We start from the raw sequence: 72089 nt of genomic DNA on the forward strand, positions 1-72089 counted from the left end.
TCATTTGGGGATAAAAAACATATACAACCCATCAACTGCCTTTCAAACATATTGGCTGATGAAAAGGGGGAGATTTTCTTTTAATTATTTGTTGAGAAATTAGGGAAGTTCCTCGTAGTTGTCTGGCTAGATGAAGATGCAGTGGTAGACGACAACAATCCAGTTTCAAGTATTCTGATCAATATTGTCTAATATCTTATACTTATAAACCAATATCGAACTATAATAATCTAATTTTTGACACTTTTAATCTAATATATGATAATTATAATCTAGTTTATGACAATTACAATCTAATATCTGATAATTATAATCTAATATCAGACTATTAATCTAATTTTTGACAATTAAAACCTAATATCTGACACTTTTAATCTATTATATGATAATTATATCTAATTCCTGATACTTTTAATTTAAAATCTGATATTTATAATTTAATATCTTACCATTATTATCTAATTTCTGACAATTAAAATTTTTATTTTTTTTTCTGTTTGTATAACCGGACTCACGTGAATCCGTTCTACACAATACTTTTTATACTCGTATCATAAAAATAATCAAAGTAACCTGTGTAATTTTTGATTTACTGAATTGTACTCATATCAAAGTAACAAACTAACATGTCAACTTAGGCCCCGTTCTTTAGAGCTGCTCTGCTCTGCCCTGCCCTGCTTAAAAATAATTAATATTGAATAATAATAATAATAAGTAATTAATATTTAAAAATTATAATAATAATTAATATTTAATAATAAATATAATAGTAGTAGTAATAATAATAATAATAATTATTATTATTAATAAAAACAATAATAATAATAATAATAATTGATTTTTTATAATAAAAATTAATATTTTAAGATAATAACTACTTGTAATATTTAAATTAATAATAATTATTAATTGTTAAAAATAATAATAATAATAATAATAATAATAATAAATAATATTTAATATTAATAATAATAATGAATTAAAATTTAATATATAATAATTAATATTTAATACAAGTAATAATATTTAATAATTATAATAATAATGCGATAATGATAATAGTGATAAAAGTAATGGTAATAATAATAATAGTACTAATAATAATAATAGTAGTAGTAGTAATAATAATAATTATTATTATAGTAGTAGTATTAGTAATAATAATAATAATAATAATAATAGTAATAGTAATAATAATAATAATAATAATAATAACTCGATAAATAAATAATAATAATAATAGTAATAATAATAATAATAACTCGATAAATAATAATAATAATAATAATAATAATAATAATAATAATAATAAAATCTGCTCTACTCTGCCCAGTAGCTTAAAAGAACAGGACATTACTTGACGGAGAGGAAAAAAAAACAGATATCAATCAAATTATGTCTCTTATTTTTATATTTATATTTATTATTTATATACATATATATATTATGCAAATTCATGGAAAAACAACATAACGTAGTCCCGCTCTACCCTTACATTTCGCACTTGTAACTACTTGATGGAAATTAAATTAATGTTCTTGAGATGAACTACTATATATCATCTCGAAGTTAAATTACTCACAATCACAAACGTTGAGTGATGAGAGTGAAGGATAGCTCAAGTGGTTAGAGCTTTCCTTCCAATTCGAGAAGATCCCGGGATCGATTCTCACCCCGACCCCACTCCACCCCTGTGGCTCTTTGAACACCAAAAAAAAAAAAAAAAAAAAAAAAAAAAAAAAAAAAAAGAAAAACAAACGTTGAGTGATATACATGGACATATGTACTTCATTCATTCCGTTTATATCATGCCCTTGTATACCTACAAGATCAAAATCCTAAAAATATTACAAAACAAACTAAAGTACATGGAAGATTTATAATTCTAAATTCTACTTGAGACTAAACAAAATTAAGGTCAATTTATACTCTCTATACACCCATAAAATTAGGGGTATAAATACCAATGATCAGTAAGTTCAATCAGGTGCAATAAAATCTAATTAATCAGATCCAGTTAAGTCCGTCCAATCATACCCTTTGATTAGATCATTTTGAATGATATACGAACTTATACTCCCTCTACACATAAAATATTTATATTTGAATTTTGCTAAATTTTATGTTTAAATTTTGGAGAACATGTAATCAGATATGGAGGGGAAATGGTTGTTGGTTGCAATGACAACATTATTACCTCCGTTAGTTTTTAGTTGCATATACTTTCTCTATTTAATAGATAGAATTGTAACAAGGGCAATTAATGTTTTTCTTTTTCAAAGCACGATATAAACATTTAATGTCTTTAATTTAATAATATACTCCCTCCGTTCCCAAATAATAGTCTCTTATGACCTATTTTTAGTCCCAAATTGATAGTCTCATTTGCTTTTTTCAAGTACCATAAATATCAATTTTTTATCAAAATTCTCTCCAATTGCAATAATATTTGTGCAAATTTAACTTTTTCATATAAATTTTGTTTTTCAATGTACTTTTATTACTTTCTCTCTCTACTATTTTACATACCTAATATAAATTTATCTTTTCAATGTAATTTTACTACTTTTATTTAAGTTTCTTAATTCCCGTGATTTTTGCCCATAAGGGACTATCATTTGGGGACGAAGAGAGTATATACAATGGTAAAATATAAAATAAATTAATATTATACAAGTATATACATCATTGATCAAGAAAGTTCTATTAGGACTCCAACCCGGATGTATAAATCACAATATGTGATCGAAAAAGAGTACATAGATAATATCAAAAGTATAAATGTTGCAATATTTGTAAAACAAGAGAATCGAAATTGTAAAACTTGTTTGGAAACGACCTGATGAACAAGAGAGTGTTAATATTATTAACAGATCAAGGGAGAAGTATTAATGTATTTTAAGGATTTGTGGACGAAGTATTCAGCTAGAATTTTTAGCATCATATCACGCTTAAATATCATACATTGCTCTTTCAATCGCCTTGTATATATGGGCAGTGGTCATACACTCATACACTAAAAATAATTGTTTGTAATATTTGCTAAAATAAAGATTGGTTGTGATTGACAAGGTGTTTGTACTTTTGAATTTTGACATATAAGTTTGTGGCTTCAATCCAAGTGGAGCTTACAAGGTGAATGTGTGTGATGTTAGTCCCCTACCACAAATTATCTCATCGTTTTTTTCTTCATGATGATAAAACACAAAAAGTTCACTAGATGTAATATGTATACACTTTGATTGTAACACTTATATTTGTAGGCTAGTACAATGTCTCGCCCCACCCCATTGACATCCCTAGTCAACATACAACTTTGATAATAAAAATTACTCTTAATCTTTAATTTTCTATATACAATATACTCTAATCTTTCAGGATAAGTAGATTAATTATATTAGTGGATTGGGTTTCATTATTACTACCTCAAGCACGAACTAGAATAGAGTTTGAGTGGGATTAAATGAACCATATCCATGAGAATGAGTAGTGGATGGGAATTGATTGAATATTATTTGGTTGTTGTTGTTGTCACCCAATTTCTCTTAATCTTTGATCGGAGGATAATAATAACCCAAAATATAAGCCGATGATTTATAGCAAGAAATTTATACTCTCTTTTCCTCAAAAAAAAAAAAAAAAAAAAAAAAAATTATACTCCCTCCGTCCTATAATCTATTAACCTATACTAAAAGCAAATCCTTCCAGGACACTTGTTATTACCTTGTGAAAAATTTTCCCGCTTTTTCCGCTTCCTTTTTTTTTTTTTTTTTTTGGCAAAATCTGATCTTTAAATAAACTATTTATACCTTATACATTTTCTTTTCAGTTTGACAATCATATTCCATATATATCCAGGTCAAATGAAATATTTCTGAATATCTTTTATATACTTTGTATTTTGTAATATTATTGTCAAAAATATTTAACAACCGTGCATTGCACGGGATTTTAACCTAGTTTTGTGTCTACATTCCTTTTTAGGTGTCCCAAAATATTGTGCCTATTTGTTTCAAAAAAAAAAAAAATGTTGTACCTATTTGTTTCAAAAAAAAAAAAATGTTGTGCCTATTTCTAAAAATAGCATACTTATAATTATTAATTACTTTTTATTTTTCTGATACTAAACACTCTATATGCATATACCCAAAAAATCATTAATCACTTTTTCTTTTTTCATACAATATTCTCTACTTTTTATTATTCGCATACAATATTCTCTATTTTTTTAATAGAATATTCTCCTACTTCCATTATTCTCCTTAATTATCGTATTATTTTTTTTAAAATAGAAATGATATTATGGAACGAATGGAGTATCATATATCTATGCGTCACTGTAGCACCTATATATCCTTTGATGGGAATTTATTGGGCGTACTAAATCCTTCTCATGGACGATAAAGAGAGGTAGTCTATTCATTATCATAGCATGCATGCTAGTAACAAGTCTAATTAACCCAAGTTTCAGATTGTGGTCCAATTAGGTAACATTTCCTTGTATCGCCAAAACAATTGAGTATCAAAACAACTGTATTGAGTAATCCAATCCAAAGTCGATACTAACAAATTATTTATCACCTCTCTAAGATTCTTTCCTTTTAAGCTTTAAGCGGAACTGAACTGAAGTGGACTAAATTGAAATAAGCTGAACTAAATTAAAAAAAAATAAGTCTAAAAAAAACAGGGTTTAACTAACACTGAATTAGAAACAACCTAATTGGTTAATGAACTATCCAAATCAATGTACATGATATGATTAGTTACCTAAGGGAGTGAATGAAACTACCCTCCACGTACAATAAGGTAATACAGTAAAATTTATTAAAGTTATACACTTATACTTAGTAGTCATTCATTGATTCATAGAATAACTGCACTGACAAATATTATATAGACTGAGAATTCTAGACCATAATCTCTGAAAAATTCCAGTATCTCACATACATTTGTAAGCAAAATAGATGCACTGAAGAAGAAAAAGGAGACAGACAACCTAGGAAAAGTCACTGCTAATGCTAAACAAACGGCTGCTTCTTTTTCCCTAGGAGCTAACACTAACAGGCATATTCTTGTCATTTCACCCACAAACAGACATGACGTACCATGTATTATTAAAAACTATATTATATATTATAATCATATTTATAATTATAATAATTATAATAATATCATTGTTAAGCATGCTTTTAATTGCCGCCCTAATAAGCTAACCAAGGTAGAACACGTTGTTATTTGTTTATCAATTATTTGGTATTTTGTGCAGTCAAGCACGTCTCTTTTTGCATGTGGTTATCAGGAAGCACAAGAAAATGTGACACCAAAAATGGAGGAATCATTTTGGAGTTATTATTTTATTTATTTATGTGTACTCTTAGTCATAGTCTCATTTCATATGAATGATATGAATGATTTGATTATAACACTCCACTTATACTATATTATAGCAACAAAATTTGACAAACTATGTATAATTGTAAGGATTAAGTTCAACTTGGGCTCCAATTATATTGATTGTGTTGTTGAACCTCTTGAATCTATAATTGATTAATGTATGTCATGTATGTATTGGGATGGACTGATGGAGTAGTCAAAATGATCTCATCTTTTCTACAAGTGGCAAGCGATATACAAGTATTTGTTTACTCGCTCCTGATCCATTTCCATTTATGTTACTCTCTGTTTTTGTTTCCTCGATGGATGTAATCTTTTGACTGAGATGAGTCGGTTTGCGAAAGATGTTGAATCCATGAACAAATTCATATAGGAGTGAAACTGTTGTCCCATATTAAAAGAGTGTAAAAAATAAAAAGTGAGTATTGGGATATGTATCCTGCATTGAAAAAAAGACGTTGCGTTCACTTTATATAGCTAAGGGCTACTCGCATCATTGTCATATGATTTTAAGATGAAATCTCTTTAGACTTATGAAGTAGACAGTCGTGACGAATGTGGAACATGCCCATTCAACATGGTGTCAGAGCCCAAGTTAGGTTTTGTTGTGATTTGGGCCAGTATTATGGATAACTTACAAAGCAAGTGTTGAGTCCATGAACAAACCCATATGTTAGTGAAACAGTTGTCTCACTTAAGAGAGTGCAAAAAATAAAAATGAGTATCGGATGTACCCCACATTGAAGAAGAGAAGAAGTTATATCTGTGTTGAATAATCCCAACTTTAATTACCTAATTCAGTGAAAATAATCACAACTTTTGATTTATTTTTTATTTTTTTTTAAATAATCCTAACTCAGTAACTCGTGAATTTGGTATTAGTCCCAAGTGACTAGTAACCTTATATAAAGGTTTTTTTAAAAAAAATTGTTTAATGTACACATGTCACCACATGATTGGTTAAAAAAATTAAAACAAAATAAAATAAAAAATAATTTTTCTAACTTAATATTATTTTATTTTACCAATCACGTGTTGACACGTGTCCGATAACTTGTTGTAACAAGTTAAATGACCGATTGGAACCATTAAAAGCAAATTCATGTCAAAGTTTGGATTTTTAAAAATAATCAAATATCGAGATCAATTGCAGTAAATAAGGCAAAGTTGGAATTATTCTAGGCACTTTTTCCAAAAGAAAAATAAGTTGGAAAATAGTACAAATAATAATAAAGGCAAAAAAAATTCAAAACCAAATGTGGGGTAAAAAGACATTTAGCCATGTCTAGTTAGCTGTTAGTTATTTGTATGAGTTGGTTTAATTTAATTAGCTAATTTGACAAATTGGTTATATTAGTTGCTTATATAAAAGTATTTGATTAATGTTTTCTCTATTTTTTTAGTTGATACCTTTTTATTATCACGTTTGCCAACGCATGTTTTTAACGCTTAATAATTTCAATTATCAACATTGTAAAATTATAAAAAGTAGATATAGACGATTCAAACAAGATCACACATGATTTTATTTTATCGTATCTATAAATCACAAAAGTGAGTCAACATGTAGTGTGTGAATAGTGTAAAAGTCAAACGGTGTTAACTAAAACAAACTGAGGAAGTAGTTGATACTTGATACTTAATTGATAGTTACTCTATTGTGTAAGTTGATCAAAAGTAGAATAAATTCAAATTAACTATTAATTTGAGAAAACTTGTTATAAGGTGGTAAATTTGACCAACTTTAAGATAGAAGAGTCAAATCCCCTATTTAATTACCACAAATATCTCTCACAAAAAAATATAAAAAATAAAATAATAATAATAATAATAATAAACACATATTGCTAGTTTTATTCAAAAATAGCTCTTTCAGACTCAAATCCTCCATCTTAACTAAATACTCTCATTAAATCGAGGTTCATTTTAATCTTTTGCTTCAAACCTCTCTTATCCAAATACCCCCTTAAATTAAAGAGAGTATTGGACTACTCATGTTATGTTCTCCTTAATGTGAAACGAATCTAATAAGACACTTATTATAATATTTTTTTTTCTTATACAATTTCTTATATATACATAATGCTCAGTCAAATTTTGATAAGATCATATGAAACAATAATAATAATATTAATAGTAGTAGTAGTAATAATAATCTCTCATATAAAGTATTAAAGTAACTTATATCAAGTGAAGAGAATAAATCTTAAGCTGATTGTACCCCTAAAAAAAAGTCGCATGTAAAAGAAGGTAGAGTGATTATAAGTGGAGTAACAAGTGTTCAAAAGTAAGCAAGTGTGCAAATGGGACTTTTTAAATATGAAGATAGTAAGGGGATAAAGTGTAACAATTTATAAAAAAAATAATAAAATAAGACATAATTGTCTAAAACAGAAAGGAATGGATGTACAATTGTGGAAAACAAAAGACTGTTAAGTTAGTGATGAAAAAAGTCTAATTACTACAAAGTAGATAATTCAAGTATTTAGTAGCAAATTCATACGATTTGTCAAAGTAGTAACAAAGTGAAAATTCAATAGTTACAACTTACAACCCACAAACAAATGTCAAACAATATTTAAGCTATTTTTACAAAGTGAAGGTTTGGAGGAATTTTAGCAACAACGACTTGACTTAACAACATGATTATATTCTCAATCACTCTATTAACCTAAGCAAGATGCTAATAAAAAAGAACATTTATTTCCAATTTAGTGAAAGAATTTATTTGATAAACAACTTAATGAGTTAAAATTAATGAGAGTACACACACTTGCTAAAAAGTGATTATTCCATTTATAGAACAAAAGAAAAACCCAAAAAGAATACACTTTAATTTTAGAAGGAATTAAGAACAAGGCAATAGCACGTGACACAAACTTGTACAAAGTATACTTTTCCAACCTTGTTCAATAGAATTTTCTCCTCTCTCTCTCTCTTTATATAAATGGTTGTATATATGTAGAGCATTCAGTGCTATCACTGCTTTAACTGAGCTCAATCACCACCCCAAATCTCAACCCCACCAAAAAAAAAAAAAAAAAAAAAAAATGAAAACAGAAATTTTAGGGGATGATATTCATAATAATAGTGATAATAATAACATACAAGATCAAGAAAGTGAAGAACTAAGAAGAGGGCCTTGGACACTTGAAGAAGATAATTTGCTCATCCATTATGTTGCATGTCATGGTGAAGGTCGATGGAATTTATTGGCTAAATCAGCAGGTATTTTACAAAACACTATTGTTTTTCGATGGGATTTGATTTCAGGTCTTGAGTATCGCTGCTAATGTATCACAACTAAACTAGCGCAACTATCATCTAGTTGATAAAATAACTCTTTAAGTTGTTTTTGATTAATTTTAATACAAGGAGGTAAAAGTAGATATATTTAGTTAAATTAATAGTGTAATTTTGTCGTGCATTTCTAAAATAATAAAATAACAGTTATGTTAATTTCGGAAATTTGTTTAATGTTTATATGCAAATTTAAAGGCTACAAATATATTACGGTATTACCCATGAAGGCCGTGATTGTATTTGTATGTTTATTTTTTTTTTATGTTATTTTTTAATTTTTTTCTTAAGATTGTATGTTTATTAACTAGTAATGAATTAATTAGAATATTCATTTTGTAATTGCAGGATTGAAAAGAACCGGGAAAAGCTGTAGATTAAGATGGCTTAATTACTTGAAACCGGACATTAAGCGCGGTAATCTTAGTACACAGGAACAACTTTTAATCCTTGAACTTCACTCTAAATGGGGTAACAGGTAAGCTTTTTTCTTCAAGCATTGAATTGAAAATCAAATAAAGTTCCATATTACTCTGTTTTCTTTTTTCTTATTCCTCATCACGACATGCATTGGAGTTTTGGCTCACAAGATGATTAGAGGCACTAATTAATATGCTCGGATGTGTAATTAGGCCTTAATTATGACTTCCTAATCCCCTTCACTTTGCTTTGTGGGAAAGACTAACTAATAAATTATAAACGCAATAATGGAGAAAGTGTTCCAATTATTTGAACTTCATTATACTTCTCAATCTTAACTATTAGATGTCATCTAGTTTCGTTGTGAAAATAATGGTCAATAGTGGTCCAATTTAGGATTAAATTCCGTCTGCATTATTGACTTTTGTCAAACTTATCATTGATAATAATAAAATAATATAATTGTACTTTGCTATAATAGCTTTCTAGCTTAGCTAGGTTAAAAGGATAATCGTACATTGTTGCATTTTAGTTTTAAATACTAATTAATCTAATCACCTTGTTAAAACACTAGGAGTAATGAATTAGACTACTGATCTCACATGTCATATGTTAGTTAGTTTAATTAGTTAAAACTTTGTCAACCCCATTTATGGCACTTAAAAAAAGTGTACCTAGCAATATATGCATCATATATATTTAAATAGTGTAACTCACTCACATCTAGGAATATGTAAAACAGTAAACTGATGTAAAGATACCATCTCAACCGAAAGTTAGTTTATTCCTCATAACTTGTGACTTGTGTTGCATGTCTATACTTCCTTCTTCCCGCTAAAATTGTTCCATAACCCTTAGTTTTCTTTTTTAAGATTTGATTCACTTAAAAGCATGCACTTTTTGTGCTATTGCACATGGGTTGTAAATGGGGAAAATATGTCATTAAGGAATGGACAAACTCAATAGAGCGAACTCAACAGGGCAAGCTTAATGAGATAGAGGGAGTACAGAGTACAAAGTATTCTTTTGATGGGTTAAATGTCTTAGCCATAATCATGATAATAACATATGCTAGCTGTGTACATATCCTGTATTCAATTTAATTATATTTCTTTAATTTCCATGATAAGCCATTAAGACGTTTTCCTTTCGAAAAGTTTGGACAATTACTTGTAACATTTCGGCAACTAAAGAAAAACCTTTGATGGTTATTGCTTTTACACCAAAAATGTACTTAAGTACTTAAAAACATATATGGGGTGACCAAGACATTAAGTGGTCCAAATTCTTGACTTTTTTATTATTTTTTTTTTTTATTTTATATTTCATAGAGTAATTAGTCTTGAAATGTACACAATCTTAACATAATGCTGAATTATCGTTAATTTGAGGATTATTTCTTGATAGATGGTCAAAAATAGCAGCACACCTACCAGGAAGAACAGATAACGAGATCAAAAACTATTGGCGAACGAGGGTGCAAAAACAGGCTAGACAACTCAATATGGAGTCTAATAGCCAAAGTTTCATAGATGCAATTAGGTGTTTTTACATGCCTAGATTGGTACAGAAAATGGAGCAGAATTCAACTGAACATACAACTCCGAATAATGCTGATCAATGTGATCAAGTCGCGGCTTCTTCACACATTGTACCATCATCATCAACCAAATTAGAGGATATGAACTTTGATAGCACTAAAGATACTTCAAGCTCAAACACCAGCCTATCAAGTGTCCCGGAATTTCAAGACCAACCAACTAATAGCAAAGGCAGCTCCTCTGTAGTACTAGATGATATTCACTGTGTGAATAGCTGTAACTATGACATGGACTTGGGTTCCATGTCAGCATCCGATATTCCGTTCTCTGGCTGCCACATGGATGGAAACGATTGGCTCGATAATGACATGGCAGGGGATGGCATGTGGGATTTGGATGAGTTGTGGCAGTTTAGGAAGTACGAAAAAGATGTGGGCATCTAAACATGAAAAAAATGGGCCCTTTTTCCAAAATGAATCATATCCAGCCCCCTTTTTTTGACATAGGCTTCTGATAAGTATCTACTCCGTATTATGTACCCTGCTAAAAGTATATATTCGTGTTTTTATTTGTACGTAATATTTTATGTTTCTTTTAGGTAAGATACCCCTAAAGTGAGCTGGGTGAGAATCGAACCTTAACCTCCCACTTGTAACTCGATAGCTTGGCTAACCGCTCCAAGCTACTTCTCAACGGAACATATACGAAGTATGTATGTAATAAGTAAGTAAATAGTAATGTATATATGATGTAATGTAATGTTGTTTTAGTTGTAGGTGCAGAAATAGTCCATTTTTAGTGTGGTAAATTCTGTACCAAAAAAAGTGTTGATTAAGTATAAAATAAGTATAATACGAGTACATCTTTTTCTGTTGTACTGTTTGTGATGACTTTGAGAGCATTATCAACAGCATAATGAAATGAAATGCAAATTGACCACATTGTAAGTAGAAGATCAAAGGAGTAGTCAGTTGATAGGAGTCATGACTAGATGATAATGACATACTTTGATAAATAAAAGGGTATGGGTCAATGGTACAATTATTGAATCATAAGAAAATGACATTTTACTGGCTGATTTAATCAGAGAAGAGGGAGGGGGGGCTTTTAATATTCACATTGTAAGATAACCATAAATATGAATGGTTCTTTTCTATACTGTAAGAATGGCCAAACAACCTAAAAAGCCCAACATAATTGGGTTATATGATATTTTATCTATTCTTTATTGATATACTACCTTCGTTACAGGTTATGTGCAATTATTAGACATTTTCCCTCTCTGCTTTATGTCAAATCGTTGCACATAACATGTAACGGAGGTAGTAATAATAATTATACTCGTACATTGTTCTCCCTCTGTTTTCTTGTATTCTATTTATTATCTCTTTTAACCTTATAGTAACGAAAATGTTTTCCCAAAACTACCAATTTATATATGGAGTATGTAGTAAGAGATTTCTTTTCAATGTGCAAACGAACGTCAAATAATGGTTACACTTTATATTACCCTTCGTCCTCTTTATTTTGCTTCCATTGCATTTTCTTTTCAATATTATTAACTATTAAGTGCATTTATTTCTTGGTGATTGGTTTTGTTCCTATTCCTCTGCCCTAATTATTTACCCAAAGTCATTTTATTACTTTGCATGGAGTAATTTTTGGTTGGATTGAGTTGATAAAAAACAAAAGTAGTGGAGCTAAATGTATTTCTCTTCTTTTGTTTTAGAATAATCGACATGGTTTGACGTTTTACATTATTATCGTACTAAATTTAATTTGTTTTTTACTACTAATATATTTTAAAAATAAATATTAAAATGCTTTTAAATAGGTTAATATAAAGTGTTTATGATTAAAGATGTTATACTATTTTTTTTAATACTACCTCCATTTTCTCCCTCGTTTTTTTTTTTTTTTTTTTTTTTTTGTAGACATGTTGCGCTGAACCTCTCTTCCTACCGCTAGGAGTTTTTTTTGGAGGAAATTCTCCCTCTTTTTCTTAAAAACATGCAAAAAGCAATGATTAAGTTACAATGAAACAAAAGGAGTACTTATAAATCAGTGAAAGTGATTGAGTTTAATAGGTCGATGTACATGATGGATAAATGGTAGAGGTTTGATGATCATTGCTAATAGGTGAACGAAGAATGAAATAAAAGTACCTTTTTTTTTTTTTTTTTTTTTTTTGAGAAAATGAAAGAAAAGTACATAGGTTTTGAGTAAATTGAAATCATCAAGATATTAATGAATTTTGTGAGGAGCATAAGGTGACTCGTGCTCTACTGCTCTAGCTGCCGTCTCCCCCTTTCCCACCATTTTTCTAAAAATTTAAAATTTTAATAAAAAAATAAAATAAAATTTTATTTTGGTCACTTTGATATTATTAACTCCTACATTGTTCTTAAAAAAATACTCCGTACAAAGTATGTCGTTTACTTCTCATCTTACCCCCGCTTATTTAAAAAATAAATAAATAAATAAATAAAAAATAAAAAAAATCCATACAAGATCTGATAAGGTCGAGTTTATAAAGATACCCTCAATTTCATTTTACGAATAAAATAAGTTTTAAATGATTTAATAATATCATATAATTTATCATGTAATGTGAATATTCAGTGTGCGTAATCTAGTAAAAAATCTTGTATTTATCTTTATGCATCACAGAGGGAATAGTTATTATACATTTATACTCCTGTAATACAAACATACTAGTGAAATTTAATTAACTGTTTTTTCTTTCTTCTGATTTTATTAATTTGATGAAGCTTGAATATAGTTTTCTATTTGAACTTGTGTACTTGCATTAACTTTCTATGAAACAGCCTCTTAGCTTCCATTGTCAAAGAAAAAACTTCCGTATGTCGCGGCCATATAGGATGCTTATTTGTTTTGATAGCAAGATTAGATATTGAAATGACTTTTTTTATTTGTTAGGTGAAGAAGAGTCAACATATTTTCAATAAGACTAACTAAAAGTATTCTAAATTCAAAATTGATCTAATTACAACTTAAGAAGTAGAAAGAAGAAACATACAGACCCGAGGAAAGAACATTCTTGTCTTATAATATTGGCATATGGCCTAGTGGTAAAGAAAAAACTTTCAAAACTTAAAAGCGGTTTAATGTCCGCCATGAAAACTTTAAGAGTGGGAATTCCCTTACTCTTACCTTTAAAGTGTCATGAAAAAACCACCCAATTGATGATATGGTGCTTGTTCTCTAGCTTACATGTTTGTAATTAAAAAAAAAAAAAAAAAAAAAAAAAAAAAAAAAAAAAAAAAAAAAAAAAAAACAAAAACAAAAAAAAACCGATGTTTAATTAAGATCAAAACCTTTTGAATGCACCCGGTTTACGATAATTTTATTGTACATCGAATATTTTACGAAAAGTGACCCTTTTTTCTTATAAAAGTGACCCTTTTTTTTTTTACAAAAATGACTCATATTTTCACAAAAGTGACCCCTTTTTTTTCACAAAAGTGACCTTTTTTTAATAAAAAAGTGACCCCTTTTTTTTTATAAAAGTGACCTATATTTTCACAAAAGTTACCCTTTTTTTACACAAAAGTTGCTCTTTTTTTTCACAAAAGTGACCTTTTTTTCCGCAAAAACAGAGTATCGAAATCAAAAAGTTACCCTTTTCTTCTACAGTTAGCAAGTACTTTCCTCCATTTTCTCTCTCCTTTAATGGCGAAATCAATCCCAACACCGAAGATCCGCCATACTCCTCCGACCCGAATTCCTCCCTTGCGTCCTTTGTCGTTCTTTCAAAAAAAAATGCAATTGTCGTAAACTTCTTTCAAAGCTCAACTAGTCAACTTTCACTATTTAATTTTAACCAAAACTTTCACTATTGTTTCAAAAGGAAAAAAAACCAATAATTTTTTTAAAACAAAACTTCAAATAGAAAGATGCATGAGCATCTAAGCACACCTCGAAATTAGTTAGAAAAAATTAAAATAGCAAGATCAATACGTAGTACTATAAATCAATGAAGAATACAGAGGAAAAAGAAACACAAATTAATGTGTACTACTGTGCTTTGTTCCTATAAGGAAAAGGGGAGGAAGGAGAGAGAAAAAGAATAGCAGAGGGGAGAGAAAAAAAATATTCTTTAAAGAAGAGAGAGAAGGAAGATTGTAAAATGTAAATGAAAAATTGAAAAAAGAGTTGCTCACACGTGTAAGGAGCCAGCAAGTCCCACTTGCTTTAGTTGGGCTGATTTACAATAAAATTACTGTACACCCGGTTTTTTTAAACTTTTGTGAATTAAGATATGGTTCTTGTGTCATTGTATGACATATATGTACATGAAGTAAGCACTGAACAACTGGCTTAACTTATATGATCAAATCTGTACTAATCTTTATTGATTCCAAAACTGAGATGACTAATGCATAGAAAACTTTACAAATTTGCATAGCAACTAGTTTAAAACAACATTCTTCAAGTTGAATTGGCAATATAAAACGGATGAGAACATAAGTACTAATACTCTAGGAATCTGATACTATCAAATGTCAATTTAATTTTGATCCACATGACCTTATGTTGTATAATCAAGGTTCACACTTGGTGCCAGATATTTGCACCAAATAAATAAAGTACAATATGAAGATATATCATAGTCGGTACTTTAAGTACTGTTTATATATTATAAATCATTTCTAAGGCTTGAACAATGAACATGCAACCTCAAATTTCAACACTAAAACCTTATTTAATGAGGTATGTCGTAGTACATGTTCTATTTTTTTTTTCAAAATAATTGTTAAATAAAGAAAGATTTGTTGTAGTAAAATGATTCAACTATAATTTCATCATGCTATTATCCACAATAAATAATCCCTAATTGTAGTTCATGTTAGCCGGGTAAATGCTATACGAAGTAATCTTAAATTTTGACGCCTGACCAAAAGTCTTGGAAAAATTAAAGATAATATCCTCCTTCACTTTAACTAAATTTAATACCTTTAAGCAGAATTAATGGAATGTTTGGATAGAGAAAGTGGAAGGAAAAGAAAGAGATAGAAGGGAAGGAGGGAAGAATGAAGAGATTTTCCATTCAAATCTCTCCATTGTTAAAAAGATCAATTTCTTACCTATTCTTCCCCTCAATTCCCTCTTTTTTTCCTTTCATATATTATCCAAATAAAAGATAATTCATCCTTCTATTTTCCTTCCCTTCATTTTCCTTTTTGTAATTGATAGAAGGATTATTGGGTGTGACAATAGTAAATTGACTACTTTGAGTTATCTATATCTATCTATTTATATTGACACAATAATCATAAATGCATTAAAACTTTTTCTAATATAGAAATAGAGAATTGTCAATTCGTTTCTGATGATCAAAGTATAGTCATTGTTCATTGGATGTCACATAAAATAATAAAAAAATAATAATAGCGTGAATCGTCTGAATTCTTGAGATCGTACAAGTCACAATTAAGACTGATTGATCGATGTCTCTAGTTGAAAGAGTTCTCGGCCATACGGACCCTATTTCTGTACTTTCTTTACCACCGCCCCCCGTCCATTTATAGAGGTGGCTAGTACAAGAATGGTCCTATATTGCCAATACTTTTATGTTGGACTATCAAATATTCTCACATAATTAAATGGTGACAATTAAATCGTTATGATTCTTCTAACTGAATTTAAATTAGTCCATGTTGTTAATTTTGAAATTGGATTGTATTGTTATAAAGGGCCATATTGATTATAAATTTATTATGATTAATAGTTATTAAAAAGACATGTTAATTGTCACGTTAGTTTAGAATTTCGGGTAGAATTCAAATGTCGTGTTGGATAATTTGGTATTGATTGATTTTACTAGGTCTAAACATAATCTATTCTTATAAAAGCATTCAAAGTTGACAAGTACATTGGAATTTCTTCATGGAATACCACATTTGAACTACAAAACAACTATAAGTTGAGATGTTAAAAAATGTTGATAAGTAAGAGATGTGAGGGAAAAAAAATATATATATATACTCCGTAATAAAAAAAATAAAATAAAATAAAATAAAAGTAATACTCCTGAGTTTGAGTGGAGACTGAGTAAAGTGAAAATTAATATTTTCGCAAATGGAAAATGTAATACTTAATTTTTTTTTTCTTTTTTTTTTTTACAGGAAAAAGACTAGTCCCTGATTTAACACAAAACATCCCTATTAAGAAATTGATTGCAACAAATGAGAAAGAAAGAAATTTGGTTTTACCATACACATATGGTACTGATTGTATATAGGCATTTGCAAGAATAAGTAACCAATATCCAAGATTTTAAGCATAATTTGGACTACCTGTTTCCCAATCACAATTGACGCAAACGCTGCCAATGGGTAAAGCTCTTTCAATGATAAAATGTCAAGTTCAGGCATCAAAGATGCCATGGTATGACTGAAAGTTCAGGTTAATCCTATGAGAAAGATGTTTCTTACTCCTCTTATTTTTCAAGGTGATACCTCTACCCTTGCAGTCTTTTAGGTATAGTATTTGCAAACCAAACACTAAATGTAAGGGGAGAAAGATAAGAGATCCTAAACCTCAAGTGACTACAGTTGAAGGACTAATTACAAGGTGAATCCCCAACCTACTATATCAAACCTTCCCTAGTTTGTACGCTTCTTCCTTGGGTATAAAACAGTTCTTAAACTGACTCAAAAACCCAAATTTTCATCAAATATGCCTTTTACCCACATCCGGAAAAATGGCAGGGATTGAAATTTTTTTCTCATTTGATCTAGAAGTTGGAGCAAATGCATTAGATTAATTCCAAGTACACTAATAGAAATGTTTCCTGCAGTTTCTCTACGACATCTAGTAATTCAAATTCCTGTTATTTTGCAGGTTTTTTTCCCCAAAATGATTAAAGCTTTCGGCCAAATCCATAAAATAGTATTAATGTAGTCTCGTGTATAATTATTTATGCATCCCATGATCAACCAGAAGGGTAGGCAGCTAGGCATGTAAGAAGTTTTCTTTCATATGAAGCTTTTGTTTTGAGAGACCATGTGGCGGATGTGGGGTGTTAAGAAGACTGCTACAGCATCCACATTCGAAATCACCACCACAGTTTACAGAAGTCCCTTTCTGCATTTGCTTTTAGCAGTTTCACACTCAATCAACATGGCAATGGGAATAGCTTTGGTTGGTGTTTGGGTCCGATTTAACGCTAACGGAATTTACAAATAAAATATCCACAATTTCCCAATGATGGACCTCATTATCGTCAAAACAAGCCTAATATCTCTAACAAAATTATTTTTAAAAAAAATACAAAGTATAAATAAATGGATAAGTACGATCAAATAAAGTACTCGTAAAAGTTGACAAGCTTTATTAGTAAGGAGTAAGATCTTTCGTTAAACTTAGATTAACCAAATAAAGAATCAGAGGTTTTCTATATGTCAACAACTCCACTCCAAAACACCCTTTGTTTTGAAAGAGAAGATTGATCAACTGGCACCTTAATTTTATACAGAGAAGGTTGCTAAGTGTAATTGGCCCCTATTTAATCTTATCCCCAATCTCCCTCCGATTTTACACATAATCCAACACACAATGACAATTTTGCACTGTGCTGTATGGAGATACAAATCAGGAACCACTAAACGACAGCGTTGACACTATTTTAGCTACGATTCTCCCCTCTCTTTAACATTTCAACTCATACAACATTTTGTACAAGTATTTAACTTTACCAGAAGTTCAAGACAGCAAGACCTGAAGGCTACTTACCACCCTTGGCGTAGCTGTCCCTTAATGTGACTGTCCGGTTGAACACCAATTTCTCTGCTGTGGAGTCCTTGTCAATAGCAAAATAACCTGAAACCAAAGATAAATATTTAACAAATTTAAACAAAACTACAGATAATTGTCAACATTTATATGAAGTTTATTGAGCAACAAAGAGAGCATCCTTTCATAGTGATGATCTACCTGTATTTCTAACTTACAACATACCCCAGTGGCACGTATTGTAAGAAATAGCTTTGAGAAGGTACGTAACAGATAATTAAAAATAACCTAACCTTAATAGCTGAACTCTTTCGGGCTCATTTTTAATTATTTTATCAATTTACCTTCTCTAATCTCTCTTTTGATGCGTGTGCCAAGAGGGTATGTTGCAAGTGATGATATAAAAAAAAAAAAAAACCAGGAATTATAATGTAAAATAAAAAAATTACAGATAAGGACATAACTAACTCCGCCAGTGGGTTTCCCGCTGCCAGTCCCAAGCCTGGATAAAGGAGGAGGGTTACGGTAGGCCAGTGACAGCCAGTATAAAACTTCGTCACATCCCATGACATGAGCCAAACAGATATTTTCGTGGGGGCGTTCCCTACTCAGTGACGCGCTGCACTTCCTAGACCCGGGTGTAGTGATAAGTATGCAAGGGTTGCTAGGTCGTCGCCCAGAAGCGACGCGCCACATTGCCCGAGTGTGGTGTCAAATGAGCAAGGGCGTGCCATTGGGGCGTTCCCTACTGAGCGACGCGCTGCACTTCCCAGACCCGGGTGCAGTGATAAGTATGTAAGGGTTGCTAGGTCGTCGCCCAGAAGCGACGCGCCATATTGCCCAATTGTGGTGTCAAATAATCAAGGGCTTGGAGTTGGGATCAGGAGGGAGCGTGGGAGAAAAGAATTTAGTTTGCGGATTGGTTCTTGGAATGTGGGGTCTCTTACGGGAAAATCAGCAGAATTGGTAGAAGTAATGAAAAGACGACGCGTGAACATCATGTGCCTCCAAGAGACAAGATGGACAGGAGAAGGAGCTCGAGGCTTGGTTTTGGGGTATAAGGTATGGTATGTTGGGCAAGAAACGAGCCACAGAACAAGGAATGGTGGAGCTAGGAACGGAGTTGGTGTGGTTCTCGATGAGAGGTTGGCAAAAGAGGTGATCGAGGTCTATCGGAAGAACGATAGGTTGATAAGGCTGAAGTTGCTATGTGGCAAGGAGATTGTGAATGTTATCAGTGCTTATGCTCCCCAAGTGGGTTTAGATGCAGAAGAGAAACGACAATTTTGGGAGGACCTAGACGAGGTGGTGCAGGGTGTCCACCACTCAGAGAAGTTATATATTGGAGGGGATCTAAATGGGCACGTTGGGGCGAGCCGAGATGGCTATGAGAGTGTCCATGGAGGCTTTGGGTATGGGCAGAGGGACGCCGGTGGTGAAGCTATTATGGATTTTGCCCAATCATATGATTTAATTTTGGCTAATACTTGGTTTAAGAAGAGGGATTCACACTTGATAACTTTTCGGAATGGAGCAAATGCAACTCAAATAGACTTCCTGCTCACAAGGAGCATAGATAGACAAAGTTGCATAAACTGTAAGGTTATCCCAGGGGAGAGTGTGGTCACCCAACACCGGCTATTGGTAATGACTATTCGTCTGAAAGAGAAGGCGAAGAAAAAAGTTAGACAAGAAGAACCAAGGATAAGATGGTGGACCCTAAGGGATGCAAAAGCTAAGGTTTTTACAGAAAAGGTAATTGAAGAAGCGGATTGGGATGGAGAGGTGGATCCGGACATGACTTGGTTACGAATGAAGAACTGTTTCCTAAGAGTGGCCAAAGAGGTCTTAGGGGAAGTAAGGGGAAGAACTTCGGTACAGAGAGATACTTCGTGGTGGAATGAAGAGGTGAAAGCAGTAATTAAGCAAAAAAGGGAATGCTATCAAGCCTTAGGAAAATGTAGGAGTGATGAAACCTTTGCAGCGTATAAGGAGGCTAAGAGTAAGGCAAAGGCAGCTGTTCGCCAAGCAAAAGAAAAGGCATATCAGGAGGTTTATGAAAAGCTTGATTCCAAGGAGGGAGAAAGGATCATTTATAAGATGGCAAAGAGAAGACAAGAGGCAAGGAAGGATATTGGCATGGTGAAGTGTGTCAAAGATAAGAACCAAATGGTCCTAGTGCAAGAGGAGGGCATCAAGGACAGGTGGAAGGGGTACTTCGATGAATTATTTAATGGAAGTAATGGAGTTGTGATAGGAGATACCTCTATGAGTGATGAAGAAATCAACATGGAGTATGTGCGAAGGATTAGGAGAGTAGAGGTGGAGATTGCACTGAGGAAGATGAAACCTAAGAAGGCGGTTGGCCCTGATGGGGTACCGATAGAGGTGTGGAGGTGTTTGGGTAAGATTGGTATTGATTGGTTAACAAACCTTTTCAACAAGATATGGACGGCTACAAGGATCCCACAAGATTGGAGGAAGAGCACCTTGGTCCCGGTTTATAAAAACAAAGGAGACGCTCAAGATTGTTCTAACTATCGAGGAATTAAGCTTATGAGCCATACTATGAAGTTGTGGGAAAGGGTGATTGAACAAAGGTTGAGGGCATGCACAAGCATTTCAGATAACCAATTTGGTTTTATGCCTGGGAGATCTACTATGGAGGCAATCCATTTGATAAGACAAATGATGGAGTTTTATAGGGTAAAGAAGAAAGATCTTCATATGGTCTTTATTGATTTAGAGAAGGCATATGACAAGGTGCCAAGAGAGATACTTTGGTGGGCAATGTTGAAGAAAGGTATCCCACGAAGGTATGTAGACCTAGTTAAGGATATGTATCGGGATGTGTCAACAAATGTGAGGACATGCGGAGGGTTGACAAAAGATTTCCCTATTACAATCGGATTGCATCAAGGGTCTGCATTAAGCCCTTTTCTTTTTGCAACGGTTCTAGATGAAGTAACTAGACCAATTCAAGATGAGGTTCCATGGTGTATGTTGTTCGCAGATGATATCGTTTTGGTGGATGAGACTAAGGATGGGGTTAATGTCAAGTTGGAGCAATGGAGGCAAAGGTTGGAATCTAGAGGGTTTAAGCTAAGTCGGAGTAAGACTGAATATTTGGTATGTCGTTTTGGCACTCAGAGGGGGACAAGCAATGAAGTGGTGAGTTTGGATGGAAAGGATTTGACCATGAGTGAATGTTTTAAGTACCTAGGGTCGATCATCCAGAAGAATGGTGACATTGATCAAGACGTGACCCACAGGATTAAGTCAGGGTGGCTTAAATGGAGAGCGGCCACGGGAGTGTTATGCGACCGCAGCATTCCCTTAAAGTTGAAGGGAAAATTCTACAGGACTGCCATAAGACCAGTGTTGCTCTATGGTACAGAATGTTGGGCTTCTAAGAAAGAGCATATTAAAAAGATGGAGGTTACGGAAATGCGCATGTTAAGGTGGATGTGTGGAAACACTTTAAGAGATAGAATCAGAAATGAGGTTATTCGCAAGAAAGTAGGTGTGGCGGGCATTGTAGATAAATTAAGGGAAAATCGTCTGCGTTGGTTTGGACATGTAAGACGGAGACCCGAGGGTGCACCGGTGCGAAGAGTGGAAGAGTGGGACCATGGAGGGATTAAACGAGGAAGAGGGAGACCAAAGATGACTTGGCTGGAAGGAGTGAGGAAGGATATGAAGTGCATGGATTTACGTGAGGATGAAGTTTTGGATCGTAAGGGATGGAGGAGAAAGATTTATGTTGATGACTACACGGAATAATCAAATTTGGTTCATGTTAGCCGACCCCACTTTTGGGATTAAGGCTTTGATTGATTGATTGATAAGGACATAACTGGCAGGGGGAAATCAAACTTTGGCCATGTTCCATTCAATTTGCTTTTGACTTATTTGAACAAAATAAGTTCAAAATTTTGTATAGGTTCAGAATAAATAGTTCACAAATAAGTTAAACTAAAGTGAAAATAATCGTAGCCTTCGTCAATGAATGACTTGCCAAGAATTGATGAATGTTTCAATTACAAGGCAATAGGTATAACAGGCACAGACATAAAAGTGCTATAAATATGATTGCAAAATGTAATGCATATCCAGGAATTATATGTAGAATAGACATTGCAATTATATAAACCATTACTTAGAAGTGGACCAGTCAGACGTACCGAGACGTTCAAATTGAAATCTGTCACCAAGTACTGCATTTTGAAGAATGGAAACTGCATATGCCTCAGGTATGACAATTTTGGAGTTGGAATTTAAGTCACCAAGCCAGTCATCAAGCTCAGCAGGATTCTATAAAATCGGAGATTAGTTCATGAAAAGAGGCAATGAATACAGCTAGACAAGAAATCACCTACCTCAGAAAGGAATAATCTGTCAAATAGTCTAACTTCAACTTTAAGAGGATTGACCCCTGGAGTAGACTCAGCAACCCAATGAAGGACACCCTAAGAATTCAAGGAATAACCAATCAGCTCATTTTTTGCAACGAATTGAAAAAATGTCACTCGCATTGGGAGATGATAACATCAAAGCATCTAGCTACATCTTTCTATATAATATTAAAATTTCAAAAAAACAAAACCAAGATCGTTGAACTGCTCAAAAAATATCCGGTAGATCAGAAATATTGGTAAAAAGTTTAACTTTTCCAACAGCTGGTCATGCAATGACAACATCAAGTCCTTCACAAACCTAGATTTTATTCTAATTCTGCTGGAACGTCTTAATCCCATAAATGGGGTCCGGCTACATGAACCATCTTAGTACTATTCTCAATCATTGTGGCTCATGTTAAGCAATGTGACAGTTTTACTCTGGCTGTCACTTGCCTACCATAACCCTCCTCCTTTATCCAGGCTTGGGACTCGCAGGCTAAAAAAAAAATCTGCATTATGCTCTTCAAATCTTAAATTACATTAAACATGTCAAACTTGCATACTCTTACTAAGCTACTAGAGCAAGGCTGAGAGGAAAGTAGAGTTTGTATAAACATTTGTAAGAAAAGTCCCATGCCCATAAACTTCATTCCCAAACATGAATTTATCTCAAGGTGAAATAGAATTTTATGAGGATAATGTGATACTTGGAGCGAACAAGCATATTAATTATTCACATTGACATAGAAATCCCGTTGCGAAATTGCATTTGAACCCCTTACCATTACCACGGATTATTCATTCACTTGGACCAAATTAAAGTGTTGTTCTCTTCAACCATATAAAACCATATTTCAAATGATGATCCAGACCAACCCCTACAAAAGTAAACCTCCCTTTTTGTTCCGAGTTTATTGCAGCCTAAATGTCATAATCAAGTAACAAACTAACAATTGGCATGGTGAAAAACTCAACCGCAACCTATCGTACCGGCCTATTTGTATCACCACTGATACTTTCAGCATTGTGCCGGTTTTTAAAATAGACCGAGATTTGGGCTGAGTCAACCGATAAGCCAATTTTGGCGCTACCACTATGATACCTAGCTTTTTAGACAATTATACTACTTTTCTCAACTCTTTACTCCAATAACGGCTTTAAACCTTTAATATATTCAAGAATTTACTAGACTTTTGTTACTATTATGCTAGTATTGTTTCTAGAATCATGATTTTTAAGAACGAATTGAATTCTAAAAAGGAACCACATTCATGTCGCAACATTCACAATCCGATGCACGATATCTGATACCAAGATAACGTGAGCGTCACTGCGATCACAACCGTTACCGCATTATTAAAAAAATGGCAGTGACATATAATGAGTGAGAAAAAAACCTTTGGCTTCGTTTTCTTTTCAGGGTCATACTCTGCCCGAATTTCGACTACTGTCTCATTGTCTGGGCCAAAGATCACATCTGTGCATTTAATGGGATATCCATACCTGTATTTATACATGTGTGATGAGATATTTACCCAATTATGTAGAGAAATTAATCAAAGTTCCTTCCATATCCATACCTCAATAAGACAGACTTTCCAGGAGCCAGACCATAATAATCTTTTGAGTCTTTCATCCGAAAATCAGAACTTTCAATGTAAACCACATTGGAAAAAGGTACCTGTACATGAACTACTTCAGGCCAAACCCAACAATAAGATACATGTACAAAAGAAAATTATAAATAGGAAGGCCACATTAGGTGGTTCCATTTAAATGCATTACATAGCATCCCTTTTTTCATCTGAATAATTTCAATGCTGAATCGCTGACCTTGTACAGAGCTGAGGTATCATTGGTTTGAGCATCTGGCCACTTCTTTGCGTCGAGTTCAATTACTTTACCAGCTTCTAAATTGGTGATGACAACCTAAAACAAAAGGCCGATAAGACACAAGGAGGTATATATTTATCATATGAAAGAGAGTAAAAGAAATACAAACCTTAAGGGGATGTAGGACAACCAATGTGCGAGCAGCTATTTTATTAAGCTCCTCTCGTATATGATACTCAAAGCGATCTACACGGATCAAACTATTATCACTGCAAGTAGGAAAATCTAAAATGTAAGGAGTTGCACATAAGATACGTACAATCCATGTTACTTAAGAGTTAAAACTTGAGTATGAGTGTCATCAGAGAGCCTGAATCGACTTGCCTAAATAAAACGGACACAGGCACTGGTTCTAAGTATGGACATGGATATGAAGACACATTTTTTGAAAATTCGGAACATAATTTCTGAAAAGATTTATCTAAAATTTAGCTGTTGAGAAGAGATAGGAAGAGAGACGTTTCTCAATTGTTGTCTGGATTTTAGATCAGCTCCTAGAAGATTGAGCTCATCTTAATCTATTATCAATGCCCTCCAATCCTCTGTCCCATCTTAATTAAGGTTCAAGTTTTAAAGCAGTTAAAAGTGTCGATTACAAGGTAAAGTGTCGGATACGGATTCATACCCACATCCTTGTCGTGTTATGTTGATATGGGCGTGGCAGCCAAAATTCCATGTAAAAGTAACACGTCATGCAATACATAAATTTTAGGAAAATTTGTCTAGAAGGGACATATGTTCACTTATTTGTCTAGAAGGACCTTATATATTTAAAGTGATCTAAAAGGACCTTATAAGTTTGTTTTGTTGTTTGGAGGGACCTTGACGTCGGAATCCGGCCATTGACTTTTATTCTCCGGCGTTGACCCTCGCGCGTGACTGTCACGTGACTTAAAAAAATGACCCTCCCCTTTTTTTTCCACGTTTCCCTCCAATTCCTCCTTCTCTCTCCTCTAATCCCCAATTTCTTTCTCTCTCCTCTGCTCATCCTCAATTTTTGTTCTCAATTTCGCCATACTTTTTTCTATATTGCTCAATTTTCCAATTATTTGCTACAATTTTTCTAAGTATAGCAATGTTAATCTGTTGTTCAGCGTGTTTTAGATTGAAATTTTTAACCTATTTTCTGTATCAATCATTCTATGACTTGAATTTAATCAATTATGAAATTTAGGGTTCTGAAGGCTAAATTAATTTCAAAATTCGTTTCTGCTGTGAAATTTAAAAAGTAGGGATCAAATGTGTTTTCAGTTGAAATAACTGGAGTTAAATTGTGATTTTGATTCAGCATTGAGAACTTTTGGTGTTTTCCTTTATAGTAATAATTTGATGCCAAAATAGCTGTCAACAGAATGCTCTAAATTTAATGTTTATAGTCGTTGATTTTATATTTCGTATAATATAAGCATATTAAGTACACGGAGTACTCAGTTTGCCATTCATATTAAGCTAAGTTTAGAATAATTGGGGATTAGAGGATAGAGAAGGAAATTTAGAGGAGAGAGAAAGAAATTGGGGATTAGAGGAGAGAAGGAGAAATTGGAGGGAAACGTGGAAAAAAGGGGGGGGGGGGGGGGGAGGGTCATTTTTTAAAGTCACGTGCAAGGTCAACACCGGAGAAAAAAGTCAATGGACAGATTCCAACGCCAAGGTCCCTCCAAACAACAAAACAAACTTATACGGTCCTTTTAGACCACTTTAAATATATAAGGTCCTAGACAAATAAGTGAACATATATGTCCCTTCTAGACAAATTTTCCTAAATTTTATTTTCCCACACCTATGACCTATCTCTTTTATCACAACAACTACTGTCCACTTTTACAACTTGTGCACTATTTTAATATCCTTTCTCTAAAAAATCTTTAGCAACATAAATCACTTTACAAGGCCAAATATGGAATTAATTTTGGGACACAGCAATCACCAATGCCAAAATTTCATTTCACAATTACCCAAATCAGTAGCTTCTGAGCAAGAAAGAAAAGGGAAAGATCTCACCTTCTAGTGATCCCAATACCCCTAACAAATGCATTGATAGCTGTTGGTGCTACACCCCTACGGCGCAAACCAGCAAGCGTCATCAATCGTGGATCATCCCACCCATCAACATACTTCTCCGTAACAAGGCGATTAAGCTGTTGACACCAAATTAAAATAAGCTTCAGAAAGTTGTGTAGCTGCAGAAGAAAAACACAATATTGATGAGCTGAATGCATCAGCGACAGATCGATAAGCTTACTTTGCGTTTTGACATCACTGTGTTTGTAACATTTAACCGCGAGTACTCCCATACATAGGGCATATACTGGCCAAGTGCATGCAATAACCAATAGTAGGAAGCCCGCCATGTCTCAAATTCCAACGTGCACAGCTGCATTAAGAAAATTGGTATTTATTTTAAGATATGAGGTAATACCCAATTACCCACAATTACTTTTTAAGAGTAATACCTATGCATATTTTTGCGTGGGAGAGGAACAAAAAATACTCAATGCACTTATACAATGGTGGATACTTAAGATGCAAGCACAATTTAATAAATAAAATAACTTGTAGTAAAGATACATACCGAGTGAGTCACATTTTCAAGTGAATCAACAATGCAATGGGCATAGTCATAGCTAGGGTATATACACCACTTATCTCCTGCTTTAGGATGACGAGTAAACTGCGAATAAAATATAAATCAAATGAAAAAATTTAAAATTAAAATCAATAAGTTATACAAATAAAAAGTTGCAAATGCTTGCCTTGATTCTATATGCAATAAGATCGTACATATTAAAGTTGTCACTCTGCATATCTTGCTTCATCCTCAGTGTTGCCTTTCCTTCCTCAATCATTCCTCTTCTCATTTCCTCGAACAGTTTCAAAGATTCTTCTACCGGTCTGTCTCTCCATGGACTATTCATCTTTTTTTCTCTATACTCCTTTATCTCATCAGCAGTCTGCAATTAAACACGCAAAAAGAAACAGCTTTTTCAAGAATATACCTAAGAAAGTAAGAGGAACTTTGTAAACCACTGTGACCATTTAAGAGATAGCATGTCAAAGGTTAGTCATGGAAATGGTTGCACATATATATGTAAAAGACAAGATGACGAAGCAGAGGCAGAATATAGCAACCTGATGATCAACATATGCGTGACCCCTCCTAATAAGTTCGACAGCTAAATCATACAGATCTTGGAAATAGTCACTTGTATAAGTTATCTGCAATATAACAGCAGAGACAAGTGAATACTTCAGCTGGTTTGCACTGTTATACAACACATGAATAGTGATAATTATATACCTTGAATGGCTCCCATCCCATCCATCTGACTATTTCTTCAATATGGTCAATATACTCTTTTTTTTCAGCTTCTGGATTTGTGTCATCATATCTAAATCAAACCAGAAGGTGAATCAGATCTAATAAAGTACTATACAATTATCCCAAAATGCTCAATTTTTTTTTTGCTTTCATCAGCAAAGCCACAAAATATTGTTACTCCACAGGCTGTTATGCAACATAATTGAGTTTTTCTTTTTAAATATCTTCAATAAGATACTGAAGCAACAGAAAAAAGCAGTTACAATATGCAGTTTGTGTAGACATACCCACAAGGCCACAATTTTTAAAGCAAAAACAACCATGCTTATCATATAAGCCAATTCCCTCAATTAAAAGAAAAGATGTATAAACAGGCTGCCTTATTTTCAAACAATTGTCAAAATTTTCATCTAGGAATCCAATTCCACATTAAAGAGCTTAATTGACTGTTTCAGAGTATATTCCATGAGAAGCTTTTCCTTAATTCTACAAATGCTAAATTGAAAGCCAATTTTAGGAGGAAATATGAATAACAAGCCAAATACGTATACCCTGCACAATTTTCTCGAGTTCCATACAAACTTGTACCTTATTAACAAAAGGGAAAAAATAGAGTTCACCAATCCATTTACTTCAAACAACATCAACAACAAAGCCTTAGTCCCAAAATGAATCCCACGTAATCAAATATACAAAAGCCAAGAGACAAGAAGTCAACAATGAAACTATAACATGTAGACATCATAAAGCCAAAAAAATACATCAATCAACAGGAATAGGAGTTGTAATAGTATCTCAAACACATAGCGACTCATAAAAATATTAAATCACAAAATGTTTCACCTTAGATAGCAATTTCCTCCTCTGTCCTTTGCCAATCCAAAATCAACAAACATAGCCTGTGCATTTCAGGAATAGGTTATGCTCCATTCAACAAAAAGACTTAAGGCTTCTGCTACATTAAAAGCAGCAAGTTGCAAATCACCTTAGCATGACCAATGTGAAGGTACCCATTTGGCTCAGGTGGGAAGCGAGTAAAAACTTTGCCCCCCGTCACTTTCAAGTGCTTCTCAAGAATCTCCCAGGAATTGCAAGGTCTTAAGACAGAACCATCACTGAAGAAAACTTCAGTGTGGACCTAAAAAAAACAGGCCAAAGAACAAAATCTTAGCCGAAAGCAGCAAGTATGTTTTTATCATAGGCCTTATGCACAGGCCTTAAGTGATCCTAACAGGTCAAAAATAACCTGGCAACATCCTCACAACACAATGAATTAAAGTATGCGCACAATTGTACCAAGAAAAAAAAAATGTCCCAAAAAAATAAAAAGCATCCTACAGCACTTTTGACTAATTTTAAGACAGTGAACTAGATAAATAAATAAATAAATAAGGGCCCACAATTCTAATCTAAGTTCTGCAAACATCCCAACAAAGTGTTATTGACACCAAGACCTATTGAAAAACTTTAAAACAAGAAACATGTAATGCATCAGCACACCCACCCTAAGCTAGATATGTCACCAATAGTACGTAGGTTTTGACAATAATTGCCTTGAAGAAGAAGTTAAAAGGTGACATCAGGAATTTTCAGAATTAAGTTAGCTTTGGGTATCATGTCAATAATGAGAACTATAAGTAACAAATTATTTAGTCATTTTTTTGATTTTTATTCTTACTTCTGTGGGAGTGTCTCCAGCCACTCGAAGGTCTGGGATTGCATTCTCTTTAGTGAAAAATTAATTGCATTGCTAATATGAGTATATAACAATAGAACCATTTACCAGTTTCTCATTTCCTTTTTTTTTTTTTTTTTTTTATATTATTATTATTTTTGGCAATAAATGTCTGAATTCACTGCAACAATTGTCTAATATTAGTATTTCTAAACATTTAGAAATATCCTAAGCTAGAATGCCATATTACAGAAGATTCTTTTGAAATATATACTCCCTTCGTATGCAATTAAGTGTCATTTTACCTGTAACTTAATCAAAAAGCTATACCAGCCCGTGGCACCACCCCGTAATCCTTACACACTTGAAATATCCTAAGCTATAATGCCATATTTTCAATTTAAACAAAGGAAACAATATTTAGATTACAGAATATTCTTTTGAAATATATACTCCCTACATATGCAATTTGTCATTTTACCTATAAGTAAATCAAAAAGCTATACCAGCCCGTGGCTCTCTCTATCTAATTTCAGGGAGCATACATGAATAGATAGCAAACATATTGTATCACCACTTGGGCTGCAGAGGATAATTCTTCAGTGAATAAAAGCAATCAAATGACAAAAATTTCCTGCGAAAATTTTCTACCTTAAGATTTTCTTCTGGTGATGGGAAGATTAAAAATGGGTTAAGGTCTTCTTCAGTTGGCTGTGCTGGAGTAACAGCAGCTTGTTCCTATAAAACGTGCAATAGCAGAATAAATAATCATACAAATTACAATGAAGCCTGAACCTCCAAGCATAGGTTGTAGACTGGAGGAAAATGCCTACCTCAACTTTAGCAGGCTTTTCCTTTTTCTTTTTTACTGGCTTTTCATCATCTGCTGCAGTTCTTTCACCCAATAATTCCCGTAGCTTTGTATCTACCACTTGCTGCAATATTCAGAGACATGATCCATATTCCATAAGATCACACATATATATACACACATTTCACTCAAAAATGTACTCTCTCCGTCCCTTAATTACATTCCTGCTTTCCTTTTTGGGTATTTCAAAATTACATTCCTACTTTCTCTTTTTAGTAAGTGAATTTTTACCAAATATCCCCAAATTATCCCTAAATAGTTGTGATGTGGCATTACTTTATTTATGTTTCTGTTTTACAATTAATGGTTGCACATAAATCATAATTTTCATTCACCCTTTTGAACATTCTAAATCCATGTGCAGCACTATTACTGAATATGATTGGTCCTTTTATTTTTCATAAACAAATGTGATTGGTCTTTTTTCTTTTCAAAGGATTGATGACATGTGCTTCATTTAATATCATTCTATTTTTGTTTTATTCAAAGACAGCAATAAATGTCTTGCAATTCCCATTGTACTTTCTAATAATGGGTTTTAAGGTTACTCCAAGTTCCTTAATTCCCATGTAAATTTAGAAATAGGAATGTAATTAAGGAACGGAGGGAGTAGTACAATAATTTAATCTATGTGACTTTGTCTAAAATAAGTTGAGCGAGCAAAGGAAGAGTGACCTTAACAATCTTTGGATCAGCCCATGGCTGTCTCTCTCGAACACGTCTAAATAAGTCACCAACTGACAAAGATATATAATTACATGTCAGCAGACAATCATACAATAACAAAGCACGATTATGGAACAATTGATCAACATAGAGAATACAGGACTTGGTTAGAAATAACATTATATGTTCAAGATAAGCCCTGTTCCCCCCCACTCCCCCTTCCTGAAGAAAAAGATATGATAAAGGCACAGGTATAAAGGAACTGCTACTCTAATGCATAATAGCCCAATATGAACAATGCAAACCATTTGTTTTATAGCGCTGCTCCAAAATTGTTGCTTTACTCTCTTCAAGTATTTCACCAACAGTATGCTCAATCTCTTCATTAGAAACTTCAACACCTAACAAACCAAAATAGAGAGATATATTATAAAATACTTGCATAAAGAGCAACAAATCAGAATTACCAAATTCAAAAAGTTCATTCTAATAAAAAAATCAAGAAATAATTGTATACCAACTCCACAAGCCTTTTCAAAGTCATTGGAGCTGAATTTCTCAGGACCAATATCTGAGAAAAATGTAAAAGCAGCTTCCAATTGAGCTGGTGTTTTAATCTACAAAACAATAAAATTATCAATGCATCATCCATACGTTTTGAATTTTTTTTAAAAAAATAAATTAAAAAAAAAAAGGGGGCACAAAGACTACTCAGTCCAATAAAGTTAACATATTTCGTTTCTTAAATCACTGCATTGAGTTACATGCTTCAAGTTTTCAGAATATGCTGACACTCACTTACGTTAACTTGTAGCTCACACCAAACAATGAAACATAAAACACATCAATATTTACTAAAGTAAATTTTAAAACGAATGAAGTATATAAAAAGTGATTTTGTGTCCGACTCCTAAAGATTGATTCCTCAGTTAGTAAGTTCCATTTCTTTCCCCTAAACTCATTACAGGATACTCCGTATGCTATTAAAATAGACTCACAAAAACCAGACATCATGTCAAAGTTCAAATTTTCTGGCAGTAGCGTGTAAGAAGAACTAAAAAAATAATCTAATTTGTCTTCCAAGTGAGAAGAGATTCACCATTCGTCTATTCATAATCTAGACAGAGGTTGGAGGAAAATTAAAATCACTTTAAAATTTACTGTTATCAATTATTACTTAGTAGAAAACAGCTGTTAAGATCAACTTATGAATCAATCGAAAATTGCACTTTAACTATTGTTGGGGTAAGGCATGTACATATGAATTGTATGATCGCCCATAGCTCACCTAGGGTTAGAGCCTCTATAAAGACATAGGAGTGATGAGACGGAAAGGTTTGTTTTTGCAAGCAAATGAAATTGCCAAAGTTTAGGACTTATTTTAAATAGACAGGATGTATAAGACTTATTTCATCTCAACTTTGTCAAATAAAATATAACGCACATCAGAATCTCGAGTTGCTGATCATTATAATTCATCCGTCTTTGCTTTTACAAATATTTCACTAGTTGTAGATTCTGACCACTGTTCTCAAAGCTACTCATACAATAATATTATGATCACAACATATATAATTCACTAAACTAACACTAATTTAGTCAATATGCAAGCAAAATATTACAATTGCATCACCTCATCAAGATAATATGTAATTATGTACACATTTGATAGAATTGTAGCTCACCTTGGACGAAACAACGTATTCGGCTAATACAGGCCGATGCACAAGAGCATTGCTAGGAAATTTCGTGGCAACCTACCATTAAAACAAACCAATTTCAATAAAAACAAACAATAATAAAGTCCTATTCAACAATATGTTCAATCCACCATTATAACAGAAACATTTTGTAAAAATAATGTCCAAGCAGTAACCAACAAAATAAAATCAAATTATGGAAATTAACACATAATTAAATTTCTCAAAACAATCAATTTCACCGTGTAAAGAAGATTTCCAGTAGTTCGATTGCATCCATCAGTAACACCAGCCTAGATTCCACCAAAAAATGAGAACAAATAATCAAAAAATACTCCGAAAAATTTCCAGTTTTTGGAGGAAAAAATGGACGAAAAATGAAAAATTACTACCTCATCGATTACAGCCAATAGATTATTGGTGACCTTGTTGTTGGCGACTGTATTATGAGCGACTCGTTCATCTAATCCAATTTTCAGGAAAAGCTCCACCGCATTTTCGGGATTTGCCGGCGACTTCGTCGGCATATTGGACCAAATCAGGGTTTAAGGAAGAATATCCGGCGAAAGGCGACGAATCTCCGGCGAAGTGTAAAATGAGTTTGTGTAGTGAGTTAAATCCAATGCGCGCGGCTGAAATTCCAACGGGCTCGATGTTTAGTTTTGAACTAGTCCGTTGTGCAGCTTATGCTACTCTAGTAAAAGTTGTAAGCATTGCGTGATGCTCAAGCACAAATGCACAATACAAGGTTTTGTGGACAAAGGGATAACTTCCCATGATAATTTACAATTTATGAAAAGTTATTTCACTCAGGTTGCGTTTGGATACTCTTATTTCATTTCAAATAGTGAAATTCAATTCCAGAATTTCAATTGCTAGAATTCAATTCCAAGTCATTTGTTTGGGAAATTATGAATTTGGAATTTGGAATTTCAAATGCTAATAAGATGTTTGGTAATACAATGTATTTCAAATCCAGAATTTCAAACAAAGGCAAATTCTTCTAATAAAATCACCACAAAAATACAACATACTTACATCAAAGTTGTAATTCAAGTTCACTCACACTTAAACAAATCTACTAATCATCATCAATTCATCATTACATATAAAATTTAGACTAACTCTGCTAATTCGATACATCTTTTAATCATATTGAACTCATCGAATCTATTGTTTTACAAACCTATTCACAACACTTTGTCTTGTCCTTTGGAATTTAGACTCCTTGGACTTTACACTATTAGCTTACTAGCAGCAACATATCTAGAACAAAATTGCTCCTTTCTTTGCAGTAAACAATTGATTTCAACAATTAATTAAGGATTTTAGGGTTTAAAGATAATCTTACACAAATTTAGAAACTATCAAGAATGAAATAAACCTACCAAATCATCATTAGATAAAAAATTTACAGATCAATCAAAGCATGCATATAACTTCGAAATCAATTTTTTTTTTTTGTTTTTTTTTTTTTTTTTTTGAAACAAACTTCGAAATCAATTGGAAAAAAATACATTATAGAAAGAAAATTGGGCCAATTTGGAGGAAAGTTAGGCCAATTCAAAGGAAAAAAATAAAATCTGAAGGAAAATCAGAGAATTACCAAGAAGATCCAACACAATTAAACCTAAGATTATAGAAAATAAAACCTAAATTTCTCAGAAATTAACCAATAACACAACAAATTCAAGCTAAACAAATTGAACAACCCTTGTAGAGAGATGTGGTTTCGCACAAATTCCTAGCAAACGAGCAATGAGAGCGAACGAGAAGAGAGAGAAAGCTCATGAGAAGAGAGAGAAAGCACGGGGAGAGAGAAAGATGCATTGTCGTTACTTTTTTGGATTTCAAATGACAGACTTTTTTGATGGATTTCAAATTATGAAAAATAAACTTAAGTTTAAGTGGGTTGGAATTAGGCCAATTCCAATTCTAAATTTTTTGGATTACCCAAACAAGGTGTTTGATCCAATTCAAGCATTTCAAATGAAATGCTCCATACCAAACAGGCCATGCACGGTAATTTTCAGACTATTATTGGTGTAACACTATAATTATATTTATCGTTAGTCCTTGTAACATAATAATTCATATTTAATTTCAAAAATAAAATTGACAAAAAGATTATAAACCACATGAAAAATTTAACTACTATATATTTATTTTCTTATTATTTCTAATATTTACTAAAATAAAACACGAAAAATCAAACAAAGTACAAAGAGCTTATTAACAAAATGAGTTTTGTAAAAATACTCCTTTGACTATGAGTGTTTTAAAATTCACAACAAAGTGATTCTCTGTACTATTTTTCTTTTTGACAAACAAATATATATATATATATATATATATATATATATATATATATATATATATATATATATATATATATATATATATATAGCTAGCCTTCCATCTACCATATCTATATATATATATAGCTAGCCTTCCATCTACCATATCTATATATACAGCTTTTTTTTTTCTTCTACCATATAAAATTGACTACTTTTAAAATGTGAAAATATAATTAAAAAAAAAGGTCATATTATCGCATAGATAATATCACAATAAGATTTACCGTAGTAATAATATGGGCATGTGGTGTAACATAAAACCCGTGGTGTATTGATACAAAAATATTATATAAAACGAATAATTTTTAACCCATATAATTCCTATTTTAAATACTTAAAAAGTTATGATAATATGTTTAAAATTACCTACATACTTAGTATTTTTTTTATTTTATCTAAAGAAATAAATGTATATATATTTTTTTTGAAACAAATCAATTCATTAATAAAAAGTCATCCGGCATCTATAAATGAAATCTACATTAACAAATACATAAAATTGAATCAAATTAGGGTTTCCTTCGTCAAAGCTATGGTCGTTGAAAAATTCTTGCACTGTGGTACATCTCTCGCACACATTGCTGGAATATACAGCCTTTTCGGAAAGACGGTCTAACGATTTGTTGTAGTCGTAAGGATGATTTTCATCTGATTCGCTAGAACGCATTTGAAAACTTGACAACCGTTGCGATCCCGAACAAATCTTTACCAAAGAACTGACAATAGGGCAAAAGATGATTACCTTTTTTATAAACCCTAACACACAAAGAAACCCTAAAAATAAACAAACAACTAAACTAACAAAAACTAACGACTCCGCCATAGGGAGACACTCCACCATAGGGAGACGGACGTATCTACACTTACTCGTGTAGATTAATTGAAACCTAAATTGCAAAACTAAAGAAAATTTAGGGAAAGATTTTGGAGAAACCCTAGAAGAGAGGAGGAGAGAAGAGGAGAAGAGAGGCAAGAGATTACTAAATAAATGTATATATAAATCTGACCGATTTATTAATTTAATCTTTAATTAAAAAATTATATTGTATGCTTAATAAAATAAAACATCGATTGCATCATAATGTTACAGTATGTAGTTATTAGATAAAGATAGGAAACCAAAATTATACATATAATTAAAGATATTTAACATATCAAATAATGAAATAATTAATATTTGAGTATAATATATAAGGAAGAAACATAATGATTATTTTGGAAGGAAAAAGTATTATTTTTGTAAGAAAGGAATGAAAATATTATACTTTTTTTTTTTTTGAGGAAATGAAAAAATTATACTTTGTATTACATATATTAAATCTTTTCTAAGAAGATTTTTTGACAAAAAACCAAAAAGCAAAGAAATAAAATAAAAATAAAAGTTTTGGCGGGAAAATTTTTAACCAAAAGTTGACACGTGTCATCTTTGGTTTCGCCTTTAGTATATAGTTATACAGTTATAGATGTTTGGTAAGCATTTTTCAATGTAATTTAATTCCTACATTATATGGGAACTTCAAATTCCCGTGAATTTCAACTTTTTCCATTTTGCACTTTTTTGGTTAACCAAACAACTTGTCAATTTTGCATTTTCTAGAAAATTTTGAGTGCACATGGAAAATTAGTGTAACCTAACAACGCTAAAGGTTTGCTGATTTCAGCCCTGATTGTTCATTGTCTTCCTGGCGAAGACCCATATTTGGTTGTTAAAACAAAGTTTGCTGATTTCTATTTGCTTGGGGACATCCTCAATTACTCTAAACATAAAGACTATTATGAACAATGGTACCCTGACTACAAATATTTAATTTCTTACCTCGTTCGAGTTGAGAAATATCATTGTTAACGTTTACAAATTCCATACCCAAATTATTATACTTATGATAACTCAGTAGGGAACAATTCTCTTCTACAAGAAATCAAACAGGAAACACTTCCCCATCACAGAGTAACCAATCAGGATCGAACATACCTCGAATATGATCTCAAAATTGACACAACTACACGAAATCACTCACTTGGAAGTCTCCTACAACCCACAAATACTAAGAGACATTAATATCTATTCATATTAAATTTACAACAATATTTACACTGTTTAAACACTTTTAAACCTTCTCAAACGTGCTGAAAATTAATTAAAATCACTTACTTTATTCCCAATTAATGGGTAATTAAAATCCTTCCAAGAATATTTTATTCTAGCCTCTACATAAAAATTCGAACAATATAAAACCCTTAAATTTGTTGTAATTTTGTTTAAAAACATTAATTTAAATAGTATTAACCAACCACAATTAATTTCCTTCAATAAACATCAAATTAGAAACCTAGGGTTTGACAAATTGGGGCTTTTCATACAAAAACCAAATTTGAAAATTATATAAATTAAACATCATTAAAAACATCACACAACACCTAAAACAATAATTAATCAAAGCAAATTTAATTTTAAAACAAGTTTTTTTGTTCGAAACTGAAAACGCACAAGGGGTCGGCGAGTTCTGTCGGAGGGCTGCTGTGGTGGTGGTAGCATGCCACACCGTGGTGGATTGTGTGGTGTTAAAAAAGGAGAGGAATTAAATAGGAAAAATAAGAGGAGGGAGAGTGTTTAGCTCTTTGGAATTATCACCTTGGGCAAAATCTGATTTTTGCTTTAGGTTTGTATTTATACTCCTCTCTAAACCCTCTTCCTACATGAATTTTCCTATTTGCCCTTAATACTCCCACTTCCACTCAAATTGATAATTTGAGTTTAATTAAAATCCTTTTTGACTAAAAAACTCCTTTATCATTTAAAACATGTCGCAAAGTTTACAAATATAAAATAGTATGTTTTCAAACCATATAAATAAATAGCAAATGGGTTTTCAATTAAAATACACCTTTTTAAATACTCCGTATTAAAATTCCATAAATAATCCATTTTAAATTATTCAAATACGTCATAAAATAATACTTTAATTTAATATACATATAAAAATACATGGTATTACACTAATAAGTGATAGGTTGTCGTACACCTGTCAAAAATAAATTTCTAAAAATGTAGTAGGGTAAGTAGGGTCGAATCCACGGAGAGATTGGGATAAAAGTATAGTTCTAAATTAAAATACGAATAAAACAATTAATAAAAAGAACTAGGGTTTTTGCTCACCATGTTTATAGTTCTAAATCTATCAAATAACAATAACAATTCAATCAACCAATCGTCTAGAGCAATTGCTAAGCCTACGGCGGTCGGGTCTTAACACTCTCAATTCAACATATGTAGTTCGGTCGCTAACATAATCAGAATTGCTAATTGTAGGCAAGCCTTTAAAAATACAATCTTTCGATTCAAACTCTTATTAACAATAATTAATCAAATAATCCAACCTAAAAGAGATTGAACTTGCCCCAATAATAGGCCTCTACTTTATTCTTCTCATATTCATGTGCGCATTCTGACTAACATACAATCAATATATTATCCCTAAACCTGTTTAATCTATGTTGGTTGAATATTAATGCACAAACAAAACTATTATTGACGATCACTTGAATTATAATCATATTAACCCAAACAAGATTATTAATTATCTTATTAAGCGTGATTACAAGTACAAATTCCCTTTAATCCTGCAAGAGAGGGCGTGATCAAGCAATAATAATAATAATAATAATAATAATATCAAGCAACATAATAACAATCATCATCATCATAATAATCTCAATAAAGCATAATAATAATAGCCAGATCCTAGGAATATACTAACAAGATTAATAACAAACCCTAGCATGTCTCTAAACAACAAAAATCAAATCTTTATCCCTAACATGATACTAACATGATAGAAGAGATAGGAAGCAACCATACATGATATTAGAAATCTTAGTTACTACCCTAAACATGATACTAGGAATCATAAGGACATCCTAACATGATACAAGGAATCAAAATAATTAAAGCATGATTTCTATATCAAAATAATAACAATTAAATTACTTACTTCGATGCCTCGTATCTCTTTCTAATAACAAAATACACGCGTTAGTAACTTCAAGGAAAATAATAAACAAACAATTAAATTAAATAATTGAAATAAAGATTTCGGACCAAACCCTCAGAAATTATCAACCTTTCACGTCTAGGGCGAAGGCAACTTCGAACTTGGCTAGGTGTGTCTAGAACTAATGTATGTGGAATTTTGTATGAGGGGAGGTTTAGAAACAAGAATAGAGAGAAAGCTTCTAGCTTTTAGAGAGAAAGAATTAGATGATTGTGAATCGTTGTCCCTTAAAATCGGGGGTCAAGGACCCTATTTATAGAGAAAATAGTCCGAAAACGATAGAAAATACTTCAAGTTCTATACGGAATAAAACTGGCATATGTCGCCAGGCGACAGGCATTAGCACCAGGCTACAGACTCTGTCATTTGGCGACAAACTCTGTCGTTTGGCGCTAATTAAAAGATAAAACGCGCTTTGTGCGCGGAATCCTCTTCTTAATATGATTAAGCAGCTAATTCCGCGTTTATCAAATTAAAATCGGGTTTATCATAAAACACTTATTTTATTCCAAATAAAACTCTTTAAAAATATAATTATCAATCCTAATACTATTAGAATTTAAAAGAACCTTCTAGATTATTCTAGAAGATTAAAACCAATCCTAATAACTTTAGGAATAATAATTAATAGGCCCTCCTCTAAATCATTGGGCCGCATATAAAATTCATTTCGGGCCCAATTTAGTATTTTGGCCATAACTTTCTCATTATTCATCGGAATTGAGCTTATAATATATCGTTGGAAAGCTCTTTTCGAACCCAATTCAATTACACCATTACTGGACCCTCATCATGGACCAAACTAAATTAGACTGGCTATTTTCATAAATAGAGTGAGAAAAAAGAATATTTTCAAAAACAGAAAGAAAGTATTTTAATAAAAACAACCACATCACTAGACTTTTCACACTTCACTTTGTTCGATAATCAAGTGACATGAAAGGTATTCATTACTGAGTTTGGTTTTGGAGAGACACATTTGGGTGTCTACACATCTGCAAAAAATAAATAAGACACCCTGGGAGCATTTCTGCAAATTCTAGCTCCATGAATTAAGTTACCATTGGCCGCATTAGAAATTAGCGTCGAAAAAGCATCCGCACATAACAGAAATAAGTACGGAGATATAGGATCACCCTAGCTTTATCCTCTAGACGGAATCACGGACCCCGAAGTCTGACCATTTATCTTAAAAGCAAAAGAGACACTTTTAAGACAACACATAATACGATGAACCCAATTATTCGAGAAACCCAATTTCATCATCACCTGTTCCAAAAAGACCCATTCCACTCATCATACGCCTTGCTCATATCAAGTTTTAGAGCAGCATTACCATCCTTCCCCTCACCGCCTCTTTCATGGCATGAAAAATTTCAAAAGCAACTATGACATTATAAGTAATGAGCCTCTGCGAAACAAAAGCACTCTGATTCGGAGAGATTATATCACCCAGAAAATTTTTCAATTTATCTGCCAACACCTTAGAGATGATTTTATAAATAACATTGCAGCAACTAATTGGCCTAAATTCCGAAATCAAAGTAGGTTTATCACACTTCGGAATAAGGACAACACAAGTGTTATTTATCTCAGCCATATTCACATTCCCATTCCACCAACTCTGAATAAAAGCAATAATATCTGACCCGACAACATGCCAAAATTTCTGAAAAAATAAAGCGTGCATACCGTCAGGGCCCCGAGCCTTATGGGGGTGCATCTGGAACAAAGCTTGCTTAATTTCTTCACTGGTGGGTTCTCTATCAAGGGTTGAGTTCATCTCCGGAGTAACAACTGCATCGAGGCCTTCCATTGCATCCTGAAAACCAGTCGCAGAACTTGTGGCAAAGAGCTTGGCGAAATATGCGACAATCAACTTCTCAATATCCACCCTTTTATTTCTCAAGACCCCATTGTCATCAAAGAGACCCGCTATTCAATTCCGAGCCTTGCGTTGACTGCTTTATGATAAAAATATTTTGTATTTTTATCCCCATCTCGCAATTCATTTGCCCGGGCTCGAGCAAACCAATACGACTCCTCGAGCAAGTATAAGGAATCGAGCTCTGTCGATAAAGCATGGCAACGCTCCAATACATCACCATCCATAGCACCCTCTTTTAGCACCTTAAGAGCCTTCTCCGCCTTCTTTATTTTCTTCTTAATGGAGCCAAAAGTTAAAGCAGCCCAACTTGCAAGTCTCTCCCGCAAAAAGAAATTTTTTGCCGCATTCCAAGGCCACCAGAATCAGCCCACGCCTCCCTTATAACATCGTTGCAGCCTTTATTTGAAAGCCAAAAATTCTCGAACTTAAAACCCGACCCACCCCAGTCATCCATGCGCCTTGTCTCTGTGGACAAATTGATAGGTGCATGGTCGGGCTTCAATATTGGCAAGTGATGGACATCTCGAACAGGAAACAAATTGCACTACTAGAAAAGTGTCGATTTCCGACGGAAAAAATCCTTCGGAAACTCCCTGTTTTCCGTCGAAAATAGGGTTACTGACGGAATTCCGTCAGAAATTGTCGTCGGAAAACCCTTTGTAGGAAAAGGGCCTTTTCCGATGGAATTTATGTCTGAAGCACTTTTCCCACGGAAATCATGCATCGGAAGACATATTCCGGCCCGGGAAAGTCCGTCGTAAATTTCCGACGGAAAACAAATCCGTCGGAAAATCACGACGAAATTTCCGTTGGAAACTTCTACCAAAGAAAAAAAAACCCACCCCACACCACCACCCACCACCACGTCCAACCCCTACTGCCACCCCACAAGCCGCCACCACGCACCGCACCATCTAAACCAACCAGACCCTAAGCTGCCACCACCACCTTAACCTATTCAACCCTAACCCACCTAACCCGAATGAACCCACCAACCAGACCCACCACGACCCTAACCCAATAACCTAGATCTACCAACACCTTAACCCATTCAACCCTAACCGCCACCCACTAAATTAACCCACCCCACAAAACCAAACCTAACCCAGACCCAAACCCTAACCCAGACCCAACCTAAAACACCCAAACCCCTAACCCAGACCCAAATCCCTAACCCAGACCCGACCTAAAACACCCAAACCCGATCGAACCCTAACCAAACCAACCTTCTCTCACCACCCTAACCCACCCCACCCTAACCCTAACCCTTGGCCCTGGCGGCACCCACCACCACCTCCCTCGACCCACCCTTAAACTGACCCTAAAACCACCAACGAGCCACCAGAACCCAAATTTTTTTTGAAAAAAAAACTTTAAAAAAGAAAGAACATTAAAAGCATCAAAACATACTTTTAATTATGAAATTAGCTTCGAATTCCACCAAATTTAGGTTAATAAGGCTTAATTCGACAATAAAAACTCTAGATCTAGAGTTTTGACTGTCGAATTTAACCTTAAAGACGTATAAAATCAAAAACGTAAGACAATTAGCGCGGCAAGGGGATTTATAAGGGTGGCAGCAGCGTGAGACGACGGCGGTCGTGGGTGAGATGACGAAGAAAGAAGAGAAAGAGGAGGGAGAAGGAGAGAGAAAGAGGAGGAAGAAGGAGAGGAAAGAAGAGAAAGATACATCAGAAGAAAGGAGAGAGAATGAAAAGAGGGAAGTGAAAAAAAACGGCTGAGGGTGAAATAAAAGGGGGGCTGAATATTAGGGTTTGAAATTTTTTTTTTTTAAATATATTCCAACGGATTTTAATTCTGTCGGAAATTACATTTTCGACGGAAAATTCCGTCGGAAAGCCCATATATTCTGACGGATTTATATTCCGTCCGAAATTTCCGACAGATCTTTAAAATTCGTTGTAAATGTCCGACGGAATAAAAATCCGTCGGAATTTCCTATGTTTCCGACGGAATTAGGTGTCCGTCGAAACCAATCCGTCGGAAATAGGCCTATTTCTAGTAGTGTTGCACCACCCCTCATCCGCAAGAAACCGATCAAGCCGCTCTCTTACAAATGTTGCCATGGAATTATCCCTCTCCCAAGTAAAGATGCTTCCTTTATAACCGAGGTCTCTAAGAGTACACCTATCAATTGCTTCCCGGAAAGCATCCATAAGCCTCTCACTTCTTGGAACACCACCCTCTTTTTCGGACAAGCTCAAAAGTTCATTGAAATCCCCAAACATAATGCATGGAAGATCATTAAGCCCTTTGAGCTGAGACATTAGGGACCAAGTTTGACATTTATTCGCTTGTTTCGGCCAACCATAGATACCAATTGCTCTCCAAATAGGCACATTATTATCATCTAAAATATGAGCATCAATATGGTGAATAGAGTAAGACACAATTTGGACGTTGATGTCCTTCCACCACATTCCCAAACCTCCAGATCTACCTAAACTACTAAAGCAAACACCATTCGTGTAACCACAACAGTTTTTTATTTCATTAAGAATTTTTTCATCAAGCATAGTTTCCATTACAAAAACAATATTTGGCTTTTCTCTCCAACACATATCTTGGAGACCCCTAACTGCACGCGGGTTGCCAAGCCCGTGGCAGTTCCAACTAAAAATTTTCATTGCTTTTCGAGGGCATGGGCATCCCCACGACCCTCTACTTTAGATACAGAAATAATAGCAAAATCATCACTCACACTATGTTTCATTTTCTTCTCCGAGAAATTGACAGAAACATCTTCATTCACCTCAAGCATAGCATCGGCACCCCTTTTCCTTGACCCATTAAGACTATCACCAGTCTCACTCACTAACATAGCAATAATATCCTCCCTATGCCTACTTTTGCGGGCTTTAGGAGCTGCTGCCCCCGTCTCACACGAACCAGAGGGCTGCCCAGTCGATGAGTTACCCTGCATACACATAATCCCTGCATTCCTTTCCACGTTCTGCCCATTCTGCTTGCGATAGGAACCTGATCAGCACACTTAGTCTTCCCCTCCTGCAACACTGAAGGTCTCAGCACCACTTTTCCATTACTATCATCAGTCACGGCCATGAGAGAAATAGCACGAGGCTTCGGAGTTGTTGCAAGGCTTGTATTTGGAGAAGAAAATAACAATTTTCTTGTGACACCAGGAGGCCCCAAGCGAATAGCAGTAGGATCATTATAATCTGACCTTGGTACTCTCCTTTTCTTAGATAAGCTCTCAACCCATCTCTTCTCCTTCTCCCTTTCAACAGCCGGCACCTTCGAGCGGTGAGGGGATGCAGTCAAGAACGGGCCATATTGGAAAACAATTGGAGATTCATTGGTGCAATTATCCTTCTCCTCACAGTCCTTATCGTTATGACCAATTTGGCCACAAAAAATAACAAAAATCACCAAGCCGTTCATACTTAAAACCAATCCACTTCGTATGCCCCGAGTCAACAGCAATTTTCATACCCCTACGCAGAGGTTTATTGATGTTCACAAGAACCTTTACCCTCATATATTCCTCCCATCCAAGAGGGTTCGAATCATCAACTTCTAGACATTCACCGATACTATCCCCAACATCTTTAGCAAACCATATGGAACGCTTGCCAAACGGTACATCGAGGATTCGAATCCAAAAAGGGCATGAGTCAAAAGTAATTTCAGATGGTTGTTCATTAGCATTAATCTCCTTCAATAATAGGGTTTGGTTATCGAAAGCCCAAGGCCTTCCATCCAACACTTTGTTCCTATCATCAGCGTTGAAAAACTGGAAAAACAAACAAGTTTGTACCGACAGACCTAATTGCCACATTATCATCGATTCGCCAGAGGTTTTTCAGGATCCTCTTCATTGCATCAACATTGAACGACTTCTTTGTGAGAAGCTTGCCCCCAGAGACAGAGCAAGCTTTTGTTGTGATCCCTTATCGTCTTCCATACCACTCGATGCACCAAGAACGAAGTTTTCTTCATCAGTCAGCTTCAAGTTATCCCACGCCACAATTAATTGGTCATCCATGTCAACGAGAGATCAAGGACATAAATTGTTATCTGATTTGTGAAAGTAAATTAGCAGAATTGATGGGCACAGAAATTCTTGGAGGAAGAAACACGGAACCCTAGAGAGAATTTTGGAACCCTACTCGAGGGACTTATTCTACTTTGCTTCAACTTGGCCTTCAATATAAATATATTTTAATTTGGTTTTATACTTTTATACTTTTTTTTGTAATATGTTGTATTACAGGTTTGACTAATTTGAGGTCACTGTCGACAACTCATCACTAATCATTAAACACAAATTTTTAAAAAAAGCGGGTGTTCAATAATGATATTGAATGGCGGATTTTAAGGACAAAAAAACTGTCCTGGGCACGTGCTTTCCAAAATTAAAGAAAAAGAACTTTCTCTCTCCTTGATTTTCTCCTTCATTCACTCATTCACGCTTTCTCTCTCCTCGTTTTTCTCTCTCTAAAAACCAGTTAACTGCGATTTCTCTCTCCTCCATTGTTGCTTTTCGAGCTTTTTCGAGCTTTTTCTCACTTTTCTTTCACTTGTGAAGTTGTTTATCGCTTAATTGTGGTTAGTTTACTTATTTTTTTGAGATTTTTGTTAGTTTAAATTGTTTTGGTTCTTCGATTTTTAGGTTTTTTGATTTTGATTTTGTTTTCGTTTTTTGTAGTGTTAGTTTCAGCAATGGTGAAGAAGAAGATTACAAAGAAGGCTGTAGATGCTGAAGAAGGTGTGTTTGTTTAATTTTTCATCATTTTTTCGAATTTTCAATTGAATTTTCGCTTATATATGTCGAATTAGTAGTGCATGTTATTTTTTATTGTTTTCTGTTGATTTATTATGCATATTATGATAATTGAATTTCAATTTTGAAGTTATTATGTTTAATTTTGCTTTATTTTATTGTTCATTGTGATAATTGGTTCAAAATTTGATATATATGTGTTGTGGTGTTGTTACATGTTAAACAAATTTTGCATGTTTGTTTTCAGAAGTTTTATTCATTATTCTTCAAGTTTTGATGTTAGGTTTTAGTTAGATTATGAGAATAGTATGCATATCTGCATTGTGTTTGTGTATATGTGTTTGAGTACCAGTAATATGTGCATTGTGCATTGTGTGTGAGTAATATATACATTGTTATTTATATGCATGACAAAGGTTATTTTATGCTTTGAAAAGGGTCACTTTATGCTGTGAAAAGGGTCACTTTATTCTGTCAAAAGGGTCACGTTTGTATTTAAAAGGGTTACTTGTTGTAGTTTAAAGGGTGACTTTATGCAGTGAAAAGGGTCACTTTATATAGTTAAAAGGGTCACTTTATATAGTTAAAAGGGTCACTTTATGCTTGTTAAAGGGTTACTTTTTTATTTAAAAGGGTTACTTGTTGTATTTTAAGGGTGACTTTATGCAGTAAAAAGGATTTTTATACATATTGATAAGTTTTTTTTTTTTTTTTTTTTTTTCTGTTGTGAGATTATTGGGAGAAAATTTCTGCGAGGTGAGATTTGTACGACACTGGTGCTGTGTGATTTGAATGAATCTAGGAATGATGTGTTGTCAGAATTAGAGAAGTTCAATGAGAAGAAGAAAGATCCTGCTTATTGCCAAGAAATTGAAATGAGAAGAAAGGATGCAATTTCTGCAAAGAAGAAGAAAGATAATGAAGAAAGAATAATGGCAGCTGAAGTAGAAGCAAAGGCAGAGGCAGACGAAGAGAATCCCAAAGGAAAAAGGGCAAAAAAGAAGACAGACAAGTACACTCCTTCTAAAGGGTGAAATGACTGTTAGAAGCAAAGGTTGATTAGGTCTAGGAGCATTTTTTGAACAATGAAAAAACTTAATGTTTGTGCATATACATCAAGTTAAATGATGTAATTAAACTTAGTGGTTAGTTTTTTGTTCTTTTGGAATACTGATGTATGTGCATACATTAAGTAATTTGAAAGGTTCTTGTGTATGTTTTTTGGGGTCACTTTTGTGCATAAAAAGGGTTACTTTGTGGCATAAAAAGGGTTACTTTTTATATTTGATAAGGTATACTTTTTTGGGTAGATAGGGTAACTTTTATGCATGAAAAGGGTAACTTTTATTGACAAAAGGGGTAACTTTTATTACTTGAAAGGGTAACTATTAACAAAGAGAAGGTTAATTTAGTGGATAGAAAGGATAAGGTATACTTTTTTTGGATAGATAGGGTAACTTTTATGCGTGAAAAGGGTAACTTGCCTCTGTTTTTGTAGCAATTCGTGAATGAGATTGCTGCATTTTGTTGTATCGAAAGTCGAATTCTCCATTGATGATCGATTTCTGCAATTTGTAAGTTTTCTCACCTTTTTTCTCCTCGATTGATGATCGAATTCTTCTATTTGTGCGTTTTCTCACCTTTTTTCTCCTTTATTGATGATCGATTTCTGCAATTTTTGCGTTTTCTAACCTTTTTTCTCCTCGATTGATGATCGTTTTTTGCAATTTTTGCGATTTCTCACTTTCTCTCTCCTCCATTGTTCTGCGTTTTCTCACTTTCTCTCTCCTCCATTGTTCTGCGTTTTTTTGATTTAGGTATAAAATTCCGTGATTTTAAATTAAGCTATTTTAAAAAAAAAAAAAAAAAAAAAAACAATAAAGAAGTTGCACGTGAGAAAAACCCGATGTACAGTAAAAATACTGTACACCGGGTACATGCAAATGGAGTTGATCATTAAATTATTAAGGGAAACAAAATTGGTAAGTTTCTTAATTTTGTACTCTATTATGTAAGATGGTTTGATTTTGGTTTGTCGTTTTACATGATGTTTAAATTTTTATTCGTGAAAAAATTTAATTGAACACTAATAACTCTTTTGGTAAAACTATGTATTTTGTTTAGTAAAAAAGAGAGAAATATCATCTACATTTTGTTACAATCAATGTCTATAAAAGATTAAACAGTAAAATTAACTATTGCATACACGGTACAATCTTAAAAAAAAAGCTTAAATAATTTACAGTTGTTCAATGACCTTCAAGTTTGTTATAAGAAAACAAGCTCAACGCTATCTTTCAAATCCAAAAAATTAATACTCCTTACTCAAATTAAAGATCAAGGGCAACGTCCGGTGCCACATACTAGTTATTTTTCAATAGCATAATGAGGGGAAATCACAAGTTATATACTCAAGTATACAAATTACATTCTTAAAATTCTTCAAAAGTAAAATACATACGTAAAAATATTCCCCATAATGCCAAGTCGATGACAAACAAGAGGATTAAACACTTTTATGCCCGACGACTCATTTAGAGATAGATTCAAGTCCACTCACAACTTAAATAAAAATATTAATCACTCATTCGTTTAACCAATTAGTTCAACATTTGGTTGTAAGACTCCTTAACCACGCATATCAGCGCGGTGTGTTCATACAAAAATGTGAACATTTTATTTGTTTGTTAATTGCTTTAGTTTATTTACGTTCTCTTTTCTTTCTAGATCTACCCTATTTTATCATCTAACATTATGTTTTCACTTTATTATTATCATTTATTTCATATAAATTGGATGCGCTTTATTTTTTTATCATGATATGTATCCTTATTTATAAAAATGTCACTAAATACATCTGAAGGAAGGTTAAAGTTAAACCAAAATGTAATGAGTTGCACGCCCTACATCTCAGTTTCTCAATATACGTGTTGAAATCGAGGAACAATAATAAATCCATGTGAGACTAGGAGTGACAAAACTAGCAAACATATGTCCCCCATACATCATTAAAATGCTATAGGAAAAGGGTCATTTATGCAATTATGCACCCTACCAAGGCAGTAGTCACGTTATTTATGTTATGGCAAATTGACAAGGAACAAAATATGCCAGGGAAGGGATAGATAGAGATGAACTTGAACCTATGTAAATGGAGCCCTTAATGTTAGTGTAAATTCCACGTGGAAATGTTGTTGTTATAGATCTTATAAACTTTATATAATTCTAATTGTCAGTAAACTGAATATATACTGCATGAAGCAAGACTGATAATAAAAATAAAATATGATTGTGATGGTTTGTTTTAACTAACTGTATGTGTGTGATAATGTAGGGTCGTCTTCTTATTTTTTTAAGGCCTTTTCCTCAATTTATATGCTAGTTGACTAGATTCTTGATGTTCGCCATATTATTGCCACTTCTAATTCATTTAACCAATTTGTTGATTAATCCCCATTAATTTGGAATATAAAATAATGTTATGTTTTTTAATGCAACTTGATGAAATTGATGTAGAGCTATCTATGCTCTAAAATCCTCTAATGGTTATGATTAGAAAATGCAAATGCAACAAACTAATAATGTCGTATTATCTTTGTTTTCTTTTGGTTGCAAGATTGTTTGGGTCTTCAGCCATTTGATTTTCTAGATAAAGACATGCACTCATATATACAATATTAATAATGAAAATGACTAGAATTTAGAATTATTTAACATTGGCAAGATAACCAATTGAAGGTTGAATCAATCAGTTTAATAAATTAAATAGATAGTTTTTAATTTTATTTAATTTTGTAAGTGGATCAAGTAGCCATATCCATGATACGTTGAATGTTTCTAATAAACAACTTACCAATTTTATTAATAAAATTATGTCTTCCTGCATTGAGTATTCCCACCGTATAAATAGTTGTACCTTATAAGTGCAACTTAAATTGAATTACTGTCTGTGTCTTTACAAGGTACAAGTACATGATCAAAAGAAATACTCCCTTTGTTTCAGGAGAGAAAAAAACAATGGTTATATAGGCAAATTGAAAAGAGTAGTGATAAGGTTATTTTAGGTATTTAGACAGTTATTTTCACTAAGGGTGGTGTATCAACAACAATTACATTATGTCAGCAATATTTTGGATAATAATCTCTAAAACTTACATCAATATATTTTAACTTTATTTGTTTTTGGTGTGTAGAAAATCCCAAAGAGAAAATGATGTAAACATGATTTAAACCCTTATATTTGTACGGATTTAAGTATCATTCTCAAAATTTCACCAACAAAACTAGATTTTAACCACCGTCCAGCTTATTCTAGTTATTTCGAGAAGATTGTATGTGAGTTCGAACTCACAATGAGACAGATACAAGTTATTAAGTATTGAACATTCCATATTCATATAATTTTAACATCTCAACTTTTAAAATTTAGATATAAGTTTTGGACATTTCATACATATAAAATTCCAACTTTTTGGATTGTGTACTCACAATCAAACAAACTCATTCAATACTTTGTGTTTTTGTTGTCTTTGGAAATAGACTTAACAATAATTTTTTTTTTTTTTTTTTTTTTTTTTTTTTTTTTTTTTTTTTTTGGTGTTTAGAGAGAGCTACAAAGACGGAGTTGAAAATCGATCCCATGATATCCTGAAACCGAAAGAAAAGCTCTAACCGCTTGAGGTATCCCTCACTTTCAAACAAACAAACCATCTTAACCAACTTAATTTGTAAGTTAAAAGAGAACAACACCTTTACTTAAATTTGAAACCAATTCCAATTGAGTACTAGTATGATAGGAGGGAGAAAAGGAGGTGATAAAACATAAAGGCCTTGTTTGGCAATTGGCTGTTGGCTGTTGGCTGTCGGCTGTCGGCTGGTTTGATTAGCTGGTTTGACTGGCTGTTTGTATTGGCTTTTTTGTTGGCTGTTTGACTTTTTATTAGTCTGTAAACATGTTTGGTAAAATTGGCTGTTGAATGTTATTAGTAACTTAGAAAGCCAAAAGCCAAAAGCCAAAAGCTACTCCAAGTAGCTTTTTCATTTTGGCTTAAAAGCCAGCTTTTCAGCTAGCTGAAAAAGCCATTTACCAAACACGAATTTTGGATGTTTGACCAAATAAAAAAGCCAAAAGCCAAAAGCCAATCAAAAAGCCAATGAAAAGCCATTTACCAAACAAGGCCAAAGAGAGCAACTTTGGTTAGTATTTTGACGAATAAGTTTGACCAAATGGCAAAAACATAATGCAACCAAGTTCTAGACTTTACCCAGAAAAGCGGCCACAATCATCGTTATTTTGACGGCCATATATAGCCTTTCTTCTGTGTCCTATTAAAAACACGAAACCGTAAATTCCTCGCATTTATCTCTTCTTTGTTAAATTAAAGCAGAAAGTAACAAAAAGATTACTCCCTTACCAAATTCCCTCTCTTTTCTAGCCTTTCGGTGCAACTAATCCCTATTCCTACTCACTTTAATTCATGCCAATTATCATTACATCTTTCATTTTTAATTTTTACCAACTCTTATTATGCAACGAGTTTTTACCACTTATCATTACTCGTCTCAACCACTCGTGATCAAAGGTGTATTCAGTTCATCAATTTTAACTTATCGAGATTTATTTTAACTTAATTAAAATTGTTTTAACTGTGAATTTAAGTAGGATTTTTATAAACTTTTTTTTTTTTTAAAACCATTTTCTAGACGTATTTGTTTATGAATTTGTTGTGTTTGAACTTATGTTAACTTATAGAACTCAAGTATTATATTTTGTGAAACTCTTTGGTTGCATTTTTATCCATTGATCAAACATATAAGCTTACAATATGGAAAATCAAAATTTTGTTAGGAAACCTATCATAATATAATTTTATACTAATAACTACATTAAATAATAAGGATTATATACATCTTAAAATTATGACAAAGATATCTGAATAATAATATTCTCTAATACACCTCGTAATCATAGCATGAGAATATCGTATATTAAAACCAAAATTTAAAGGAAAACCGTCAGCATGAAAGGTCTTTTATTCGTAAGAATATCAACTAATTAATACGCCGTACCATATAACATGTAGAACTCAAAATTCACCAACCAAAATCTTAATCATATACATTCCCCCCTTACTCTTTTTCTATATTTTCAATAAGAGTAGACTGTATACAAAACCATAAATATATCTAGTTGGATGTAAGCATATTTCTTTTTTTAATTTTAATTTCTTAATTAATGAGGACAAAAAATGAAAAGAAAACTGTGCTGTTACACCATTAAATATTTTTTTCCCCGTGTCTTTTTCTTGATAGTGATTGTTTTCACTCTTGCAACCTTAATATTCCCTCCAATGCTTCAAATACACATCTTCAATAATAATCAACTCAATAACATAACCTCATTATTAATCTTTCTTCAATCAATTATCTATCATTCTCTCTCTACTACCCTTATATTCCTTTCTCCCTCTTCCATAACATACTCATCATCAACAATGGCTGTAGATGTGTTCTCCGAGAATTTCGTTGGCATGATTAGTCCCAGACTTTCATTTTCTCGAGATCTGGATGAGAATGAGACAAGTAGTACCAATATCAACGACTATTCCTGTAAGCTGGATCGCTCCTTTGTCGATTCAGCTTTCGATTTTGCTTTCAATGTCGATACAAGTATCACATTTCAATCTTCGTCAGCAGATGAGCTTTTCTCTGACGGAAAAATCATTCCTACTCGCTTAAAAAATGAAGAAGAGGTTAAAAAATCTGAAGCAGTTGTAGAAAGAGTACCAGTAATACCCTGTTTGGATCTTCAGTCTGCGACGGTTACGGATACGGGGAAAAAGAGTTTAAAAGAGTTCTTAGAAGACAGTCTAGAAGAAGAAGAAGAAGAAGAAGAAGAAGAGGAGGAGGAAGTTAACAATGCTCAAGTAGCGGCGAAATCGTTTTGGAAATTCAGGAGAAGTAATAGTTTGAACTGTGATAGAAATCAGAGAAAAGGGTTAATTGGGTCATGGAAAATATTATCTAGGAGTGGATCAACAGGCAAATTTCTGGAAAAGATAGTAGAAGAAGAAAAACCCAGTAATTTTCATTCAAAGTTGCTCAGGAAATTTAGCAGAAACAACAGTTTGAGTAATTGTTCTGATAATGGTAATGTTTCTAATAGTAATAACAAAGTGTTGATTGGGTCGGCTAAAATTTTGAGGAGAAGTCATTCAACAAGTGATCATTATTTTTCGAAATCGGATTCGAGTTTGTTTAGGCGGAGTAATTCAACTGGTTCTGCACCAAATAAGTTGAAGAAGCAACAATCACTCAAACAACAACAACAAAATGTAGGCAATGGTAAATCATCTCAAAAGGGAAAGGTAAAGGATAATAATAGTAGAAATAATTATGGTTATGGCAATAACTATAACAATAATTTGAGGATTAATCCAGTGTTAAATCTTCCAACTCCATACATTTCTAGAGTAAGTATAGATTTGTTTAGTTTTGGTTCATTATTTTGTAATAATGGTACCAAAGATAGAAAGAAAAAGAAATGAAACATTTTTAGTATTTTTCTATGTATAGACGACTCATTGCTTGGTGCATGCCCACGAGTGAGCGTGTTTGTATATGAAATTTAATACTCATTTTTACTAGTTTTGTGGTTTAACAAGGACAGTGCCAACGTGAAGCCTTAAATGACAGCCTTTCTTCCAATTCATTTTTTGTCATTTGATTCAAGTGGTGTGTAAATAATTGTGATCTTATTCAAATATCAAAACCTCATGAATTGGGTACCCAAATTCTCTTTATATTACACATTTGATGTACTCCTTATGTTACTTGATGTTTTATTCATTTACTAAACATGTGATCAAATTAAATATTTGTATGTTGTTCGTATTATATATATGATACAATTAAGTGAATAAATAGTACAATTAGATAGTGTAATGGACTAATGTCATCATTATAATATCCTTTGATGTTTCAAAAAAAAAAAAAAAATCCTCTAATGTCACACGAAATATACTAGCATTGAAATTTAAATTTCACAAAAAATGATCGGAATACCTTGTGTTGTGGGATGTTCATACAACATGTACCCAAAATCCCCCCTAAATTAAAACGGAGTACGTACCAAATTATGAACTATATTAAACGTATATTCTTAACTTTAAAAGGAACATATATCATTATCCTTTATTATAACTAATTACTACGTATATTGCTTTTATTTTTAATGATGTACTACCTTTCAGTTTTGAGATGACATTATATATTCGATGTACTTACTACACTGCTCTCTCTCTCTCTCTCTTTTTTTTTTTTTGCATCATATTTTTCTCAATATTTACATTTTTTTCAATTACTCTCTCTATTATTTATCCACCATTTTTTTTACATCGATCAATAATTTTACGTACTACACGGCTACACCACCCTCTCAACTCCTTGTTCGTAATTGTACTTTCCATTTATCCATAAAGAAAAAAAAGAGAACAAAAATGACAAGCTTCATGGAATGTAAGTGCCACCCCTAGCCTGGGTGTTGCGAGGTAATGGAGATTGGAGGAGATGTCAAAAGGCGTTAAAGGAGGGTTACATGCACATGAGACCTCGCATACATACGTACTATCATTGACTATCAAGACGTTGGATCCCAAACATCTTGGTCATTTTTGTAGGCTATTGATTGACAACCATAAAGATCTCATCACATGTGTAGTAATACAAATTCAGGAGATATCACTCAATCACTAGGTTTTGCTTTGATAATATACATTGAGATTAACCTTATATCAAGTAATAATTATTATATTCATGATCTTTATATATAACTTAATAAAAGTGGTCACAGTTAGAATATAAATATTGTAAAAAGTCAAAATCCCTGTTTAAAAATGAAGGTTGCATTTATCTAGTAACGCCTTAGTCTTTGTTTTAATTGATAATAATTTTTCTCCCTAACCTTTACAATTCGCGTGAAAAGAAAAAATGGAGATAAAGGGAGAGAAAGGAAAGTAAGGAAAACAAGTTTATTTCAAGGTGGGGGTCTCGGGGAATAGAGGGAAAGGAGAGAGAGAGAGATTTATTTTTCCTACCGTCCCTCTAAAATTAAAGTGTGCTCTCTCCGTTCCAAAGTAACATTACTTTGCTTAGTTTATAAAATCTCCTAAATTACTAGTTACAATTCTATAACTTAGAATCCATATATATATATATATATATATATATATATATATATATATATATATATATATATATATTTTAATTTACGTTAAAAATAACACCCAATCAATGCAACAATCATCCAATAAAATACTTTATAAAGCAAGTCAAGTGAAGTGCCTAAAATTTTATGTTGGTCAAATCATTGCGACTAATTCGGAGTTAGAGTATATATTTGATGGGCAAAATGAGATCCACAATTCCATAAACACATGATTATGATTTTACGAATAACACTCTTTGCTAAAATCACTGTCTTTTCTTAATAAGTGTATATATTTGATGGGCAAAATGAGATCCACAATCCTATGAACACATGATTATGATTTTATGAATAATCACTAATTGCTTAAATCACTCTCTTTTCTTAATAAGTGTATCAAAAGCTATGATTCACAATTCGAAACTTTACTGCATCAATTTCCAAAGCTGTATGAGAATTGCCAAGTAGATCGTTTTGATGGACATTCAAATAAAAAAATATGAAGTTTTGTACGATTATAAATGTACCAATCGGTCGTGTGATTGTATACATCTAAAACATCCATTGTACTCTATATTTCTTAAAATCGTAATCAATGTTTTAAAAATGTAAAAAATTATAAAATACAACCAAAATACATTTATTTTTTTATTGATTATTTTCAATGTATTACAAAACTTCTTCTTAGTTTCTATAATTCTATGTTAACACGATAAACTAGATGATACGGAATATATTATTAAATAGGGATATAATTGTCATTTTCCTTAAATTACTTGAATAAACTTATTAAAAAGCTCTTCCAAACAACTTATTGAAAATAGAACGATTTGCCAAATTGGTGTTAAAAAATAAATTAATTAAAATAGTGTTCACTTAAAAATATTTCTCAAAATAGTGTTAATGTGGGTTTGGAAATTACAAAGCTAGGAGTTAATATTGCTTCGTTTTAAAGTCTAAATTAAAAATTAGAATCTCAAAACTAGTTCTCTTTTTTTCTTTGACAGGCAGAACTAGTTCTCTTAGGTTTTACTTCACTATTGTTATAGAGGTTGATGGTAGATGCGATCGGGAAGGAAGCATAGTCAATCTTTGGCATCACTATAACCAGGTATGTTTTCTTCTTTTCTAATTAAAATTCAACTGAAATTTCTGTGGGCTTACATAACAATTAGATTAAACTTTAACGGAACAATGTAAATTGGTAAAATTTAACCTAATTATAAAAATTTATTCGTGAGTATCGTCCGGTTATACTCATATATGGGAACATATAGAGCAACTTTTCATCCTATCCTTGACAAAGACTATTGGACACATTATAATTGACCAAAAGTTGTTATCGATGCTAGTCTCAAGCGTAGTCCCGGACTAATCGAGCAAAGGTGACATGTAGTGTTTGTTGACAAAAGGGACACAATAAAAAAACTTGTTCATCAAGGTTAGCTAATTTTTTAAGATAATTTTATTTCTTTTATGTATATATAGTAGTTCAAATGGAATTACTTTTCTTACTAACAATGTTGCATGTCTACTTTTTAACAGATCAAATGAAGCTTCCAACTCTACTTCTTGGACAACATGACTCTTCAAATTTTCATTTGAAGCATGAGCACACATCTGTACCTTGAAGGCTGTTCGATCATCATATCCAAATTCATAAAAACTGGTGCTAAATTGAGTTTTTTATTTAGCTAGTATGACATGTTTTGAGTTATTTTGTAATAAAATAATACCATCTCCAAATTGATATTGCATTGTAGAACTAGTAGTTGGTTTCAAGAATGGTGATTGAGTGCTCTTTGATAATTTAAATCTGACTAAATAGTGCATTATGTATCATGTTACATATACGTTTTTTGACAAGGTTATATCCATAACAAAAATGCTAGAAATTTTAAAACATTTATATTACTTTGTATTCATAATCCATGCTCTGGTCAAGATACCGTAAGCATTAAAAATAAAGAATTTGATGGTATACATATATATATTTGGATTGTATTAGCCATTAATTTTTAATTCCTAGCTTTGTAATTTCCGAACCTATATGGACACTACTTTGAGAAATATTTTTAAGAGAACACTATTTTAGTAATTTATTTATTTTTTAACACCAATTGGGCAAATCGTTCTTGAAAATAAGGTTTTTTTTTTATTTTTTTTACGGGAAGAAATAATATCAATAATAAATAGCTATATGGCATCTACAATAATAATAATAATAAAGATTTGTAAACCACAAATTTAGAGAAATTAACATAACTTCTCCGATCAAAATCATAACTAATTTATTTGTTTATTTGACATACCTCACACTCTACCGCTTCAATCTTGACATGAGCAGTGATTTTCGATGTCTTTGCATCTTTTTAAGTAGAGAACTAGAGACCTTTGCAACTTGCACTGATACTATGATCGTAGAGTTTATGACAAACCCTAAACCCTTATGAATCCAAATGACCTTCCTAATTATTATCAGAACCCTAAAAACAAAATCGGGACAAAATCTCACAAACGGATAGAACAAAACAAAGCAAATCAAAACAAAAGCAAACCAAGCAAAAACTTAATAGAATTAAAGAAGAAGGGTCGAAAATAGTCTAATTTTCAAATAAACTTAACTGAAAATAAGCTTATTGGGTGGAATCAACTCTTCAAATCAAATGACCATCAAACACCCTAATTACCTTATTACACGGGTCAATTAACCAATATTAGTCAAATCAACTAGTTTTGCCCCATAAAACTTACCACTAAACATCCTCTATTACATATCAGTAATTAAATATATTAGTCATTGAAATAAAGCATTGAGCCAAAATAAATTTTAACTATTACATTTTGTCTTATAAAATATTAAAATGAACAATAAGAATATTACAATAATCTATTGCTAAAGAAAATTTTGAAACATCACAGCTAAACGCTTACATTAGAGGTTTAGATTATTCAAATTACTAATACTCCCTCTGTTCCTTTTTAATGATTACATTTTGACTTAACATTAATCATAAGATGATATAATTTTCTAAATTATTCCCAATAATAAGACAAAATATAATCATATAGGGTGTTGTTTGATTTGTCTTAACGAGGTAAAATTCAATCGTTATAATTTTTACAACTATGCAATGAAACTTTGAAAGATATTAATGGTCAAACAAATGACAAACGTGTGAAGTCAAAACATAATAAAAAAACCTATCCTTGAATTTATCTTCACCGGATGTTTATAAAAGATGTTGATCAACCCAAAACTTTCTTGCCTTAGGACAACCTAGATCTCTTTACAAATTTTTACCTACACCCCACGGCAGGGAACACTGCCTGCACCCCCCCACCCCCACCCTCCGCGCGTGTTCAGCCCCTGTCCCTTTCATTTACAAATTTTCTGCAAATTTTTATAAAATGTTCATTTATGTATTGGTAAATGTTCATTTTTGTATCATAAGATATTCATTTTTATAACAAAGAATTTTTTGTTCAAATTAATATATGTTTTGAATTGAATTTTAAGAATTTTCTATAAATAAAAATGAGAGCAAATTTATTTATAAGGATTACTGCATTCAAATCATTTTTATTATAAGAAGTATTGCATTATCCAATGTTCATTTTTGTTTATCCGCGTTCCAACAGATGTACATTTTTGTATCATCAAATGTTCATTTCAAAAGTTATATATAAGTTTCATAGTAAGATGTATGCAAATACATACGTCTTAGATTTTTATTTATTTAAATAAAACATTGTTAACAAATAATTTCCAATATAATATAAATTAATTTAATTACAATGATAACGCATTTCTATACAGCTATACTATTACATGTAATTGTTCCATAAACATGAAATTGAACCAAATGTACATATGTGTCTTGCTAAATGAACATTATTTGTTACATTTGATTTATTAAAGTGTGTGTGTGTGTGTGTGTGTGTGTGTGTGTCCTCCTTGTTGCAACTCTAATCATATACTTGTGTGTTTTCCATGAGAAATATAATCTGAGCACAATATATATGTTGCCTTCAACATCCTTACTTGATTATCCTATACAATGAAAGATCAATCAAGTTTTTTCAAAAAAAATAAAATAAAATAATAATAATAATAACAACACATTCCAAACAAAAGTATGTGAAATCTAAGAATTCAAAATTGAACATTTATGCATGAATAACAATTAGATATCAGAAATGAACACACTATAAAGATATAAAAATCTTTCAATATATGAGAATGAAAATGTATAAAATCTAAATGAACATGTATTGTATTCTAAATGAACATTTAAATCACTTCCATTAAACAAAATATGACAATAATCATTCACAAAACCAAAATTTGAACACATTGCTAGAAAATGAACAAATATAATATCTAAATGAACATTAATCCTTCTACAAATGAACATAAAGTCCATCTAAAATGAACATTTACGATAGAATAAATGTACTAGCCAACATTCACCGAATAACAATTTTAATTAAATTATAATATATCTATGGGAAATTCTTGTAACATAATATAATTATTATAATAAGAATCACTTCCATTAAAAACTACAAACTCTAATTGAATTTCTTATTAGATATGTGAAGAATTCTAATGATTATTTATTAATAAGTAAATGACCATATGCTAGTATATAAATGAACATTTACCAAAATAAAAACGAACATTCATTAAAAAAAAAAAAATCCATTACAAACAAAATTTACATTTCTATAATTCTACAAAATAAATCAAATTATTCATGATATATATTAGGGCAATCGAACTCTATTTTTAATTTTTTTTGTCCAGTAATTGTATAGGTTAATAACGCACACAAGTTAAATCAACTTAAAATAGAGTAGGGGTGAGCAAAAATTCCGGGTACCCGAAATTGGAACCGGAACCGGTTAGGAACCGGCGGGTCCGGAACCGAGATTGGACCCGGTGGTTCCAATTTCGGGTAATAAATTAAGAACCCGGTTATAACCAATTCCAATTCCAATTCTCAACTTTTTGGACCCGGAACCGGTTGGGTACCCGATTACCCAATATATCCTAAACTAAATAAATTTTAAATAATAAAAATATGTTAAATGTATCTAATTTGTACAATAAAAAAAGTATTATTAATACCTAACATGAATACAAATAGCTTAATGCATATATAAATATAAGTATTAAACACTAATAATGATACTAACTAAAATAAGAATTATAATTTGTATTATATTTTAACAATTACATACATAAGTGGGTACCCACAACCGGAACCGGTACCCGGTGGTTCCAATTCCAATTCCTAAAATTTAGGACCCGGTTAAACCAATTCCAATTCCGGTTCCGAATTTTAGGACCCGGTTCCAACCAATTCCAAGTCCGGGTCCTAAAATTTTGACCGGGTACCCGGTTTGCTCACCCCTAAAATAGAGTATATAAAACATCATTATACTATAATATTAAGAAATTATCATTACCAAGTAAAATTATAAGAAATCATGAACTACTACTATTGAAAGTTCATATTATTGAAGAATAAGGCAAATAAAAAGTTAGGGTTTGATCTTTTTTTCGAAAAAATAAACAAAATCATCAACTTACAATTTGATTGATGGTCATTCTTTTGTAGAAATTTTCTTCGATTTCTTGATTTTTTTCTTTTACAAGTAGAGATCTAAGAGTATTTTGATTCATTTTTCAAGAAATATTTAGAAGATTGTGGTAGTTTAGGAGAGAGAAAGTGGTAATTAAAATTATGAGGAGAGAGAAAGTGGTAATATTACGAGGAGGGAGAAATTTCAAGGTTAGTAAAATTATGAAGAAAACTGATTTATAAGTGGAGAGAAAAAATGTAGGAAACTAAGGAGGGGTTGTAGATATTATGGTAATTTAGTTTGGGGGGGGGGGGGGGGACACCTGTTGTAGACAATGATGCCTAAAGGGGGTGTAGATAACAACTAAGATCTCTTGACCAAACAACACTTAAATAAACTGATTGGCCTAAACGCAAACCCTGTTGGACATTATCCACTTTTAGGCCTGCTTTAGAAATAAAACCCCCATACTATTATTTCATGAAATTGTCACAGTTAGAAATATTATGGACTTTATCAAATAGACAAATATATATACACATATTTTCTTTCAAAAAAAAAATTATACATATATTTATGGACTTAGACCAGCCCAAATCATTTAGCCCAAATGATAGGCAACTTGGAGCTAGAATTCCGGGTCGGGGCTTTCGGTGGTGGTCTACGACTAAAATTAGGGTATTTATTTAGTATTATGAGTAAAACACATAAAAGCGACTTAAAAAGTGAATTATTTAAACATTAAACAGTTAATCAATCATGATTGCAGATTTGCAGTAATACAAAATGGGTCCAACATATGAGATCGTTAAACCCGGTTCGTAACGGTCAAAATTACTTCCAAAGTTCCAAATCCACTTGTACAAATGTAAATACGAATATTCAATTATATAAGATGTGTGTCAAACCCCTTAGTGTGCGTGTAAAGGAGGATAACCGCTTAACGATTCGTCATTTGAATTTCCATGACTCCTTAAAAGGTACTCCGTAGTCCGTACTACCATGTTTCTATCAATGCCTTTGTTGATGTTACCCTCTAAGGACTCTCCCGCCATCAATGTTCACGTACGAGAGACTCGAATATGTAAGAACTCATTGTTCAACCTTTGATGGCTCGAATTACTCGAAGGATGTCATCATGCTCATCAGCCAATACCATACAAGATTTAAGAAAATTCCAACAGAGGCAAAGTTTTGCAAAAGAGTTGTACATAATACTATAAGTGAGGAACGATGAATCAGTCAGACATACAAATACTACCATGACAGGATACATTTGATATGAAATCAGCATTAGCTCTCAACGAATTAACTAGAAAGAGGCTAAAGGCTTCCGATGGATGGACTACAGAGGTCCATCACCAGTAATAAGACTAAAAACTCTGCACAGAAGCAACATAGCATTTACTGTAATAATCTCTTGCATCAAATATTCATGACTAGCAACATAGCGCGTTCTATATAGTTACATGCACAACCTAAAGATGGAGTAAGCAGAATCAGCTATAAGCATTGTGCAAATCAGGGCACACCATATTCTCTATATGCAATATTGCTTTCCATCAAATAGTATAAGATCAGGCATCGACCGACAACCATAACTTCCCCTAAAACAAAGAATGAATTGGATGGAATACAAAATTGTCCAAAAGAGGATCCAAACTAAATCAATTGTTTAGTGGAATTGATGACAAGAATGCCTCGTTTTCACGCTTTCATGAAACTTAAAGAAACAACAATAACAAACTACCAAGATTCAGGAGAATATTATCATCAACATATATGATATAACAATACAAAAACCTATATTTAGGCGGAACACCCAAGAATAAAAGAAAGGGCGGCAAAGTAAGCAAAGCTTTCCACCATTAATTTCCACACTAAAAATTACTTTCCTTCATCAGAAATGCTACTCCCCACATTCAATTTCCATTGACACACACAAAAAAAAATTCAATCCAAATGCATAACCAAAACTTGAGATCGATTCTCATCTAAAAATCGAAAAACAAACAAAAGCACAAATCATAAATCAAATTTCGATTTCTTCATTAATGAATAAACCACTCTTATTCCAAAACCAAAAACACAAGAATCTCTACAGTAGTAACCAAAGATTAGCATTTCTATTCATATAAACTGTACTTACATCAACAACAACAACAACAAAAAACCCGAAAATTCGAAACTTGCGTTGAATTCCCGGCCAGTAAAGCACATAGATGAAGATGATGATGATGATCGAATCTAAACAACACCTCTGATTAATCTTGTAAAGTTTACCATTTTCTGTCAGCAGGAACTAAAATTCTTCCCTCCATATATCTACACTGGACTAGCAACCAATTCTTCCCACATTACTAATTCTGCAATACAAATTTACAAACAAAATCAATATTCATTCTGAAAAAACCCAAATCAAAAATTTCAAAAAATGAAATGCCAAATAAATTTGAAAGACTGAAAATTTACCAAAATTATCCAGTTTTAGGCTGTTCGTTTACTTTATACATATCAGCTGATATCTCCGATAACCAGTACCCGGGAAAAACTGCCTGAAAATTTCCCAAAAAAATAAAATAAAATAAAAAATCAATCAATGCAACAGCACAAAAACACTAATAATAAATAAAAATATCCGAAAATTATAAAGAGAATTTAAAAAAAAACACAAACTTACATCGATTTGCCTTTGAACAAATTTGGGCCGTTTCTTGGGCCGACGAGCGGGCCTAGTACCCAACATCGCTAGAAAATCCTCCTCAATTTCTTGCTTAGAGAGAGTCCCGGAAAACTTCGCTCTAGGAGGTTCACCGCCATTTTCACCGGCGCTAACTTCACCGGAGTTTTTCCTCGCCGGAGATTTAGCCACCGGAGAAGAAGAAATATATTTCCGATCCGAAGAAGCGGGAAGATTATTAGGCTCCTTACAAACAGCCCTTCTAGTCCTCAAATTCCAAGGTCTGGTCTGTTCCGCCGTCGTCGGTGGAACAACGACGTCAGATTTTTGAAGAAAGGCGGCTTGCATCTGATGAACTTGAGCCTGAAAATCAAGAATGAGTTTCTCCCCTAATCCTTCGATCCCAATCTTACCATTGTCGTCGTCACTGGATCTCCGCTTCCGACGGTGGTTGAACTCGGAGTCGGCGGCGTCAACGGCGTCGTTTTGGTGATCGACGGGGGTGTCTTCCTTGACGCAGCGGAGCTGAACACGGCGGCCCCAGGTGACGTTGAAGCAGGGGAGAGAGGAGAAATTGGGGAGAGTTAGAGTTCCTTTGGATCGTTCTGGAACCATCATCGCCGCCATTGAATCGTGTTTTTGAGGTTGTTGTTGTTGTTCCGGAGACGGCGTTGGTTGTGGTCTGCGGTGTCGGTCGCCGTATTCCGCCGTGCCGGCGGAAATCACCATTAATTATTGAGGGGAGTAGCGAAGGTGGGTGAATGAGAGAGAATTGAAGAGGGGTTTGGTTTGGTTGGGTTGAGGAAGAGAAGAGAGAATTTGAGAGGAGAGAGAAAATTGTGATGGTTGTGTGTTGAGAATGTGACAAATCGCCGGGAATTACAAAATATATATGAGGGGTAAGGGAGATGGTGAGAGCAAGGGTAAGCGGAAGGAGGGAGTAGCGGACGAGCGAGCGGTTTTAACGTTCGTATACTTGTGCGAATTTTTTTCATTTTTTTTTGATATAAGAAAATAATAAACAAAAAAAAATAAAAAAATAAAAATATTGTGTCTAGTTGTCTACTATGGTCATTTTAAAGTTTTTTAAAAAAAGAGAGAACACCTAATGAAGCTATAGTTTCTTCAATTGGATTTTGTTTGATTCAAATGAAAAGGGGTAATTTGTACAAAAATCCGTAAAATTATTTACACACAAAGTAAGCTAAATACTAACTGTTTATAATTGTTAGAATTATTTCGGTGTGTACTTTAAAATAGTAACTGTATATAATTTTAACTAAAGTATAATTACATATATTAATAATATATACTAGTATATATTATGTGTGTTGCCAAGTATGGAAATCTCAACGTTACAATTTAATTAAGAAGAAAGAAGAAAGTAAAATAGTTAAAGTATGATAAACATTTAAAATCTTAGCTTGAGTGTATATTGTTGCTTCTCACATGATAATAGAACATTGTGAGTTCAATGATGAGATATTCTTTTATGTATTTGATCTAAGGGTGTATTTATTTCCTCTTAATCTATAGACCTTACAAAACATGCAAAACCAAATATTGATCTAAGGGTGCTATTACAAAGATACCCCTACATTTAATGAATTACCGGATTTGCCCTTGCTTATCTTTGTGCATTTGCTTGCCATCTGTAATGGAGAATACAACTGTTCTTCATGCCCTTCTTTGGTTGCCAGCCAAGGTGTCCTTGTTTCTTGTAAGAGCTGTTTTTGCTTTCGGAGGTTCGTTTGGCTGTGTGCTATGGGGTTTGCTCCGGGTCTTCTTTTTTGCTGGTTTGGTTTCCGCGTTTTTCGTCTGAATGATGAGGTTTGGAAGGGAAATGTTTCGGTCAGGCTGCCTGTGGAAGAGTGGTTGGTATGGTTTCTCTTCTCTTTAGGTCGAATCGTAGGTTTGGATGTTTTAGCTTACATTATTTGGGTTGGTGGCTTACATTGCATGTTAGCTTAGGATTATAATTACTGTTTGGTCTTTCTAGGAATGGAATGTCTTAATTGGGCACTACTTCAATGTCGTTTTACAGGAATTAAAAAAGACTTGGGGATGACTTTGTTGTACTTGGTATATAATAATATATAATAGATTTGTCTTTTGTTGTGTTTCTAGGGTTATCAATGGCGGTGGGCTTCTCTACCATAGTCTATATATAAGAATGACAGGATTTCCATTTTCTGGGTGTGGGTGACCTTAGTTCCCTGTGCAGAAGTCTTTGTTTGAGAGGTTGTGCTTAGTTGTAGATGACATTATATTACCTATTGTACATTGTGATTTGTGCATATGGATTCTGTTTCGGATTTGCTGCCAAATTAAACTTTAGATTATGAATATTTGACTACATATAGTTGCAATGCCTTTATAGGTGTGTTGTTGGTGCTTCAATTCTTATGATAATGGTTTGCCCTGTATTGTTGTGTGTGATTGTGGTTTTGTAGGTCTGTTATACTAATTAAAATTCTGTTGTGCTGTGTACGAAAATTTGTAATACCCCGTATTTTTATGCATTTTTATAAAGTATTTAAGTATTAATAAAATGTATTGTTAAGGGCTCAAGTACTTTAATTAAATATTTTAAGGGTTAAAGTATTTTAAATATAAGGTTTTATAAAAGTAAAATATATTTTGAGCCAAACGTTTATTAATTATTGGGCAATGCAAATTATTCCTACATACTCTTATTGGAATAACCCATTCCAAAACCCATAACTTAAGCCCTATCTCATAACTTAAGCCCACATTTTTATAAGCCCAAATTTAACCATACACTCTCTACTCTATAAATACACCATGAATTCCCAAAAATTTCCCACACAAAAAGGTTAGTCTTATTTTCTTTCTCCTTTGTTTTATTAATTTGTGTAATTATAATTATTAATTTATGGGTTTTGATATTATTATTTGAAATTAATTTAATTAGTATCAAGTTGTATTTTGATGATAAAACTTTATAATTTCAGATTTTATAAATGTCATAATTTTCAGATTTTGTAAATTTTATAACCTAGGGTTTTTAACTATTGAAAATCACGATTACAGGGTTTTTACGAACAATTGATTTAGGGCTTTTATAGTAATGATGTTTGAAATTTTGGTGATTATAACTACTAATTAGTTTAACTTAATTCCAGATTATTTTGAACACATAAATTTGTGTTTTAATTTTTAGATTTCCATTTGTTAATATTAATCCCATTTTAATCCCGATCAGGTTCTGAACTCATCTGATTTTGATAAAAAAAAGTAGTGTTTTCCATGTGGAAACAACGTTTTAAGAAAGACTCACTACTTATGGTAGTGAGCACCACCCTCTCGTGGCCAAATTCAGCCTCTAAATATGATTTTCAGGCGGTTTTTGATTTTTAACGAAGTTTTTTTATGCTTAAAATTTTATCCTTGAATTTGATTAATAAAATTAATTATGTTTAAAGTTAATTAAGCATAAATATATGTTTTTATTGAAGTTTTAAGAGGCTTTTCATCATACCGATGAAGGAGACTTGGAAGATGGAGCAACTTGCGAAGGCTTACATCAAATTCGTTGTGAGACTACATGGAGTTCCTGAGAATATCATGTCGGATATACATTCCTAGTTTCTTTTAAGAAATGGAAGGTATATAGGAGAACTTTGGTGATACATTGAGGACGACTACAACATCCACCCAATGGTATAATGACAAAATAATATTTGACAGGGGAATTTATGCAGAAAACATGTGTATTCAATTTCAGAAAGGATGTAACAAAGTCACCATACAAGCTAGCATTGGTATGGCAACATTTCGAGGTTGGAATAAAAGAATAACTTGGCATATTATCGGACCTTGGTAAAGTATAAGACAATTTTCATAAGTCATTGTGAAAGAACATTAACTAAAGGTATGAGTTGCAAAGGGATCTATTGAGTTCAGCCAATTTGATCATGAAAAAGCTAGACAAAATCAAACTTTCGAATATCAAATTGCTTCATACTTTTACTAGAGGATTGGTAAAAGATAGTATAGATGGAAATTGATTATTTTTGGTATAATGAGTAAGGAATTAATAAGAATTTTGGTTCGCAACAAGGAATGCATACAGAGAAGTATTATGACCTTACCAAGGATGGAATGAGAAAAGATCAACATAATTCTAAAGTTGAGTTAAGTGGAGTTATGGGGGCGTAACACGTTTTCTTTAAGGGGGGTAGAGTGCGATAGAATTACGTGCTTTTTCCTTAATTTTGGCATTTTAAAGTGCTTTTTCGTCAGTTTTACACTGATTTAGTTGATAAGTTTGATTATTTTACACACTAAGATGTGTAAGTTTATTACCAAAGTTGATTCTTACACTAATGCTAGTGTGAGTTTGTTAGACAGTCTAATAGTTTACACATTATTTTATGTAAGTTTTTAGTAAAGTTGTTATCTTACACATTATTTTGTGTAAGTTGGTCAGTAAGTTGGTTACTTTACACACTAGTTTGTGTGTGAATGAATAGATGAGGTAGAAAGGAAGTATCACAAAAGCACATCAACTAAAAGTATTAAGAAAAGTTTTTGGGATTTTAAGTATTTATTTGCCTTTAAACGAGTTTTTAAAGATTTTATACCTAAGTTTCAAGGACGAAACTTCTTTTAAGGGGGGTAGACTGCAATACCCCGCATTTTTATGCATTTTTATAAAATATTTAAGTATTAATAAAATGTATTGTTAAGGGCTCAAGTATTTTAATTAAATATTTTAAAGGGTTAAAGTATTTTAAATATAAGGTTTTATAAAAGTAAAATATATTTTGGGCCAAACGTTTATTAATTATTGGGCAATGCAAATTATTCCTACATACTCTTATTGGAATAACCCATTCCAAATCCAATAACTTAAGCTCTATCCCATAACTTAAGCCCACATTTTTATAAGCCCAAATTTAACCCTACACTCTCTACTCTATAAATATACCATGAATCCCTAAAAATTTCCCACACAAAAAGGTTAGTCTTATTTTCTTTCTCCTTTATTTTATTAATTTGTGTAATTATAATTATTGATTTATGGGTTTTGATATTATTGTTTGAAATTAATTTAATTAGTATCAAATTGTATTTTGATGATTAAACTTTATAATTTCAGATTTTATAAATGTCATAATTTTCAGATTTTGTAAATTTTATAATCTAGGGTTTTTAATAATTGAAAATCACGATTTCAGGGTTTTTACGAACAATTGATTTAGGGCTTTTATAGTAATGATGTTTGAAATTTTGGTGATTATAACTACTAATTAGTTTAACTTAATTCTAGATTATTTTGAACACATAAATTCGTGTTTTAATTTTTAGATTTCCGTTTGTTAATATTAATCCCATTTTAATCCCGATCAGGTTCTGAACTCATCTGATTTTGATAAAAAAAAGTAGTGTTTTCCATGTGGAAACAACGTTTTAAGAAAGACTCACTACTTATGGTAGTGAGCACCACCCTCTCGTGGCCAAATTCAGCCTCTAAATATGATTTTCAGGCAGTTTTTGATTTTTAACGAAGTTTTTTTATGCTTAAAATTTTATCCTTGAGTTTGATTAATAAAATTAATTATGTTTAAAGTTAATTAAGCATAAATATATGTTTTTATTGCAGTTTTAAGAGGCTTTTCATCATACTATAATATTAATTGTTGGTTTTTTTTTTTTTTTTTTTTTAGAAAGTGATTATTTCCTAGGAGACTTTTAATTGAGTATAAAAGTGATGTGTTGATAAAGTTTTGAAGGGTTTTTAATTAATCTAAAGTACTAGAAATAGTTTCTAAGTACTACTTTTGATGTTTTATAAAGAGGGTTTAATCACCCATTAAAAAGGGAGATTATTAGGGGTTTTAAATAATTTTCAGATTTTTATTAAACTTTAAACTTGCTGTAATTTCACGTATAAGAGTATATTTTAAGGTTTTATGAAGAAAATTTGAAGAACTATATATAAGCCTTTAATTTTAACTAAAGGGAAGGTTTTAAAGTGTTGTTTAATTGGATTTTGAAGGTTTTTAAGTAAGATAGTATTGCTGTAAATTTATTAGCTTGGGTATTAATTTAATTCTCGTTGTTTGGTTTAGGAGAGGAGTTTATAGAAGGTGATTTCTAGTGAGTAAAGTGGCATACCAATTCGTTTACTCAAGGTACGTACGAGTTACGAAACCTTGCCTTTAGAAGTATGTTTAGGGATGTATCGCGAACTTAGTATCATGTATAGAGAAGACTGGGTATGATTGTTTGGTTATACATTGTGATTTCCGTATGATGTGCACTATTTTACTTTGCAAATATTATTTATGCATTAACTTTTCAAGATGCGCTTAGAGGCAAAGGTATGTGAATATGTGGAATGATTTATTTATTACCCATTCATGATTATTGAAATAGAATGAGTAAAGGAAGAATTCAAGTCTTATGAGACGAGGTTAAGGTTTAAGGGGTGCCTTATGCACTCAAGGTGTTTATACACCGAGGTAGTTAAAGGAACCAATAATGAACATTGCTTGTCACTAATTAATCAAGAATTGAATTGGAAATTTGGTGTACTTGATTGAATGGATATTGGATTGATTGTATTGCTTGCATATGAGTCATCACCAAGTCTAAACTTGTAAATCTCGTAAAGTGCAAGATGGATGAGCAATAAAACTCTGGATTGGTGCACATCTAGAGTAATGACAATCAGGGGTTGGGGTACACGGGGTATTAGCCGTGCACTTTTCTCGAGGCCGTCTGATCTACGAGTCTCTTATTTTAAATACTTTTCAAAACTAGGAGTTAGATGAGATCTCATACTAGCTACGTCACGGAGTCGCACCTGTGGTCGTTGGATGTTTTATTGATGTTTCCGAAAGGAGGCATGGGGTTTTCTTTTATTGATGTTCCAAATGGAGCATGAGTTGGACAACCTTGTCTATTGCTTAATCCAATGAATAAAAATGATGAGTTAACTACTTTTAACTAATGGAGTCTTAGTAAATTGATAGTTGAGTCATGTGTTGAGTCTACAAATTAATGATGTGTGTTGATTGATTATTAGTAGCATGCTAGGGATTTCTTATTATGTTTCGCAGCTTGTATGTACTCAGCTTTGCTGATTGCGTGCTTTGTGTCTCTTTCTTTGGTCATGGCCTTCGCCTTTCAATGACCCTGTGACGATCCAATTTTTACACTTGTAATATTGGGGAGCAGATTAACCACAGGTTCTTACACATGCAACATCCGTAGCTAGGTGGTGGGATCTTGAGTGGAGTGTTGATTGCTTTTCTTATTTTTATTGCTGTTTAGTTTTGAAGTTATTTAAACTTAATTTCACTTTTATACTACTTCTATTGGTTTGAGTTTTGAATAAGGGCTTTAATGGTTCCAAGTTGTAAAACTTAATTTGGTTTTGGTTATTGGTTTTGAAACTTATTTATAACTGATTTAATTTTCCGCTGCTAATTTCTGATATAGCCTTAACGTTTGAACACGTGGCGGTAGCACGCCGGTAATTCTCTTGAATATTGTTCAGGTTACTCCCAGGTTTAAAGAGAGAATTATTGGGGTGTTACAAAATTTGAGACCATATAATAGCTTCCTTTGACTTGCTTTATTGTCTTTATAAAATAGTTAATTGCTGTAGTATTCGGAGTAGCAACAAATAAATTGTGGGTTTGGATTTTTGTAATAGTTGGAATACCAATTGGTAAATGGCTGGATGTGTATGTTTTTATTTGAGTTTTCTGGGGTTACAGGATTGTTGATATCATTGTTTGTGCTTCTGCTGCTGGAGCTTGGTTTGTTCTGTTGACTTTAGAAGACTTTTTAAGGTAATTCCTATTTCTTTTTCTATGTACTGTGTCTTCAGTGCTTGTTTTTGACAGTATGTTTCTTTGCTGAGATTTTCTTGTTATTTTTAGTTTTATCATTGTGGGTTACAGTTTGGTAGGGAAAAAAAAATCACAATCATTACATTGCCTTATGAGTCTTCTTTTTCCTGTACTATTGATTCCAAAAACAAATGTACTATTTAGAGTATATTTTTATATTCCTTCAGCTTAGTGCAGTTTTCCTAAAATTGTTAAAAGGAGATGCTTCGGGTAATTGATTGCTTGTTCCTCTTTCGCTTCTTGTAAAGGGACATTGAAGTAATGCCCAGGTAAGTTACTCCATTAATGTAACCCAAAAGAACCTAGCCTATAATTGGACCAAGAGAGAAAAGTAATCACTTCGTTATTATAGAACACTATGTCAAGTTTGTTCAACAATGTAGTTTCCATGAACACTAAGATCGTATAGTAATATCATTGCCACTTTTTGGGTGTCCAGAATATAGATATACTTGCCGATATACTTGCCTTTCAAAGATTCATTTCCCGGTTTCCATTAGCTACTACATGTAGCATGCTTATTCGATGTTCATTTCTGTGGCTATTTGTCCTGTTTTAAAAGGTGCTGCTTGCTCCTGGTTACAGTTCATTATGCTTTGTTACATACAAGTATTTTTTGAAGTTTTAGAGCATTTAGGATTCTTACTACTGATTTTATATTTGAGGCATAGTTTCTGTGTCTTTACTTATATGGTGTTATGCATAGGATTCTTGTCTTTGT

The 72089-nt window shown here is 32.6% G+C and overlaps 4 protein-coding genes across 4 annotated transcripts; 1 reads left to right on the forward strand and 3 right to left on the reverse strand.

Annotated features, from left to right (window-relative positions):
- The first annotated feature begins 8186 nt into the window (after positions 1-8186).
- Positions 8187-11290, forward strand: LOC145563726 (transcription factor MYB62-like). Its single transcript, XM_081624158.1, has 3 exons — positions 8187-8622; positions 9043-9172; positions 10522-11290. The coding sequence occupies exons 1-3, from the start codon at positions 8445-8447 to the stop codon at positions 11096-11098; spliced, it is 885 nt and encodes a 294-aa protein (XP_081480284.1). The 5' UTR covers positions 8187-8444; the 3' UTR covers positions 11099-11290.
- Positions 11291-18010: 6720 nt separating this feature from the next.
- Positions 18011-33746, reverse strand: LOC145563727 (glutamine--tRNA ligase-like). Its single transcript, XM_081624159.1, has 23 exons — positions 33330-33746; positions 33180-33230; positions 32923-32994; positions 31755-31854; positions 31543-31638; positions 31247-31308; positions 30534-30635; positions 30352-30438; positions 29011-29163; positions 28869-28924; positions 28005-28095; positions 27836-27922; positions 27460-27657; positions 27279-27377; positions 26949-27080; positions 26708-26844; positions 24816-24915; positions 24647-24742; positions 24394-24494; positions 24211-24316; positions 22793-22882; positions 22598-22727; positions 18011-18500 (listed from the first exon to the last, which is right to left on the reverse strand). Exons 1-23 carry the CDS (start codon positions 33462-33464, stop codon positions 18406-18408), a joined length of 2376 nt encoding a protein of 791 aa, XP_081480285.1. The 5' UTR covers positions 33465-33746; the 3' UTR covers positions 18011-18405.
- Positions 33747-40492: 6746 nt separating this feature from the next.
- Positions 40493-43885, reverse strand: LOC145564955 (uncharacterized). Its single transcript, XM_081625100.1, has 4 exons — positions 43232-43885; positions 41382-41512; positions 40701-41244; positions 40493-40618 (listed from the first exon to the last, which is right to left on the reverse strand). The coding sequence occupies exons 1-4, from the start codon at positions 43883-43885 to the stop codon at positions 40493-40495; spliced, it is 1455 nt and encodes a 484-aa protein (XP_081481226.1).
- A 19021-nt stretch (positions 43886-62906) lies between these two features.
- LOC145563728 (uncharacterized) lies at positions 62907-64338 on the reverse strand. Its single transcript, XM_081624160.1, has 3 exons — positions 63480-64338; positions 63272-63354; positions 62907-63165 (listed from the first exon to the last, which is right to left on the reverse strand). Exons 1-2 carry the CDS (start codon positions 64206-64208, stop codon positions 63277-63279), a joined length of 807 nt encoding a protein of 268 aa, XP_081480286.1. The 5' UTR covers positions 64209-64338; the 3' UTR covers positions 62907-63165; positions 63272-63276.
- Positions 64339-72089: the final 7751 nt, after the last annotated feature.

The sequence above is a fragment of the Chenopodium album genome, chromosome 10 (assembly GCF_948465745.1).
Source record: "Chenopodium album chromosome 10, dcCheAlbu1.1, whole genome shotgun sequence".
Taxonomy (NCBI): domain Eukaryota; kingdom Viridiplantae; phylum Streptophyta; class Magnoliopsida; order Caryophyllales; family Amaranthaceae; genus Chenopodium; species Chenopodium album.

Excerpts from the sequence above, each read along its gene's own strand:
- LOC145563727 (XM_081624159.1), bottom strand. The coding sequence starts at position 33,464 with ATGCCGACGAAGTCGCCGGCAAATCCCGAAAATGCGGTGGAGCTTTTC. Across the intron at positions 29,164-30,351 it reads CACCAGAAGAAAATCTTAAG|GTCCACACTGAAGTTTTCTT; the intron begins GTAGAAAATTTT and ends TGTTTTTTTTAG. Across the intron at positions 24,743-24,815 it reads TTGTCCTACATCCCCTTAAG|GTTGTCATCACCAATTTAGA; the intron begins GTTTGTATTTCT and ends CTTTTGTTTTAG.
- LOC145564955 (XM_081625100.1), bottom strand. The coding sequence starts at position 43,885 with ATGAAAATTTTTAGTTGGAACTGCCACGGGCTTGGCAACCCGCGTGCA. Across the intron at positions 41,245-41,381 it reads TTGCTCGAGGAGTCGTATTG|GGTGGATATTGAGAAGTTGA; the intron begins GTTTGCTCGAGC and ends GAGAAATAAAAG. Across the intron at positions 40,619-40,700 it reads TTCATGCCATGAAAGAGGCG|GTGATGATGAAATTGGGTTT; the intron begins GTGAGGGGAAGG and ends TTTTTGGAACAG.
- LOC145563728 (XM_081624160.1), bottom strand. The coding sequence starts at position 64,208 with ATGGTGATTTCCGCCGGCACGGCGGAATACGGCGACCGACACCGCAGA. Across the intron at positions 63,355-63,479 it reads TTGTTCAAAGGCAAATCGAT|GCAGTTTTTCCCGGGTACTG; the intron begins GTAAGTTTGTGT and ends GGAAATTTTCAG.
- LOC145563726 (XM_081624158.1), top strand. The coding sequence starts at position 8,445 with ATGAAAACAGAAATTTTAGGGGATGATATTCATAATAATAGTGATAAT. Across the intron at positions 8,623-9,042 it reads TTTATTGGCTAAATCAGCAG|GATTGAAAAGAACCGGGAAA; the intron begins GTATTTTACAAA and ends TTGTAATTGCAG. Across the intron at positions 9,173-10,521 it reads CACTCTAAATGGGGTAACAG|ATGGTCAAAAATAGCAGCAC; the intron begins GTAAGCTTTTTT and ends ATTTCTTGATAG.